Here is a 72089-nt window from a genome sequence, read left to right on the forward strand (position 1 = left end):
TTTTCTGCATGTTTCTGATCTCTATTTTGCCTCTTTCTGTTAATTCCTGAGCTCTATTTTTCCTCTTTCTGCTCGTTACTGACCTTTATTTTTCCTCTTTCTGCTAATTTCTAATCTCTATTTTGCCTCTTTCTGTGAGTTTCAGCCCTTTAACATGGCTCTTTCTGACCTTTTATTTTGCATTTTTCTGCTAGTTTCTAATCTCTATTTTGCTCTTTCTTCTCATTTCTAATCTCTAGTTTGCCTCTTGCTCATCATTTCTGATCTCTATTTTTACTTCTTTATGCTGCTTTCTGATCTTTATTTTGCCCCTTTCTGCTCATTTCTGATCTCATTATTGCCTTTTTCTACTCCTTTTTGATCTATATTTTGCCTCTTTCTGCTTGTTTCGGACATTTATTTCTCCTCCTCTTTCTGCTACTTTCTAATCTATTTTTTCTCTTTCTGCTCATTTCTGATTTCTTTGTTGCCCTTTTCTACTCCTTTCAGATCTATATTTTTCCTCTTTCTGCTTGTTTCTGACCTTTATTTGTCCTCCTCTTTCTGCTACTTTCTAATCTCTATTTTGCTCTTCCTGCTAATTTCTGCTTTTTATTTTGCCTCTTGCTGCTCGTTTATGTTCTTTATTTTGCCTCTTTCTGTTAGTTTCTGATCTCTATTTTGCCTCATTTATGTTTCCTCTAACTTGGCAGGAGCTGTCAAAGCTCCAGTCAAGTCAGACCAACGAGTCATGTCCCTGGTGAGGGCATCCAGGGACATTTCATGAGCCTGCCCTGGGTGGTGATCCGCAGGGCCATTTGTGGCTAGAAGGAAAGGGTCCTCATTGCCCCCCTCATTTTATCTGCACATGCCAATCCCAGGGAGATGGTGGTCCCCTGGACTGCATATGGCCCAGTAGGGGGCCCAGGCGGTATACACCTGTTACAACGCAACTTTTACAACTACCTACTATTACAACGCAACTTTTACAACGCATACCATTACAACGCATTGCGCTGGGGGGCGCTCTAGGCTAGGGAATAAGTATAATTTACTATCCAACACCTTCCCTAGTGTCCACGGGGACTGGAGTTAGAATAGTAAATTATACTTACCACTATCCAGCACCTCAAAGCGCTATGCGTTGTAATGGTATGCGTTGTAATGGTCGCGTTGTAATAGTAGGTAGTTGTAATGGTATGCGTTGTAACATGGTACATCCGGCCCAGGCTCCCAGTTGTTTCATTGATTTGGCCTGGGGAGCTGGGGGTCCCAGGGGCCCGCAGTACGCCACCCTCATTCCTTTTAAATTTAGCCCTGGGGAGGTTGTGATCACAGTTGCTTCTACAAAGTCCAGGGGAGTGGTCCATGAAGGCCCTCTCACACATGCCTTTACCTTGCATGCTTTTACATTGAAGTTTCTTGTAAAAGCATGATTGCTAAATAATTAAAGTTAAAGTGATGTTATAGTTAGGTCAAAATGTCAGTTAAAACATAGCAGATTAAATACATGAACCAATGAAATTCACCAGTCATATTTATCGAATGTAACTATGACTCGTGCCCTAATATAACTATAACTTGCACCCCTGCCAGGCACACTGCTTTCATCTATGATGTAATTTCAGATGTTGCAATCATGTCATCAATGATGTCATAGAACATGTCATAAATAATGTCATAATGTAGGTAATTTGTAGTGCATGGTGAGTGTGCGAGTTATAGTTACTTTAAGTCACAAGTTTCAGTTGCCTATTGAAAAAAACAATTACATGTCTTTAAGACATTTTCTTCTTTAAAGTTTCCGGCCCAAACATTATAATTGAAAAGAGCCCTAGGGCATTATGGAGTGCTCCTTGATGGGCCATTTAATAATAAATGAAAGGCTCCTGCCTCTCATTTATTAATCCATTTTTTTATTTAAAAAATGTAGTGGGTGCCTTTGTGCCCAGCCAACGCACCCAACATATAGTCCAATGTTAGGGGCTGCAGCGGGAGTCCCAGGGCCCCTGCAGCCGGTGCTGACTACCCAGCTAGTACTCATACCAGGTGCCAGAGGGAGACAGCATTTTATTTAGGTGGATGCCCCAGTGCCCACCCACTTGCTGATCACATATTACAATGTAGGGTGTTGCAGGAAAAGCCCCAAGCATAGTAACTTTGTACAAATTTACATTAGCCTGCTTATGACATATTTGGCTTAAAACCAGTTCTGCCAATCATCCTATCTCCAGGGGTAGAATACACACATTTCCTTGGCTGGGAGAGGTAACAAATCTGACTCTGGGCCAAGGAAAGGCCAATGAGTCTTAATTACTGACCACTTAGCAGGGATTAGCTTTCCGGAAATGCACAGGAACAGTTGGTAGAATAAAGAGATTTTTTAGCACTGCCTCTTTTGACTTGGAGATTTATCCCTATTTATCCTTATCACCCTCCTAGACAGTCAGGTCCCAAGTCACAGTAAGGGGGAAAAATAGTTTTAAGCCTATCAGTTAGTGTAGGTACCAAGAAGTCTAAGATAGGCCTGTTTGGTTAGAGCGAATAGGAAGCTCTGCAAATGGAGGATAAATCTGCCTCCTCCACCACCACATTCTCAGAACATTTCTGGACCTGAGAAGACTCAATGTGAAGAAGAAGGCCTTGCTGGAAGAAGAATCCTGAATTCCGACTCCAGGCTTCTGATGGAAGGAGAGGAAATACACAGTGTTCTAATTAAAGGCATTGATTATGGATGTTTGCTTGCAGGGAACTTTCAATTGACTTTTGCCTGCATTTCTCCATGGGAGTGTCTGTGTTTTCTTGCTCTCTCCCTGTGTGCTGTTTTCCCCTTGAATTTGCCCCTTGTTCGCATTTTTAGTGTTGCCTGCTCTCCCTCTCTCCATGCTTCATTCAGCCCTTCCCATCCTGCTTGTTCTTTTTAAAAATATACCCCTATCTCTCCAGTGATTTCCTGCCCGTCCCTGTTTGTTGCCCATATCAAGGCTTCTTTCTCGCTTTCATTCAGGGCCGGACCAGCCCTAGTGGGCACTGGGTGTTTTCCCGGTGGGCTTGAAGGGTGGGGGCCGGTTTTGACCAGTGGGTTGTTTTTGTTATTGGGGCCCGGTTTTGCAGCAGTGCTGCAATATCGGCTCCCTGTAACAAAAGCAGTAGCAGTGTTTCCCACCAACATTTCTCCCCCCTGTGCCCCAAACCTCTACGGGCCCAAAGTACTTGCCAAGGCTGGTTTGCATTCACAGTACAGCCCTGCTTACATTTTCCTATTTTTTCTACACTAGCTGAGCTTTTGATTGGCATCCATATTAAAATGGCATTTTACCCATTTCAAGATGCCCATCTGTGAGTGTGCATTAGTACACATGTCAGTGGTCACAAGTAAAATGTTTCTTTGATTTAAATAAACCCCCTGAAAAATGCCTGCCATGGAGGCGAGCACTTCCATCGCAGCGACCGTTAAATTAGTTTGTTCAAATTTGACAAATGTATTCAGAGAAGGACTCTGTGGATATGCTCACCTCCACCACAACTATCTTAAAATGATTTTGTTTAAATATTGCAGATGTACAATCAAAGGGCTGCTGGGGATGCAAGGGCATCCATAGTGGCCATCTTTGAATGCATCTGTAATGTTTTTACAAACCCATTCAAATACGTTTTCCCTGCTTCCACTGCATCTTTCTTTCAAAAACAAGAACTGGAAAAGCCAATTGGTTTCACAGCCGAGACCTATTAACTGTGGCAAAACATGTTTAAATACATTTTTTAAACTAAAAGCAGCGCAATGTAAATTGATAAGGGTCTCAAGGCGCTTGTACGAATACCGCTGTGGAACTCATCCTGGCTTTCCCTGTGAGGTCCACTCCTGGGACCCCCCAATGTGGAGGCCAGGCATCCTTAGCGTTGTGGTGGCTGTTGTGGAGATTGGGCAAGCTATTGCCCAGAGTTGCAGAGTGGAACTCCATGATTGGAATAGGCACCGAGGCCAGAATTATCAGGTCCGTGGAATTTTGAGCCCAGGACCCGCCGAGGCGGGGAATTGAACCCTGGTCCCACGCTAGATTTCTACATCAGGGTCTGCCGCTCTAATCATTGAGCCACACTTGTCCTCATTGAGCTACATAATCATTCTCATCAATGCATGTTCATGTTTTTATGCACATCTGGTTCTGCAGCACAACTCTTGAAATTAAAATGTAAAAGCTAAGTAAAGAAAAAACACTACCAAGCAAAAATTGATATTAAGTTTGAAAAGTAGCTGAGGTGGTGATGCAGAGTTTGGCAGACAGGGTACTCCCTTGAAGGTGCGACGATTATCCTGTTTACCAAACTCTCGGTCTACCCTCCCTATTTAATAATAGGTGGACTGTAAGCCTTCCGCTGATGGAGCGCCCATTCGCTCTATGGATTGAAAGCTATTTTAGTGCTAAATGGCTCTTTGCATCCATTTTTTGATATACGGCGCCTTTGGTGCAAAAAAAGCCCAAACTTGTGCATGATTTCAACAGCAGCCACTTGTTTGTGGTCCTTTGAGGTCTTCCTGCTGCTGTCCCGCGATAGCATTTTCACCTGAGTGAAGTCCTAATTTCGCAATATGATATAATAGCATAATCTCAGGCGTATCTTTCAACAATTGTTAATCAAAATGCTGTAAATGCAACAAGATTATGCCAGCGCGAATGATATTTTGCCTGGGTTAGATCAGAGCATTGTAAACCCAGACTGAAGGATCCGTCTGATTCAAGCATTTGAAAGTGAATTATTCAGTCAGTCAGCCAAACAACTTTATTTCGGCCCCCGGGGCCATCCAATTGTAAGTGCCAATAAAACAGTACATAATAAGTAAATAGATAAAAGAGTACAATTCAGCATGAGACAATCATAATTCATGTAGATAAGTCCCAGGAATAGTACAATAACAGCTTTAAAATGTCAATTTGCATGTGTAGAAATAAAATGCTACAAAGAGCTGAAAATTATAGCTGTACAATTTGAAAGAGCTGAACTAGAACACTGTGAACTGCATAAAGATAAGAGGGGGGAAATGCCTTTCTTTGAAGTATCCACATGGCCCCCCAAGTACTTGGCTACTAGTATAGCAAAAGATAGGCTGCAGTCCGATCTCAAAATGTGAAGAGTGACAGAATGGCTATGCGGATCTAAGCATCTACAAGTAGGAGCTAGCCATATTCTTTGGTGTCGAGCATTAGCTGGTGATGCAAAAAAATCATGTGAAACACTCTCCGCTGGGCGCTCTCTGGACACTCGTGGGGGCATTTTTAACTCACCTTTGTTCTCTGCCTTTGCCGCTGGCCGTCCTGGTCTCCCTCCCACCGCCGCAGCTCTTCATCCTCGCGGCCGCAGTGCGGAGGGGGACTACACCCCCAGGCTCCTTTGCGGTGGAAGCCGCCAACGCCATTTCCGCGCCCGGAGGCGCTTTAAACAGAGGACAGCCCTGGTGGAGGGGGCGCTCTCTGGACACTTGTGGGGGCATTTTTAACTCATCTTTGTTCTCTGCCTTTCCCGCTGGCCGTCCTGGTCTCCTTCCCGCCGCCGCAGCTCTTCATCCTCGCGGCCGCAGTGCGGAGGGGGACTACACCCCCCAGGCTCCTTTGCGGCGGAAGCCGCCACCGCCATTTCCGCGCCCGGAGGCGCTTTAAACAGAGAACAGACAACGCGTCACGGGACCGCGCACCGACCGCGCCGGGCTAAGCCCGGGCAAAGGGCGGGCCGTCTGTGGCCATCCGAGGCAGGATAAGGCAGGGCAGGGCCACCCCCCTTTGCAACGGGACTTTGAACCTACTCCTTGTAACGTGGTCAGTTATCTGATATACTTATTTGTTACTTAACCTAAGTTATATATATATAAATCGTAGTATTTGTGTTAAACTTTTTACTGTACAATGAGCACCCGCAGTGGGGTTGGGGGTAATGGGGCTGTGGGCCCTCTTGATGCCTTCTTTTTCCAGGTGGAATCATTTCTAAATCAGGAGATTGATCTCACACAAAGACTTTCACTGACCCATTCTGCTCCCATTGAAACATCAACAAGTGGCCCTTCTTCTAATTCACCTAAATTATCTGAATGCAGTTTGGTTAATCCTTCTCATTTAGCCGCTGGATCTCCTGAGCTTGAGTTGGCAGTTGTGAACTCACCCATTATAACTATAGATGTAGACGCAGGCATGGTCCCTTCTCCACCTCCACCGCCACCCCAAATCGTCACATGATCTACACGATCCACAGGACAAACACAGGGGGGGGGAAACACAGCTCAAATTATAAACCGGAAACGGAAAGCAAGGGACATACCCGCCACAACTCAACAGACCAACAAAGTAGCCAAAACAAAAGGCACCGCTCATGGGAAGACGGGTCCAACTGAGGTGGCTAACAACATTTGCCCCACTGATCCTTGTATCTCTGGGTGCCATTGCCGTTGTAAGCAGCCCCAAACCGCTCTAGAAGATTTGTTATTATCTAAGTTAGTAGACAAATTTGGAGTACTGTTAAACCCATTGCTAAACAAACTCGCCGATATTAACTCTAGACTCGATAATATCTTATCTTATCTTAATGTTTTGGTAAAGCGCTACAGCTGCCCCGGCAATGAGGCGTCCCGGCGCTGGAACCCAGATCAGATCCTGAGCGTGGAAAGTCCATGGACAGAGGAAGGTTTACAGGCAAGGGAATAGAAAAGTTTTCACTGCTTTTCGGAAAGCAGATAGGTTGTCTATCGAGCGAATATGATGTGGTAGTTCATTCCACATCTTGGCTCCCAGGAACCTAAAGGAGCGTCCGCCCATGCGGCAGAGTTTTATGCGTGGGACGCAAAGAAGGTTTTGGTTGGAAGATCTTAGGTTAATATCGAACATAAATTGTCTACCCAGCCAAGCCAGATATCCAATGGAACCTTGATAGCCCCAGGGGGATCTAGTATATGCTTGGCACCTATCTCCAGTCAACCAGCGATTGTAAACAGTGATCCAATTAGAACGGGCACACGTGCCCCCATATCAGGCACTAACAGGGGACATTTTTCATTGTGTAACCGAAATCAAAGGAGGGAAACACTAGGGATGGGGAATAACCATAATAATAGGGACCTGAACAAGGACAGCTCAAACACTTTACAAACTACACACACCAATGATTATTTGAACCTACCTCCCGAATGTACACCCTATGTGATTGTCCTCTCCAACGTACCACCTTTAGCTCCCAATACAGTGGAACACTGGAGTTCTTTAAGAAATAGGGCACTCCATCTACTGGACACTAAGACGGGATTGGGGAGCTGTTTATTTCAGGGATTTACAATGGCAAGAAGGGTCCCATGGGTAGGCAGATTGACCAAATCTAGCTGAGGTGACTGCATAATATTAAACTTTGAATCAATAGAAATAGTACATAACATTCTGGAGAGAGCAGGGACAAGGCACATTGACAGAGAAGGGATACATATTCTACCCTTAGGTTTTTTCTATCGGACTCCACCATTTTTACCTATTATTAGATGCCAATTACCAACTAGTGCCCCCAATCAGGGGAGGTATGAGTATAATGTACCAACATCTAATCGGTTTGAAACAGCTTTTTCTAACTTAGACTCACAAGACTGACTGCCACGTAGGATGACAAATGACAACTAAGCAAGGGCGGAAAATCCGTTCCGCTCGCAGATTTTGCGAATTTTCGGTAAATCCGCAATCCGCGAACGCTCGCGAATTTACTGAAAATCTGCAAATTCGCACGCAGCGGATTTTTTTTTCTTGGTCATACAATTTTGCGGCGTGCAGTGTAAGTTTGCAATTGCGAACATGTAGGTGCGGCGGGCAGCAACAATCTCGCACTCGCGAAATTACAAAAATTGCAATTCTGCACAAGAAATCCACTAGCAAGCAGCATAGACCTTTTGAAAATGATGATTTGTATGAGAATAACTCCTCAGGTTGACATTTGCCTGCACTTTTTTGGATTTGAGGCCTTTTGACTTTCTTTGGATCACTTTTGGATTAGAAATCAACTTTCACAAGTAAGCTTGTTTGGGGCATTACAGTTGCTGTAATGCTGTTCTGCAGAAAAACGAGTTTTGCAAAAGTGAAAGCATTCAGCAGGTGAAAAGTTCAAACTCATCATTAGTAACCATTCCCTGTAGTGCTTCCTGACTGGGGCCCCTCCAGAGTTCAGTTGCTAGTTGCAACAATTGTATGACCCTGCTCTGACCCTCACAGCAGGCTCATAGAATAGCTACAAGTAGGCCACAAAGGTCCTGGAAAAAAAATTTGCACTGCAACAGAAAGCAAATTACAGATAAGGAAGCAGGTGCCAGACTGGAATTTTAAAACAGTGGCACATTAATAAATCAACCCCAAATTAATTCATGTCAGTTGAAGCAGGGCAGGTGTGCTTGCTTTTCCCCCCATAATCTACAGTGATGATGAACCAGAGGGTGGCATTGATGTACCAGAGGGTGGCATGGGTGAAACAGAGGGTGGCAGGGGTGAAACAGAGGGTGCTGGGAACCTGTGATGATGAACCAGACGTAGAAACAACATAATCGCGACCGTTGCGAGCCGACATGTAAGTTCGCAATTGCGAACTGGTACAAAACCCTCGCAAACTGGCAGAAATCCTTGCGAACACAAAAAAAATCCGCAAATTCGCGGGAATTCGCGGATTTTGCGGATTGCGAGTTCGCAAATTCGCAAAATTCGCGAACGCCAGATTCGCAAAATTCGCCCATGCTTAATGACAACATATTATCAGTTCCCTCACGTCCCCACTTACCAGCACTCAGTAAGGAGAAAGAACTCCAGGGGACCTGTAATACACAGTTATTAACGATCCCTACAGATTCCTTGAGGCAGGCAAAGGGTCGCACTAGCCACTATAAAACCAGTGGTGGGTCAATAGTCAAGACACCCCAGAATAGTAATCTAAGTAATAATGGCTCGGACCTTAGAATCCTCAGCTGGAATGTTGCCGGTCTTGAATCAAGACTAGCGACAAAGAATGGCTACGCCTACTTTCCTTGCAGGATATAATAATGTTTCAGGAAACATGGGCACCTCATGATTTGCATATAGAAGGGTTCCATTGCCTTAGTATAGTGGCTACCAAGTAAAATTTTGGTCGGGCAGAAGGGGGCTTATTCATTGGGATCAGTATAGCAGCTGGTGGGAGTTTTAAGATTGTAAATACCAATAATCCCAATATACAAGCAGTAGAATACAAGCGTCAAGTCCCCTTTTATTTAATACATTTTTATAATAATGATTTCAATTCTACTCCAAACAAGAATTTCATAGCACTTTTTAAATTTATTTCTAAATTGGAGAAGACTCAGGGCTCAGGTGAGGGCATGGGGATCATTCTGGGGGGGGATTTCAATGCTAAGCTCCCAAAGGTTATTCAAAATATAGGTACACGAAAGGCAGATCCAGCCGTGCGGAGGGGATTAGAATTGAGATCCTTTCTCAGCGAACACATTCTTAGTAATGTAATGGACCTTGGCCCACACCCCACAACTCAACTGGTGCCAACACACAGAGGCAGAGATAGCGTTTCAATTATTGATTTTATTATTCTTTCTCCCTGTATGGCGGACCGTATATTGGCCACAGAGGTTGTGGTAACAGACTTCGGGGACCACAACCCCTTGACAGTGGCTCTAAAATTAGCTCAACGGCCTGTGTATGCTACCACACAAGGGGCGAGGGACATAACACTCTCAACAGATAAATTGAGATTAAAGTGGAAAGGGATAGATAGCGGGGAGATAACTAAGTCCCTATTAACAGGGCATCAGACATTAATTAATTCCTGTCTATTGATAACAGCTCGAGGCCCTAACGTAATTCAAGATTTTACTAAAATATTTACTGTGATTAGATCCCTTCTATCTTTGCCATTACCCCAGGGTCGAAAATACCCAAGATGGTTTGACCACAACTGCTCTGAAGCAAATAGAAAACTGTGCAAGGCCCTAACAGCTATACCTAGAAGTAGGGCAAATGTTAGCGCAGCCAGAAAAGCTTATAAAATAACAATAAATGAGCAGAAGGGCATTCTTCTGGGAGAGCGATGGGAAGCCCTCGCAGAAATAGCAGCTGGGAAGACTGGTAATTCATTTTGGCCCGCTGTAAGAGATTTGCGAAATATGGGCCAACAGCTAACACCAGTCAGCTGTACTATTGCTAGAAGTTCCTGGGAATACCATCTTTCCAAAATATATGCCTCACCACCACAAAGTTTGAACAACTATGTGCAGGAACAGATTGGTAATCTACAGATAACTTTGGTGGAGGTAGAAGAGGCGATTGCGCAGAGCCTTGGCAACAAGGCCTTAGGACCGAACGAGTTACCTATAGACATCATAAAATGGAAACCTGAATTATGGGCCCCAATCCTCGTGAATGTTTTTAATAGCCTACCCCAAGCATCTATGCCCAAAACATGGGGAACTAGCGTAATTGTCCCAATATATAAAAAGGGGATAGATCGGATCCTGTTAATTACAGACCGATCTCTTTACTTGATAATACCCTAAAGATTTTGGGACGTGTCATCTACAACAGGATCTTAGATTGGACAGAGGAAAGCAACATTTTATCCCCGTGTCAATTGGGTTCGGCACAGTCGAACAATGTTTAAATCTCAAATTGGTTATTGAATAATACGACATTGCTCGTTCTGCCCTTATTCATTTAGCGTTTATGGACCTGTCATTCGCTTTTGATTCAGTTAACAGGCCCAAACTTTTGTATATTTTATTGGGTTATGGCCTGGACCAATTATTGGTCCATTTTTTAGCATTTATACACACTGACCTCAAAGCACGAGTGAGGATAGGAATGGGAGGGGAACTATCAGGACCAATTAAGATAGGAAGGGGAGTAAGACAGGGGTGCGTTTTAGCACCCATGCTCTTTATTATTTATATAAATAGTTTGAGTAACCATCTGGAAAAGTCTACCCCAGACGTTCCCATAAAAAATGGCAAATCATTACCCGCACTTCTCTGCGCAGATGATGCGGTCCTACTGGGCCGCACCACAAATTCTCTGCGCATTCTAGTAAAATGTTTCACAGAATACATAGATGGTTTGGATTTACAGGTGACATTTTTTTTAAAAACAGATTTTATTAGTCTTCTCCAACAGAAATGCACAGCCCCGAGCACCGGAGTCTAATGCACACATCAACAAAACGAGTATAGCATAGCCAGACAATTTGGTCTTTTGTAGAAAGGTGAACAAAACACCCACCCCACCCCACCCCAACCACCCCCCCCCCAGGTTACGCTGCTGCCGTACTCTAAGCCACTGATATGCGGTAAAATATACATTAATTGCTCACCAGTTCCATCCGAGCACTATTGACATACACCGGCCATCCCCTCCAGTGAAGGTGCCGAAGGGAAATCACTCTCCGGAGGAGGGTCCAAGTCCAGCCCCCTATAGTCAGCCCACCGTTTCCAAATTCGAAAGTGCTTGTGGGGGCACCCCCTGGCCAGGAAGATGGGCTGCTCCAGCCCCATACAAAAGTCCAAGCCATTCTTCCAAGCAGCCAGGGGCAGAGCCAAGGGAGCCTTCCAGGCTCGAGCAATGTCACGTTTAGCCAGGTTGAGACCAAGCAGCAGCAAGTGACGTTTGTAGCGATTCCCCCCTACCGATGACGAGCCCATCAGGTGACGCTCCACCGCATAGGCTGGATCACCCCTGTCACCGTACCACCTGTCGTTAAGAACCAAGAGGTGCGCAGCCTGGTAGTATGAGAGGATATCGAATGTGGCAAGACCACCTGCATACGTGGACAAGAAGCATGTCCGGAGTGCCACCCTTACGGTGCCACCTTCCCACAGAAACCCACCCAGCGCCGAGTTGACCTGCTGAAACCAGCGGGGTGGGATGGGATATGGATGGTTCTGCAGTTGGTATACAAGCCGCGGGCGTGCCACCATTTTGAATATGGCCGATCTCCCATAGATAGACAATGGCGATCGCAAACTTCGGCAAGGTTGGGAGCTCGGGAGACTCCTGCACTTTCAGACAAATAGACTCCCAGGTACTTCATCCCCGCAGCAGCCAACTGCAAGTCCACCGCCCACTTACCAACCATCTGTACGTCACCCAGCACCCATAAGGTGGACTTACCCGGGTTCACATACAGGCTGGAAGATTCCCCGAAAATCTGTAGGACAGCTGTGGCCCAGACCGATCCAGGTCCGTGAGGAAGAACAGCACATCGTCTGCATATAACGCTATCTTATCAGTAAGGCCGGGGGACCACCGAAAACCCTTAAGCTGGGCATCTATACGCACCCACGCGGCCAAAGGTTCCATAGCCAGTGCGAACAGATATGGGGAGAGGGGGCACCATTGTTGTGTACCCTTCTGAATCGGAAAACGCCGGCAAACCACACCCCCGACATGTACGGATGCAGTAAGACCAGTGTATAACAGCTGTACGTAGGCCAGAAAGCGAGGACCCAAGTTGAGGCGCCGTAACAGGGCCAACTCAAATAATCAAAGGCACGGTCCATAGCCGCTAAAAATAATGCCGCCGGCTCACCTAGGCGCCTCCAGGCAGAAATCGCCACCTGGACCAGCCTGATATTGTGCCGGGGATGAAACCCGCCTGGTCCGGGTGTACCAGGTCCGCAATGTAAGGTTTTAGCCGGTTAGCCAAGGCCTTGGCCAGGACCTTGGCCTCCATATTAAGTAGCGATGTGGGGTGGTAGGACGAGTGGCTCTCCGGGGGTCGGCCAGGCTTCAGAAAGACTACAACCTCTGCATGTCACCAGTTCAGCAGGAGCACCCCACTCTCCTGCGCCTCCTCTATTACCGGGCGCAGCCGTGGGCCAGGCTGCACATGGAATCTCTTGAAAAATTCACAGGGGAAACCGTTGGGGCCCAGCGCCTTCCTGGGGTTGAGTTCACCCAGGGCCCTACCCAACTCCTTGTTCGTGAACAGCCTGTCCAATAAGTCCCGCACCTCGTCAGGGACCGACCGCGGGGGGAGGTCATCTATGAACCGCTGCACAACATCGGCCGATAGGCACTCCTGAGTTGCGTACAGCCCCTCGTAATATATGACAAAGCTCTCTGCGATAGCCGATGGCTCAGAAACCATTGCTCCCGCCGAGTCCAATAGTTGGGGCAACAGTTGGGCATGAAAAACACCCTGACACAGGCGGTGGAGCATCCTACAGGATTTGTCCCCCAACTGATACACCCGACTACGGGTAGCCAACCAGGCCTGTCGCGCCTCATCAAGTAGGACCGCTGCATACTGCTGCTGAGCCAGGACTAAATTCCGTCCTATAGTCCTACCACCTACCTCCCTGCTCCTACGTTCCAGGACTACCAACTCCGCCTCCCGCCGCACCTGCTCCCGTCGCTTCTCCGCCCGGGCCGCCACGCACCAGGAAATGTCCGCCCCCTATAGGGTCGGTTTCATGGCTTCCCAAAGGGTCGTCGGGGAGTCATCTGAGTCACTGTTGGCCGTCAAGTAATGATCTATTTCCCGGGTCAGATGTTCTCTATAGTCAGTCTGTAGTAGGTGCCAACCAGACATGCGCCATCGGAAAGGGTGCCTGGACGGGCCCACACAAAAGGTAAGAGCCACAGGTGAGTGATCGGACAGAGCCCATGGCATGATGTCCGAGGACATGATTCTCTGGTCCAGTCCTCTGGGAACAAATAGGTAGTCCAATCTGGAGAACGAGCCATGCACCGAGGAAAAGTATACTCTCGGCACGCGCCATGCCCATACCTCCAGACGTCCACCCAGTTCCGGTCCGTGGAGAGGGCTCGGAGCCTAGTGGGGGATCCCTCCAAGTCTATGCCTGTATCGGTCGCCCCCCTCCGCTACCGGTCCATGTGTACGTCCATCATATCGTTCCAATCCCCTCCAACTACAGCAAGGGTGTCCGGCATCTCATTCCAGAGGGACATGACCTATTCGGCCAGGGACCACTGCAGCGGTAGCGGGGCTTAGATGCTACCAAGTGTCACCCTGTCGCCCCCAACCCTACCCTGGACAAAGATGTACCTGCCCTGGGGATCGGACCAACTCCGCTCATGTATAAAGGAGACTCTGCGATGGATGAGGTCAGCAATTCCCCGGGAGCCCCTCGTGAAACCTGCGTGGTAAACATGTGTGAACCCAAATCGTTGTAAGCACAGCGCCTTTGTACCCAATTGGTGGGTTTCCTGAAGCAGGAGAGCACCTACCCCGGCCTGCTTGGCATAGCGAAGTACTGCTCCCGGCTTGACTTTATCTAACACCCCCGCACATTCCAACTCATAAGGCGCAGTGTGTCTGGAACTAACTGCCCCCATTATGAACAGTCGACATCGTAAAAGGGCATTGTATGGGCTGTGGCGGCCCCAATGGTCCAGCATGCACACCTCCCAGTGTAAAGACCAAAGCAACATGAGCGCAACCAAAACCACCCCCCACCCCAACACAACCCCCAACACCCCCCGCCACCCCCACCCGCACCTCCCAACATGGAAGCACCTGTCGCGGCCGGATCGCAGCCTGGCCCCCAACGGGGGACCAAAAGACACCCCCTCCAATGGATCCCCTGAACATATCCCATAACTAGGGAATCGCCACCCCTACCACTCTTACAGGGCAGGTGTCCAGCCCCGAACAGTACACCTGAGCACTCCGATTGCAATCCCAGAGTTCAATGTGAAGGTCGTAGTCCTCATTCCACTCCATTCGGCAGCCCCGGCTCCGGGCCAGGCCGTGGAGATGCGGAACTCGCACGAGAGACATGGCCAGATTCGGATCTTCTACGACACCTCTGTTGAATTCTCAATCCAGCACGGACCACTCCACTCGAGGATGAGTCGGAGTCGCCTCCCAAGGGCGCATTGACTTTGATCTTGACTGTCTCGTCCATCCACTGGAATACCTATTCTGGGGAGTCAAAGAACAGCGTGCGGTACTTGTAGATGACTCGCAGCCTCGCAGGATAGAGCAAGGCGTATTGAAGGTGGAGGCCACAAAGGCGGGCCTTGGCTGCTAGAAACGATTGCCTCTGTTGCTGAATCATCTTTGTAAAGTCGGGGAAGATGAGGATAGTAGCATTGCCAAGCATGGGCGGGGCCTTCACTCTCACCTGTTTCAGGATAGCGTCCCGGTCAGAGTAATTTAAAACCTGGCGATGATGGGTCTCGGGCGCGAACCCACAGGAGGCTTCCGCATGAGGGCCAGATGAGCCCGCTCCACCACGAAACAGCGGGAAAGAGTGTCCGGGGGGAGCCAACCCTCCAGCCATTGGGCCAAAAAGTGTTCCACGTTGTCCCCTTCACATCCCTCAGGAAATCCAACAAAGTGCAGGTTGTTCCACCGCGCCCACCCTTCCGCGTCCTCCACCCGCATGGCCAGGCCCTTCTGCAACTTCTCCTTTGCCGCCATCTTTTTCTTAAGTACAGAGACGTCGTCCTCCACCTCGGAGATACGGGTTTCTGCGCTGGTAATCCTCTCAACCGCGTTCCGCAGGTCTTGGCGGAGCAGCGTGACATCCGCTCGACCGCCCCAATCTTAGCATTCAACATGTCTCTGGACTGCGTGATAGCAGCCAGTAACGCCGCATTATCCGGGGCCGGAGCCTGCGACCCGGCTGTGCCGGATGCTGAGCCGGCCTCAGTGAACTTGTCCAGCGTCCCTTGCTTAGAGTGGCCACCACCCGTATGGTCCCGCGTTATGGCGGCCGCAGCGGCTAGCCCAGGGACCAGACCCCCAGCACCAATGTCCATCGCTGTCCAGGCTCCGCAGGTCCACAGAGGTCCAAATGGGCTGACCGATCCACCACTACCGCTCGCTGGCCCACGCTGCATGGCTCTTCAGAGGACAGGGGCGGGATAAGAGTCCCTGGGCAAGGTGCCAAATCACCCCGTGCCAATCCAGGAGAGTGAGTCCCTGGGCCCTTGAGCCCGTGCACTGGACCCCACCGATCGCCCCCGGGGCCTGACCTGATCCCGGAGTCCACAATCCAACAGTACAGGAATAGCAGAGGTGGTAGGTCACCGGCAGGTCTTCCAGTGAGCTGCGCCCCCCCAATCAAGCCGCGGGGCCCCCGGTTCAAGCCTCAGGCTGATAACGCCTCCCCGCTGGCCTCAGGGACCAACCTTCGCCTCCCACCAGGGCCTGATCTAGCCCTGAGCTCCCAAGCCTCCTAGGGGGGTCTTCAGCCCAACAGGACCACACCAGCCACAGCAGACACGGGGCCCCGCGGGGCTCCTGCAACCTCCTCCAGGCGGGCTCCACTCACCATTGTACTCTCGGTGCAGGCAGGCACTCCAGATCAATTCCACCCAGCCGGGCCACTTGCGACGGGGCCCCCGACACCCTCCTCGGCCACCGGGCAGTCCAGCAGGGCCCCAATTAGTTACCACAGCAATCTTCTCTGGGGAGCGTGGACGTCGCGAAATGGCCGCCGCTCCCGCCCACCGCCTCCAGAGCCGGCCTCTCCGCTGCCCAACCGGGCGCCCCGGCATCCCTCTCCGCTTCCCGGGGGTGATCACAATCCCACCGGCCTCAGGATTCGGGCGCGCTCAGACCCACTGGTCTAGGAGCCAGTCACGCCCCGGTCGCCACCTCCGCTCCAGCTCCCGGCCACCGCAGACATGCGTGCCCGGAATGGGTAGCACCAAAATCGAGGCCCCGGTCTCAGGCCTAGCTGGACCTAGCAGGCCCCTCCGCTTTGCCGGACCGCAGCTCGTTCTACGGGGCCGCTACAGGACTGCAATCCACACCGGATGATGCCTCCAGGAAGGGGCAATATGCCACAGTGCTGGGTGCTTTCAGAAGCGCTCAGGGCCAGGATGTGCAGGCAGGATTACGATCGGCAGGTCGGAGATCACGCTCTACACGACCGCCATGCTCGCTGGCTAAGCCAAATCACAACGGGTGAATTTTAATAAGTAATTTATTATGTCATGTGGCCAGGGAAATGTCAGCTTAATTCCATACTGGTAGGGGACAACAAACTTACTTCCACTCATAATTTCCCATATTTGGGTATGGTCTTTGCTGCGAATGGATCGTGGACTGGGCTTCTGGCCCAGTCCACGAGCAAATTCCCAAAGGCCATCAATTCGATTTTAAGTATTACCCGACCTAAGAAATTAGGCGCTATTGAAGCAATTGTAAAGACTTTTAAATTACAATGCATCCCCGTAGCCACCTACAGGGCAGAAGTATGGGGTGTGGTGAAGAATCAGTATATACAGCAGGAAGAAAAACGGTTCTGCAGAAAGTTGTTGGGAGTACCAATTTCCACTTCCAAATACATCTTGCATAAGGAATTAAATCTACATTTCATATCTGATTTTATTAGCGCCCGACCCGTGTTATTTTGGCACTCTGTCTGGAGGAATCAGTTAGCTACCTTGACCCAAGAAATTATAACTGATTGTTTAAAATGTGAAAGGGGAATGGAGATCCCCTGGCTCTCGGGGGTTTATAAAAGTCTGTGTAGTATTGAAAAAGGTAGCATCTTCATTGATCCAAGCAAAGTTAACTTGATACATAAGAATGATTTGATGAAAGCATTCTATGCACTTTATAACACGGACAGAATCAGGAAAGAATCTGAGAAAACCACAGTCGTCACTTACATGGGCAGGGAACCATACAGATACCCCTTGTCATTATATCTAACCTTGCCCATGACAAGTTGGGAAAGAAGTCTTTTGTTTCGACTGAGGGCTGGAACTGTTAGATTCTTGCTACATTTTTCTCTGGGGTATCATCCAACTGCAGATAACACGAGTTGCCCTTGTGACAGGGTAAGCAAACAAAATGGTTTACACTTTTTCTTCGTTTGCAAGTTTTATCTGAAATATGTAAAATGGCTTTTAATTCCCCTTTTTAAAAAATATAGTCCAACTAATTTGGAGGAATCATATCAACTGCTGCTTTCCTTGGACAATGAGGAGATAATCTGCTGCACTTGCACTTTCTTGAGAATCGCTGTTCGAGCCCGTAAAAATAATGATGGACAAACTCTGAGTCTTTTTCTCTGTATATTAATTCTGCATAATTATGCCTTTATGATTCAATTAATTTTATACAGTTTTATGATAATTGTGTAAATTGTGTATGTGCTTTTATGAATTCTTGGAATTCGAATAAAGATTATGAAACAAAACGAACACTCTCCGCTGAGGAAGTACATGCAGGACATATATCGGTTTTCCAGATTGATCACCTTTGAGAAAAAATATCTCAGCAGGAGAGTGCCCACTCTGAATTGGAAATAAAACTTCCTGTCTTTAGAGACAGTTGCCTGATCACAGTATTACTCCTAACTACTCAAACGATTAAAATGAAGGGATTATCTTGCCATTTTGGAAGAATCATATTTTCTGTAGTCATTTGTAGGTGTCTAGTAGAGCATCTTCAATGAGTTTTTAGAAAGGAAGCAAGTAGTGTCAGTTTGGGCCCAAAGATCACTTAGCCCAAGGGTATGAAGTGACTCTTTAATGTTCAAAAGTCAAGGTACTTTGGAAACTTGGTTTGCCACTATTGCAACTGCAGGGCTGTGGTGTAGTGGGTAAGTGCTGGGGTTGTCCAGAGTCACCTCCAGTATAAAAAGGGTTGCAACCTGGCTTTGCCCATTAGGCTTTATTCTCCCATATGCAGAAAAAGTGGACACAAGGGGTGCTGGGGAGGAGAAATGCGAGGTTGCGCAGAAATATATTTTCAGTGCTAGGTAACGTTTAAGTATTGGAAAAAACCCACAAGAGAGCTGAACCCAAAGTCTGAGTCTCATAGCGGTGGAGCGCAGGTGGAATGGGTTTAGTATGAGAGGCCAGGTATTCTTAAAGTATTGTCTCAAGAAGTTGCCCCCTCCCAATACAATGCCCTTCTTAAAGGATTTGTGGGGACTAAACAACATCAGCTCTGCCTTAGTGGCGTTTATCTCCAGACCCCGAGTGAGACAGAACTCCGGTCCACAGGGTTCACAGTTCGATCCCCGTCTCTGGGGGCAGGTTAGCCCAGCACCATGTGACTCTGGGCAATAGCTTGCTTAATCTTCCCTAGAGCCCCCTGCACCAGGACACCTCTCCGGAGGTAGCTGTATGCTTTACAAATGCTGGCATTTAAATGCTGGCATTTGTGTGTTCCAGGGACCAGGCATTATACGAGGGTAACCACTTCAGGACAAGCTCTAGTAAATCCTGGGGATTCTGTAGTGTAGTTCCTATTTTCCCAATAGGCTCTGCGCATTGGAATAACATAAACGATATTTTAGACGTAGGACTGAGGTCGACTAGGTCTCTACTGAATATGTTAGACTTAATTAGGTTTGCCAGCTAGCTCAGAGGTCACTAGAAACTTTCTCGAATGAACAGGGAGGAGTTAACTTCCCTGATTAGACAAGAAGGGATTAGCTTCTGACAACCGCATAAACATGACAACTTTGCTCCCCCAGAATAAGGAGTATATCTCCAGAGTTGTGTGAAAACAATAGATAGCTATTTCAATCAGTCAATCATGCATACTTAGCTTCACCAGAGTGCAGAGAAATAGAGAGACGGGCGTTTTCAATAAAAGGTGTTATTTATTGATCAATCTTCTTTCTCATGCAAGAGAAGTGAATTGCTACAATTGAAATACCTGTCATAAAGTAAAGTGCGTACAGTAAAAGGAGTATTATGAAATAATACTGTAAAAGCATTGATATGGTTTCTGAGCCATATGATACTTAAAAAGTATAACATATATACAATTACATACAATGATAAAAGTTGACTAAACGTACTCAACTGATGTTTCTAAATACGCCTACCCCAGTGTACCTAACCTAAGCCTAGTACCTGGGAAGGAGTAAAGGAGTTTTTAAGTTAAGTTAGTTTTGCCAAGAATCTGAATCAAGAATTCTCTAAGGATCTAATCAGCTCCGTACCTTAGTTTTAGAATGAAGGAGGTCTTGTATCTCGCTCTCAGGACTCGATCTCCCAGTAACCTGCAAGGGTGACTGGAAACACTAGAGCTGGATTTTCTCGGCAGGAGAAAAAGACAGCGTCTTTCTCAGTGCGTCAAATGGGAGGGACGGCTTCCTTCGGCACTCGCATCAGCTGGGCTTCGGATAAGTAGATAGCCGCTCTGCTCCAAACCACTGTGTGTTGCTTAAGGCAAACGTTGGTATATTTATACCTGGAAGGTGCCGTGTTTGCCGTAAGGTTGGACATAAGACGTCAATAAAAGATGTCACTAAGAACTGGCCGTTCTTTTCGGACTCGCAGGATTTCTCTGACAAATCAAAACAAAAGCATGGGGAATTCCCAGGTTGCTGGAGGTTTGGTTTGCTGAAAGAACTCATTGTACTTTCTAGGAGTCTAAGGAAGTAGCCTTGCCGTATTTGGATTGCATTGACTATTACTAAATATGGATATGATTCTTATGCCTTTATAAGGGTATGATTTGTTATAACCACATCAGGGCATAAATCGGGAATATTTAATTAGGGTCCTAGATATGATCACAACACCCACCCCACGTATAATGTCCATCATTACTAAATACTAAGCAAAATATAAACATATAGGTATGCATGTGTTTTCCAGCCCACCCCAAAATACATCAAATGCATTTGAAATGGTATAGATACACGAACATTAGTATTATACTGTACGCTTCCAAGCAGTGGTATCATTCAGATAATGCAAATATAAATATCAGCTGAATGAATTGCGAAAATTACATTCATGAAATGGCTCTTAATACAGAAGAGAAGGTCGAGACCATTTCATCACATAATTATACAAAATTGTACATGTGTTAGAGGCTGATTCAAAATATTGTCTCTAGAGTCTCTAGGAATAGAAGCTCTGTTCTCTAAGAATAGTTCTACTTTAAGTAGAGTACGTTCTGCAAAAAAAAAAAGTAAATATTTTGAGAGTTGGGAAAATAATTTTGCTTTCAAGGGAAAAAATAGTTCCAAGTGTTTTCAGCAGTGTTGTTTATAAAAATTGAAGGCCGAATTCAGAGTTCAGGGAACACTGTGTGCTCGCTATTTCAAATATTATTCTCGTTGTTAGGAGAGAACATTACCTCAGCTAGACCAGCAAAGAATTTGTCTACAACAGTAGGTGAAAGTTGGGCCAATGCTGAAAAATCAGAAATAGTGCATATATGCGATGCATTGCCATCATCGGTGTTTAGATCAGCAATGTTCACAGAAGGTTGTACCTGTGTGCTACCACTTTCATCTCGTACTTCACCGCCACCTAATCGTAATGGTGAAGTCTCAACGAATGCCGTCATCAGAATCGGTAGCCGTTGGAGACAACACGTTGCATGAGTCGTTACCGGACAAAGCAAAGCGTCATTATCCATTGGTACTGCTGATGGTAGTGTAGGACAGACGTCCAACACGCATTCTTCTCCGCATAGCAGACATCGAAGCACAGGTAAGATGCAATTTTGCCAGATCGGTCTAAATGAAAGAAACCAGGTAGTATTCAGATCTCTTAGCCGGGCCAATCCGAGGACCTTAGTGATATGGTCTTGGTATCGTATTGCTAGGATCGTTTCTTCCATCAAAGCCTGAGTTTTGTCTGTGACTTGGCTTGCCATATCGGACCAGAAGGAACAAAAATAAAATTCCTGCTACGAGTCCCAAAATAAGAGGCAGGCCACCAAAAAGAGAATGCACAAAATTCGGGAAGATGCCTAGAACTGTTTCAAAAGGTGCTAACTGTCCTGAAAAAATTGTCTTAAATACATGTGCGATGCCACTGGTATCTGACATGTTTAATATTTGGCTTAACATTTCTACGAAATGCACGGGGCAATTTGTCGATAATAGGCTATGTATCTCTGCCGCTATCCTTGCAGCTTGCAGGTCATACGTCTCTTTGGACGAGGTTAAAGGCACAGTTGTCTGCAAAAGAATAGACTTCATTCTGCTTAAAGTATCAATTCTAATAGAAGAGATATTCACAGAAGGCCAAAATGCTGCCTCCATGCCTGGATTGCTGTTTGGATACAATACTTGCATAGAACAAATTACCCTGGAAGTAACGCTCACGAGATAGGGTTTTACTGGCATCATGCCACAACAGCTGTGGTCACTTAATAAAACGTAGCTACCGTTGGAAAGTTGTCTGAGAAAGGGCTTTATCTGTGTAGCTGGGGTGCCGTGCAGATGACATGAAAGGTTGTTTGATGAACCTTCGCAGGCTCCATACAAGTTTATACCTTGACATAGAAGTGTACCACTCAGTGATGTTTCACAATTATTACCACTAAGAAATACCTCTTTCTTGTCCCCACTCCAACATCTATGTGTCTAAGGTAAATTCCAGGTTGATTTGATGTATCCTTTACCCAACCTTTCATACAGGCCTGCTGGTATATACTTTTGGCAGTATTGAAACTGAAAAGTTGTTACTGGGATTGTAATGGTGCCATGTATTATCCATTCAATGACAGGTCTTTCTGACATTGTCAATCGTAATCTCTAAAGTTTTTCAATGCTCAGCACCGTATAGTCTGCACCTTTTTGTACCAACGAGATTTGTCTATCAGTAAGGTTAAAGATAGAAAACAATGACGTTATGTTGATTAGACGCCATGGCACGTGACCTGAGCGCAGGTTTTGTAACGTCCAGACTAGCTGCACAATAGAACGCAATTGGGACTGACCATGTTGTAACATTATCATATCCTGTTCTATTATATCAGTAGCAGATGATACAATGCTGTTCAGTGAATAGATTCTGGAGGACAGAGTCGTTAACCCATTGTCCACTACAGAAAGTGTTTTTTCCAAATTAATACGATCAGTTTCTCCTATTTTTTCAGCAGTTTCAATTTGATTTAATTTCCAAGCTTCATTGTAAGCTGCGTATATACCGGCGTATATGAAACGTTTTTGATGCTGTTTGCGAGGTCCCAGTATGAAAGCTCGCAAGTCAGCACCTTCTTTAAGTAAAGTTAAGTGTTGCTTATTTTCGGGAAGTGTGGATGTCTGTAGCCAGTCGAGGCATAGTTTTCCTACACTGTATGTTGTAACTATCCCTGGATGTTGTCTCTGGGAATATCTTGGGTCTGGCCTGTTCTGTTTGAAACCCTGTATTTTGTTTAGGAATCTATCTTGACAGTTATTAGTGTCTGTGGGCCAGATCAACCATTCGTTCCAATCAGGAATTGTTCAGTTTTGTTTCAAAATATAGGACACGTTTAACCCCTCATCTGTAGTGGTGTTTCTATCAGGCATAGGCTTTGGTATAGAAGGGTTGTTTAAATCTTTTATTTTGGCTAAACCAAGACAGGTTGTTTGCTGAATTGTGTCATTCAGGAACATTATTTGTTCTGGGATCATGCAGGCTCTAAACAATGATTCTAGACCTTGTACCTGCCACTCTTTTGTACCCCAGATTGTTTTTGTCTCAATGTTGTTTTTCCAAAATTCAAAACCAAATGTAGACATTTTTTCATAAGATTTTTCAGAATAAATCAGTTTAGTATTTGTCAACATGTTTTTCACTCCTGTCTTATTTAACATTTTGAAATAGAATGTTTCAGGATCAGTGACATTAAACCCTGAGAAGTATGGGAATTTCTCATAAAACGTTTTTGAACTGCCTTTTGGCTGGGTTGGACAATGTTCCCATTGATTATAACTGAAAACATTTCTAGGATTTGCAGATTTATGCAGATAATGATGCCCAAAGTGATTGTAACAATACATTTCCTCATAATTAAACGAACCCTGTAAATAATCATGTTCTGTAAATTTTGCTGACATTTCTAAAACTGACATCATATTATTGATATTTTCAAAGTCCCAATCATCAGAGAAAGTACTAGGTGATACAAAGTCACTTAATGAAATCTTAACCCCTTCCATGCTCATGACGAGCTCAGCTCGTCATGAGGCACAGTTGAGCTGTGCTGATGACGAGCTGAGCTCGTCATGAATAAAGCCAAATAGCAATTTCCAGCACAGGGGAAAAATAACCACAGCAGCGATGTGGTTAAATTGGTGTGGATATTTCAAGAGCTCAACCGGGCCATAGATTTCATAATCAGTTTTTTCCCATGCTATACCACCAGGTAAAGGCTTTGCTGTGATGTTGACTGATGACAGTTCTCTTTTTTCGATGTGTGAGGATCTGTGTGGTTTCAGGACCAAATTGATGTTCTGACTTGCTGTGTCCATTGTACTATATTTTCCATCAATAAATCTACCCAAACTTAAAACCAAGATGAGCCATAGAAGGAGAAAAAGTACACCTAACACAATCCATAATTTAATCCATGGTGAAGTTAGATATGTTTCTCTGAGTTGATGAAAGAGCTCTGTGATTTTATTTTTGAAAGTTTTTGTTGCTGGCTTGTCTCCATGTTCACTTGGATCATCGGAAAAGTTATCAAAGTTGATAAAGTAGCCAGATGCAGTTCTGTCAATTGGTGGGATTGCTTCTGGATTTCCATTGATCTTTGCATTTTCTTTTGTTACATTTGTATAGTCTGAGGCTACATCGTTGTAGACTGGTGTTTCTTGATGAACTGTTGCAATTTGGGTTTCAAGAGGCACAAGTTCCATGGATTTGTTGCATAGTCCTTTTTTAATCACTGCAGGTTTGTCAAATGTTTTTAGTCTCTCAGTTTGAACCTCTTGGATTGTAGCAAGATTTGGTCTTCTGCTATTTCTTGGGAGTCCACTGGGCCTACTACTTATTATCGGCCACATGATTGTGGTTTCACCAGGTCCATTTATACAACTCCGTTCTCCTTTTTACCAGCAAGGGGCAGTAGTACAACTGATCTTGGTCCGCTGACAGCTAAGACAGGTACTGCTTTTCTGTAAGAAGGCCCAAATTCCTTCTTCACCGCGCTCTTTTCTCTGACCAGATCCCCAATCTTTGGAATCCAGACAGGTCTTGCTTGGACAGGTGGTTTTTCTTCAGTGGTCGTTGGCTTTAGCTTTTCGTTACTCAGACTTTTTCTTGTTTCATTTAAGACCTGTAAAACAGCCAAACGATCTTTGATATCAAAGGTTTTTTGTTTCACCACTGAAGTCTGACAATCCAAGTCCTGGATGATCATTCTAGTACCAAATAAAAGTTTGTACAGACTGATACCTCCAAGAGAATTTCTTGGCATGTCATTAAGACTACGTTGGACACTTTGACCCACCCGTCACCGAACCTAAGACCCTCGCTGTTATAGATTGCTTTATGTCCCGGTTTTTTCTCTCCACTACCGCATTTCCCTCGGGATGGAATGGACTAGAATACCGCAATGCAATGCCCATGCTGGCCATGGCCTCCTCTTAAGCCCGAGAGCTAAACGCAGGACCCTGGTCAGAATGTAGCATGCCAATTGCGTATGTGCCGATAAGGACTCGCAAATCTTTTATAACAGTTCTGCCATCAGCCGAGCGCTGGGGCCACATCCAAATAAACCTATATTTATGGAACCGCATTTGTCCGGTCGGATGTCTGCGTGTAGATAGCCTGATGTTGTCTAATAGTGGAGTCTGGGCTGGTGTCTGGTCCGGTTCACAACTGCGATCTCTGTTGCAGTCCTGACAATTCATTGCAAATTTATAAATTTCTACGCTCATTTCCGGCCACCAGTATTGTGATTGTAATTATATTAGAGATTTCAGGATCTCTTGGCGCCTCAGATCCAATCCCATGTGTGCTTCTTGTATCAAGAAGACTCTCCGGTTCGTATTTGGAATTACTCTATCCCCCACTCCAGGGATTTGAGCAAACGGAACGGAGTTCGCATCAATTATGTATGTATTGCTGAGTGGATAGTTTAGAGGTAACGCCACATAATTGCCTTCCATTGAGGCTTTTACTGCAAGCAGCGTTTCGCCATCTATTTGTTTTTTCATACGCTTTTATGGAGCTACAGAAGCCGAGTGATCAGCTGCCACTGTGGCTCTGTCAGCCAATGAATTCCCTGCAACGTGAACGCCATCACGTTGAATAATCTGCGTATGTATAAAGTGAGTCTTTTGTAGTTCTCTCTTCAAAAGAACTACTTGTTCCCAAAGTTTTTTATGCTTTATTATGGCATCTGTCTCATCTTTGTAACCATTTTTTTTCCAGGTCTGCATGGAATTATTGTAAGATCGAACGCAACAATGCGAATCGCACACTATTAGTGTCGGGAATTCACGATCGGCATTTTCAAGTGCCATCTTTAGAGATCTTATTTCAGCTCGCTGAGCTGTACAGTTTCTGAGAGATTCAATTTTAGTGACCATCGGTCTGAATTTACCTAAGCGCCAGTGACCTTTAACAATCGAGCATGCTGCAGTGTAAATCTGTTTTCCCACAACGTAGTGTTGTGCAAATCTGTCCGTGTAGATTACACAGGTGTACTGTTCGAGAGGCAGATTTTCAATTGACAGAGGGCATTCATTTTCGTATTCCAGATTTTCTAGTTTTTTCATTTTCGGATCAAAAGCGTGTTTCACGTCTTCTGTAGCAAGAGAATTTTCCCATTGTATCCATTTCGGATCTAGAGCTTTGTCATTAAGATATCCTTTTTCCTTGGGCTAGTTCTCTTTCTTTTGCTACAGCAGTTTGAACCGCAGTTAGAATTTTTTCATTAGACCTGATTTTCATTTCAGCTTGTGTGTACAAATGTGATTTGTAAGCTATTGGTACCGTTTCTCCCTCATTAGAGGGCAGGTATGTGAATTTGCATCTTCCTGGGATGACTCGGATTACAAGGTTGCGTTCATTTGCGCGTGTTTGCAGCTTTGTTTTAGTTAACATGTCTGTCGGTAATGATCTTAAAATTTCTGTGTGTTTTTGAGTCCAATTAATTGGTTTAAAATCAGGTTTTATTAGTTCGTAGAGAGGTTTAACCCTCTCTGAATAATTTAGAATGTATGTTCTTCCGAAATTCAGGAAACCTAGTATTGATTCTAAGTTCTTCAGCGTTTTTGGAGCTTGGAGTACTGAACACTTCTCTAAGAAGTTGTCTGCTAGGCTTTTGCCTTCACTTGATAATTCATATCCTAAAATAGAACAGTTAGATGGGCAATTTGTGATTTTTTAAAGTTAAATTTGTACCCTTCATATGCGAACCCAAGTATTATGGTGTTCACTCTTTTCAAGTGAGTCTCTAGGTCATCGTCTGTAAGATAGATGTCATCGACATAGGATAATGCCTCATCATCATACATTTTTAGTAACTCTGTTACCCTGGCTGAAAATAATCCTGGGCTGTTCTTGAATCCCTGTGGGAGACGCCAAAATTGTTTTTGGGTCCCCATGCTAGAGAAAGCGGTCAAATATCTGCTTTCAGGTGCTATGTTTTGACCGAAGAAACCATCAGAAATATCTAATGTCGTTTTATATTTTTTGCGCACGATGTTATTCATTAGTGCTGCACTGTGTGAGTTTTGTACTGCAAAAGTTTTACAGCAGGAGTTTAGATGTCTGTAGTCCAAAACTAGACGATGTGAATCGTCTGGCTTGGAGACAGGAAACAAAGGATTGTTCATTGTGAGGTGCATGTTTCAATCACCCCCTGATATTCAAGTTGATCTAAAATGTCTTTTACTTGTTTTTTAGCTTTTTGCTTATCAGGATACTGCCTCTGTGCAGTAGATTGATTGTTTTTACTGGATTTTATGGTGAGGAGAATCCTTATCCCATCCTACATGATTTTTATATAATGCAGGGGCTTGGGCCACTGCCCATTTCCTAGCAAGGGTGTATTTTTTTATGTATTGGAATGTGATTTGAGAAGGCAGGCATAATCATTTCTTCGCCATGTGGGCACTCCCTGACAAACTCTGGTGGCCAGTCTTTCTCTGCTAGAAGGATATCATAGCCTTTAGATAGATTCTCCCAAAAGAGACCTCTTATTTTCCTAGCTTTATCTCCCTCTATACGTAATGTTATTTCATATAGCTTATGGGGTACGCTCACTCGGGTGTCTGCAGTTTCCACTTGTATGTATTCATTTGTGTCCACTGTCTCCAGAAGATTCATCAGGATCTTGCGAGCTATGCTCACTTCTGCTGCGCAGTCTAGCATTGTCTGGGCCCACTCTCCATTTTTCAGTTGTGTCCTTAGGATTCTCTGCATGTTTTATTTTAATACTGGCTACCTTCTTTCTGGGAAATTGTAATTTTTTACTTTGATGAGCAGGTTCCTTGTCTTCGGACTTGACGTGCTCTTCTTTATGTTCTGACCATCCTCTTCTTTCCGATTTCTTTGATGAAGTCTGAAAATATCGAGAGGGACATGTATCAATATCTTGAAATCTGTCAGGTTTTCTCAAATTGTCCCTATTTCTAAGGTTGTATCTTTTTTCAGAGGGCTCCCTTTGAGTAGACTTGCCCCCCCCCCTCCTGGAGATCTATTTCTTTGTTGGGGAGATCTTCCTCTGGACTGAAATTGTTTTTCTCTGGGAGTGGTTTGTTTATTATCTTCCCACTTCTTCTTTTGAGAATGAGATTATTTTTAATAAAAGTCTTTTCAGGATTTTCAATTAGTTGGGGTTTTACTGGTTTACCACCCAAACTATCTCTGCCTAATTCTTCATAGGATTTTTCAATTATTTTAGCAAGCTCAAAAGGTTGGTCTGCTATATCTGTCTCTTTCAATTTCTGGCGGATCGCCATGCATGCTGCTTCTCCTTTTATGTTGGCTAATAACATAGCCGAGACCTGCTTAAAGTCTTTCAGTAATTTCATACCCAGAGTTAAAGCAGGTTCTGGACCGTATTCATTTTGAATCTGTCTTAGTGCATCTGGTATAACCACCATAGACGGGACACCATGTGTTTTTGTGTAGATAGAAGCAAAGACTGTGCCCCAAGTGTCACAGTCCTCCACATGTGGTGAGATCCCCATTGGGAGACAGATAGTCAGAATTCTGTGTTTTTCGTGAGGGGTAGTATCAGGAAATACTGCCTCTATCTGAGTAATTTTTAGAGCTAACCAAAATGGAATTTTCTTCCCGTTTTGCGGGTGTTTTACCAAGACACAATTGTATATTCTGTGGTGTAGTCTTGTTTGTGTTCCCCTGCTGAGGGGTGTTTTGTGGAATTTTAATTGCAGGTTGGACTGTTGAAGTCTGCATGACATATTGGACCAATTGTCTATGAATTTTAATTAGCTGTTTTAGCTGTACTAAAAGTTCTCTGTCCGACATTGTTTCAATGTCCGGATGTGGTGTGTAGCTGGCTAGAACCGGCCATGTGGCTCCTGGTCTACCTAGTAGACCGAGCCTGGTAATGTGATTTTGATGTTTTAGGGAGCCATTAAACCAGAGCAGGTGCTCTTGGTATGTAAGTGGAATTTCAACTTCCTCGAAAGGAGAGTATTCGTCTGGAGCTTCCGCTATTTTGTAGAAGTGGAACTCATGTGTTACAGCATGTGCTGCTGGAAAATTTATCCAGGAATAGAATACTTCTGTCTGCCGAAATTCATGTGCCTCTACCACAAATACAACTGTACCACTGTTACTCCATTTTCTATAAGTTTTATAGTTATAGTTTTTCTTATATTGACCGGGATAAATATTGCATCCGGGTTGTTATCTTCATTAAACCCTGTAAGGTTTGCACCCGGTTGATTCGCATCTACTGCGGCTCCACCGGTTTCGTTGTTGTCGCCGTGATTTGACATTGTTTAAAGAAGGTTTCTTGCAGAGCAAGTTTTGAGGAAACAAAGATTAGGTGCACAATATTTTGGAACACTGTATCCTTCAACGTTGACTACACCGTAAGCTAATACATAGGAATCTCTTCCTACTAAGTTTCGGCGGATATTAACCTATCGCCCACTCCAGACGTCTATTGGAGTTTTTACGGGAAAAAGGGGTCTGTGTGAAAAATGACGACTGAGTTACTCTAATATCTTGCGTTAGATTATCACCTTACCAAACGCTGGGCGCCATGTAGTGTAGTTCCTATTTTCCAAATAGGCTCTGCTCATTGGAATAACATAAACGATAGTTTAGACGTGGGACTGAGGTCGACTAGGTCTCTACTGAATATGTTAGACTTAATTAGGTTTGCCAGCTAGCTCAGAGGTCACTAGAAACTCTCGAATGAACAGGGAGGAGTTAACTTCCCTGATTAGACAAGAAGGGATTAGCTTCTGACAACCGCATAAACAAGACAACTTTGCTCCCCCAGAATAAGGAGTATATCTCCAGAGTTGTGTGAAAATAATAGATAGCTATTTCACTCAGTCAATCGTGCATACTTAGTTTCACCAGAGTGCAGAGAAATAGAGAGATGGGCGTTTTCAATAAAAGGTGTTATTTATTGAGCAGTCTTCTTTCTCATGCAAGAGAAGTGAATTGCTACAATTGCAATACTTGTCATAAAGTAAAGTGCATACAGTAAAAGGAGTATTATGAAATAATACTGTAAAAGCATTGATATGCTTTCTGAGCCATATGATACTTAAAAGGTATACAATATATACAATTACATACAATGATAAAAGTTGACTAAACGTACTCAACTGATGTTTCTAAATACGCCTACCCCAGTGTACCTAACCTAAGCCTAGTACGTGGGAAGGAGTAAAGGAGTTTTTAAGTTAAGTTAGTTTTGCCAAGAATCTGAATCAAGAATTCTCTAAGGATCTAATCAGCTCCGTACCTTGGTTTTAGAATGAAGGAGGTCTTGTATCTCGCTCTCAGGACTCGATCTCCCAGTAACCTGCAAGGGTGACTGGAAACACTGGAGCTGGATTTTCTCGGCAGGAGAAAAAGACAGCGTCTTCCTCAGTGCGTCAAATGGGAGGGACGGCTTCCTTCGGCACTCGCATCTGCTGGGCTTCGGATAAGTAGATAGCCGCTCTGCTCCAAACCACTGTGTGTTGCTTAAGGCAAACGTTGGTATATTTATACCTGGAAGGTGCCGTGTTTGACGTAAGGTTGGACATAAGACGTCAATAAAAGATGTCACTAAGAACTGGCCGTTCTTTTCGGACTCGCAGGAGTTCTAGGACAAATCAAAACAAAAGCATGGGGAATTCCCAGGTTGCTGGAGGTTTGGTTTGCTGAAAGAACTCGTTGTACTTTCTAGGAGTCTAAGGAAGTAGCCTTGCCGTATTTGGATTGCATTGGCTATTACTGAATATGGATATGATTCTTATGCCTTTATAAGGGTATGATTTGTTATAACCACATAAGGGCATAAATCTGGAATATTTAATTAGGGTCCTAGATATGATCACAACAATTCCATCCTAAATGTGGTGAATACACAGCCTGAAATGGGTATCCCAGGGATTTCCTAGGGCCCAGGAGTCCAAAGGCCCAGTAGTAAGCCAATATTATATTTGTGCCTCCAGGTAATATGCTAGAGGGGGAACCTGGAGGTTGCACATGTGAACTGTCTTCAATCTGTTCCGCACAGGGATGCACAGGATGTGCACAGCGATTCTCTTGTCACTAATGGACATATAGCAAAAGCCTGGGTTAGCAGCCATGGTTGACTTGGTTTTAGACATCTGCTGGGTCTGCCCTTCAGACAAGTTCACTGTGTGGCCTGAGGACTGTCAAGGGTTAGCATGCTTGAAGCGAGGGGGCTTGGACTTTTCACCCCATGGTGTGTATCTGTAGATAGTATGCCTGGAGTTCTTCAAGAACTCCTTGGCCGCAGGCATCTCAAGGCCCTATGGACGTTCTGCTGCTCAGGGGGTCTTGGGATCATGGACCGGTAGGATTTCCATGTCATAGGATTGCTGCCTAAGTAGCATGCTCTTGCACATTTGTTGGAGGCTGGCATAGAGCTCGCGAGCCTGACCCAGATGAGCAATGGTGGTCTTCTACACAATGGCCCTGGACTTAACCACCTTTACTGTTGACATTTTACACCAGATTAATATGTCCTAGCAAGAGATAATCACCTCATCTTCTGCAACATATGGGGAGTGGTCAAGGTGCTGGGCCTGACAAGAGGCCACCTTGCAGTGGCTAGGGAGGTGGCTATGTCCTGCGCCCATAAAAGGGAATTGGGTCTCAGAGTGAAATTCAGCTGATGGGTACTGATCTCCCTGTAGAGCTCAACTCAATATTGCCTAAGGAAGCTTAAGGTTTCCTGAACTTTACCTATTAATGCAAGAAGAACAATTGATGGACAGAATGCTGAACAATGTCGAACATTCACCCCCTTACAAAGATTTGGGATTCACTCCATCATTGTTTTGCTCCCCCTGCCATTCCAGTTTAAACCCAGCCATATGCCAATCAGTCTTGACCTTGCTCCCCATGGGAACAGTCCGGCCCGCACTGCTATATCAAGTGGGATGGGTATGCCCAGACGTGGGTCCCTTAGTCACAGTGTTGCTAGCCTGGCTGATGATGGGTGATACCCTGAAAGCGGTCCCAGGATGCTTGTTTTGGTCCAGGGAGGACCTTGCTTGGCAGTTCAGTCTGGACTGTTCCCATAAGACGCAAGATCAAGACTGATTTGCCTACGCCTGGCTCTAAACTGGGGTGGCATGGTGAGCAGAAGAACAATGGATCTAACCCAGATGTCTTGGGGGTGAATGTATGATGTATACAGAACTCCACCCATCATTTGTTTGCCTAGTACCCATTACTATTAACAGCCCTCACTAGTGACAATTTGTGTCCCCCTGGTATTGTGTGGCTACCCAGTCTTAAGAACTTGTCCTTTGCCTCTTTGTTTTAATACGGAAGTAGCTGTCCCATGCAGGCTTATAAAGGTACTTCCTGGCCATGTCGATATCATTTATAGCCTTGGTGTTCTACTCAACCAACATAATATAGTTGCTCTATGCAAAGCATATGGTATACCCTCGCATGAGATTCCCCAGGAGATCCCCTTGTCAATACCATGTGCATGAATTGTGCTGTCACACGAATATCATGGATTTCCTTGCTGAGATCATGTATGATGTTCCCGGTGTGGCACCCTCCAGATTGGTTAGTAAAGGCTCCCTCCTCAGCCAACCGGAGAGAACCTCACACCCATACACATTGTTTGCCGTGCTCTCCTTGACTACTCAGTATCTCCAGACATTATGTGCCCTTTACCCCCAAAGTACTTAGCAGGTTTGCCCAGAACATTTCATGATGACCTCAACTCAAGCCACTCATGCTGCAACCAGGGAGGAACCAACAAAGGGTCTACCCATGTAATCCATCCACTCCCCCACATGGCAATGACTAGAATAATAGTATTTGAGTCAGCAGTGGTAAGGGTGACAAACCACAATGTTGGGTGGCAATATGTCCCCCTTATTATCACCATTTTCACACAATTTTGAATGGAAAATTTAAGTTGAGTGGTGTGAGCAGTTACTCCCTTGCTGGAGCATTGGAGCTGATATTTAGGACCACTAGTGCTGTAGTGTAGTTCCTATATCCGTGACAGGCTCTGTGCATTAAAATAATATACACTATAGTTGTGGCATAGGAATGAGGTCAGTATGCCTCTATCGAGTACATTAAACTTAATTACTTGCATGTGCCAGCTAACTCAGAGGTCACTGGAAACTTCTCGAATAAACAAGATGGGATTAGTTTCTGACAACCGCATAAACATGATCACTTTGTTTCCCTTGGAATCGGAACAGTCTCAAAATCGTGGAAACAAAAGATAACAGTTTCACTCAGTCAAACGTGCATGCTTCGTTTCTATAGAGAAATCGGTAGACAGGCGTTTTTATAAAAAGGGTTTATTGTACAGTCTTATTTCCCATGCAAGAGATATGAACTGCTAATATCGTAAGACAGAATGCAAAGTATAATACGTACAGCGTTAGCAGTAAGATAAAATAATACTGCAATAGCATGGTTTGTAGCTATGACATATATTCATAAAAATACATACATAAATAACACAGGCTAAAATGTGAATACTCATCTGGTGCTTCTAGCTAGTTTTACCCCAGTGTACCTAACCTAAGTATAGTACGAGGTAAGAAGTAGGTGCTGTTTTTCTATAGTCTAGTTTAGCTATAGTTAGGATTGATGTTGCCAAGATTTGCCAAAAGACCCTCTAAGTTCTAGTCTGCTCCATACCTTAGAATAAGAGAGATTGGAATCTCTTTCCGGGTCTCGATCTCTATCAACCCGTAAGGGGAGTCAGAAACACTGGAGCTGGATTCTCTGTGAGGAGGATGACAACGTCTGGTCAGTGCGTCAGGTGGGGACTCAATTTCCTTCCTATCTTGCCGTGGCGAGCCGTGCAAGTATGGAGTCGTGACTTGCCTTGGCAAGTGAAGGTATATTTATACCTTGAAGGTGTTTAGGAATGCCAGTATTGACGTAAAAGTCGGGCAGAGAAACGTCATGAATCAAACCCTAAGGTATAGATGTTCATGCATAATAAATGAGTTCTTGGAGAAATCAATAATCCAAGCAAGGGGAAGCCCTAAAGGCTTAAGAGTCTGGTTTTCCAAGAACTCGTTATGACGTGGATGAACAGATGTAGTCGGCCATGCCGGTATTTGGTTAGCATGGATAATGCCTAAATAAGGATTGGATTTTTATGCCTAAATAAGGGCGATGTGATTTGTGCCTATATAGGGGCATAAGTCGGAAAACCTACATACAGTATATACGGTATCTAAATTAAGCATGGGCGAATTTTGCGAATCTCGCGTTCGCGAATTTTGCGGATTTGCGAACTCGTAATCCGCAAAATCCGCGAATTTGCGGATTTTTTTTTGTGTTTGCGCGGGTTTCTGCCAGTTCGCGAGGGTTTTGTACACTTTCGCAAATTGCGAACTTACCTGTCGGGTCGCAAGTTTCGCGAACTTGTTGTTTCACGTGTCCAGCCTGTTTGGGACACTCTTCTTCATCACTGCCACTCTCTGTCACCACTGCCACTCTCTGACTACTCATGCCACACTCTGGCCCACCCATGCCACCCTCTGTTTCATCACAGCACCCTCTGGTTGTCCAGTCAGTGTACATTATTGTGGCAACGCAAGCACACCTTCCCTGCCTCAAGTGACCTGAATTAATTTGGGGCTGATTAATGTGTCACAGAATATTTTTTTAGCTGGCACCTGCTTCCTTAGTGCTTCCTGATTAGTGATCTTTTGCACTTGCTAAGTGCTTTCATTGTTGCAAAATTAGTTACAACACCTGCCCTGCCCCAACTGACAATAATGAATTAGGGGCTGATTAATGGATTTGAACTTCCAGCCAGGCTCCTGCTTGTCTCCCTTAGCTGTAATTCAGGACCTTTGTGGCATATGTGTAACTATTCTGAGGTTCAGAGCAGGGTCACAAAATAGTTGCAACTGGCAACTGAACTCTGGAGGGGCCCCTCAGGAAGCACTACAGGAAATGGCTACTAATGATGAGCCTGAACTTTTGAACCTGGTAAGTAGTTTCAGTTTTGCTAAGATCGTATTTTTGCAATTTTGCACTTATTCGCGGGGCGCGAAGTTGTACTGGGAAGCCACGAACTCACGCGAACAGTGCGAGCAGTGTGAGCAAAATCCGCTGCTGGCGGATTTGCGGATTTTGCGGGAGATTCGCGAATCTCGCGGATTGCGAATTTACCGAAAATCCGCAAAATCCGCGAGCGAAACGGATTTTCCGCCCATGCTTAATCTAAATCGACATACAACACCCACTCCAGTTTTGTATGAACGACATTGCCTAATTTTACACATATCTAAACTATAGCTACACATTAATTTGCTAAACACATGTCTACAATACATTATAAAAAATGCATTAAAATGGTTGCTTATGCAAAAAAATGCAATGGTGCTCTACATATTAAAGCAATGTTTCATTCTAAGCATAAGTTGGCATTGAATGCTAAATGAATGAACATGAGTGTATACATTATGAAATGGCTACATACAGAAGAAAAAATCCGAAACCATTTCATGGCAAGTTATATAAAACAATTGTTATTGACAAGGTGACATATTGTCTCTGGAATTCTTTCAAAGAATTCTGTTCTGTATGAATAGATCTACTGTAAGCAGATTACTTTGCACAGAAAAAAAAGAAGAATACAAATTTGAAAAAAAAAAATCATCAAAGGAAAAAGTTTCAAGTTTAGTCTTTGTTTTGAAAAATTAAGGCCAAATTAAGAGTCTTCCCGGTACACTGTGTGCTGAATCAAAAGTCAGTGTATGGGGAAGTAGAAACCATGAAATCTTCTAATGCTTTAGACAAAAAGTCGTCTACCGTTGCAGGTGAAAGTTGGATTACCTCGTTTAGAAGATTAACCGCACATAGATTACAAGCATTGCCTTCAGCATTAGAAGCATCAGCATTGTTCGATTCCAATGTTATCTGTGTGCCTGTTGATTCCTCTCGTACCTCAGCAGTACCAATTTGCTTCTGTGAGATCTCAATGAATGCCATCATCAGGATTGGTAGCAGCTGGGGACAACACACAGCATGGGCCATTACCGGGTCCAGCAGAGTATCGATATCCATTGGCATGACTGATGGAAGTGTTAGACAGATGTCTAGTACGCATTCTTCACCGCAAAGCTGCCAGCGTAGAACAGGTCAGATGCAATCTTGCCAGATTGGCCTGAATGACAGAAACTATGTGGTATTTAATTCTCGTAGACAAGGCAAACCTAAAATTTGGACGATAGGCTCTCAACACTTCATCTCCAGTAGAGCTCTCTCCCCTGTGCATTGGGTGTCGCTGGTGATTTGGCTTGGCATATCGTTGCAGTAGGAACAAAAACAGAATCCCTGCAATGAGTGCTAAAAGTAGTAGCAGTCCGCCAAACACAGAGTGCACGAATTTGGGAATTATTCCGAGGACTGCTTTAAAAAGTGCTGACAGTCCTGAACACACGTTCTTAAATACATGTACAATTTCGCTTGTATCAGACATGTTTAGGATACATCCCAGCATTTCTGAAAAAATGTATAGGGCAGTTTGTATTCAAAAGGGCCTGTATCTCGGTTGAAGTTCTTGCGTCTTGTAGAGCATAAGTTTCTTTGGCTGAGGTCAGAGGCACTGTTTGTTGCAATGAATGGCTTTCATTCTGCTTAGTGTATCAATTTGTATAGAAGAGAAGTTCAGTGAAGGCCATAAAGGCGACTCCCTGACTGTTTCTATTTGGGGGAACAAGACTTGCTTACAGCAAGTGACCCAGGATGTAACCGCTACAAGATATGGGATGCCTGGCAACATGCCACAGCAGCTGTAATCATTAAATATGAGGTAACTTCCATTCAAATGTTGTCCAAAAATTGGATTAATCACTTCAGCTGGTGAACCTTGCAGGTGGCAGGATAAGTTTGTAGTAGATCCATTACAGGCCCCAAGTAAATGAATACCCTGGCACAGTAGAGAACCGCTTAGTGTGTTTTCACAGCTAAGAAACACTTCACCCCCCTCACTCCAACATCTGTGTGTGTAAGGTAAATCCCAGGATGTCCTGATGTATCCTTTACCCAACATTTAATATTTGCCTGCTGGTGTATGTTTTAGGCCATACCGAAAATGGAAAGTTGTAACAGGCAGAGTAATTTTACCATGTATGATCCACTAAGTAGCGGGTTTTTCTGCCACTATGAATGGTAATTTATCCAGTTTTTCAATGCTCAGCACTGTATAGTCTGCTCCCCTTTGTACCAGTAAGATCTGTTTATCACGCAGGTTTTGTAGCGTCCAGCCTAATAGCTTGATGGAACGTAGTTGAGACTGACCATATTGCAACATGACCAAGTCTTGTTTCATAATGTCTATGGCAGAGGATACAATGCTGTCCAAAGAATATATCCTGGACGACAGAGTTGTTAACCCATTGTCTACTACAGCAAGAGATTTCTCTAACTTAATACGATCAATTTCTCATATTTTTTCTGCAGTTTCTGCTTGGGTAACCTTCCATATTTCATTGTAAGCAGCGTAGATACCGGCATATATGAATCCATTTTGATGCGGTCTTCTTGGACCGAGCAAGAATTCCCTAAGATCTGCGCCTTCTTGTAGTAAAGTTAAGTGCTGTTTCACATCCTCTTGTGTAGCTTTCTGTAGCCATTCAAGGTAAAGTTTCCATAACTGTATGTTGTTATTAACCCTGGATGCTGTCTTTGAACATAGCTTGGGTCTGGCCTATTGATAGTGAAACCCTGTGTTTTGTTTAGGAATCGATCTTGATGGTGGCAAGATGGCGACCGATTGATTTCGCTGCGAGGTTGGTCCGCAGAGTCTCCCCCTAATGAGATGACTGGGATGACGCTTGATATGCTGTGCTTGTCTCTCTAAATAGTGGAAGATGCTGAACCCGTAAACCAGTATAAACCCCCTCAAGGAAAAAAAAAAGAATGCGGCTGAAACCCAGCTTCTGGCAAACCTCACTGTTTGTCGTGGTGATCTTCCCTTGCTGCGAGGATGCCGCGGCTGCTCGGAACTCACGGATGCAACTTGGCCTGCGTGAGTTTTCTCCATCTCGGGACGGCGCTTGGAAAGCGGTGCTTGGAAAACGGCACGAACATTCTACTGAACGAAAAAGGCTCCTGAGGTGGCCGTACTGCAACCACTACAGAAGCAGAGGTAGTGAAGGAGCTTGGAGTCAGAGCGCGGGATTAGCATGGAGATACTTTGTTGTATCAAGCGCATCAGCAATCAAGCTTCCCAAGTAAGGATGACAGGGGAGCAAGGGCCGCTAAGGGAAAGGCCGTTTCTGTACCCGCACAGCCAACACGCCCAAAAAAACGAATATTGCTAGCAGGATAAACAGGAGGGGGGAGTGAAAAAAAAGCGATGATACAAATATCACTCCGCAGGAAATTGACTCAACAGTTATAGTCATGGGAAAGAAGGGTAATACCTGTGCACTGAAGGAAGGTTTTGGCTCGCAACCCTTAATTACCAGCAGTTTTGCAGCAACAAGCATGGCAGAGAATATTCTGACGGCCTGGGGTGCTGAGAGCCAGAGTACAGGAGGTTCGTCAGGTCAATTGCTTAACACCTGATGACACAGCTAAATCGCTTGCCCTGGTACCTGTAAACTTGGCGGCTGAATGCATCCCTGCTGGCAACCTGAATAGCAAGCACAACGGCCCCACGGCCTTAGCGCGCAATCTATCTGCTACAAATGACACTGTAGACACAGCAAACCTTATTCCACCAATGCCTTCACTTATGGACTGGAATCCAAAAACAACAGAAAATCAGAGTAAGTTCTACTCTCTGACAGAGGAATCTAAAATGTCAGATATTAGTATCTCGCTGTCTAGTGGGGAGGAAGGCAAGAAGTGGTACAGTAATCCTAATACTGACACCCAGAGAGCCAAACCTACTACTAAAAATCTCTTCAAAAGAACGAACAGAGAGTGCATGCAAAGAAACAGCGACGTATCTGATAATGATAATGAGGGTGCAAGAGGGCTGAAGTAGGATTATAACAACACCCCTCTCACACTAACCCCAAATTCCTCCACAACTTCTGTGCACAATCCAACAAGCACTGGCAGATGTAAAGCAGAAGAACATGGAGATTCTAGAAGTGAACCCGCATTGACAGTCTTTCTGCAGTCCATCAAAAGCTTCCAGGAGGAGGTAAAAGCAGACAGCCGAAGATCCCGCTTGGCAGCCAAAAAACTGCAAGGGGCAGTCAGAAAGGTTGGCAAAACCTGTGCCGATATTGCGGATCGAATGGCCATGGTGGAGGGGAGGACGGAACAACTAGAAAAAGATGTCACCATGCTACAGACACAGCAAATTGAACAGGAGGGGGTTGTAAAAGACTGTATGTGGAAGATGAAGGAGCAGGAAGATCGGCAAAGACTCAACAACCTCCGCTTCTTGGGTATTCCAGAAGGACCAGAAAAAGATGACCCCAGGAAATTCATGATTAAATTGATAAAAGGGCCATTCCCAGTACTACAATTTGGGACTTGGAGAGGGAAGTTCAAAGAGCCCATCGATTTCCCCTGTTTCCTAACAAACATGCTATAGCTAGACAACACCTTCGTGCAATGCTTTAATTTTTTGGGAACTTTCTCCTTCGCATGGCTTTGTTTGATCTGGCCAGGCCGACAAAACAACGATCATTCGAAGGAATAACTTTCTTTACCAGACCCGATTTCGCTCACGCTACAGTAGAGCGCAGAAGGCGGCTCCGGCAACTCTTTGATCCTTTCCAGAAAATAGGGGCCAAAGTATATTTGCAGAATCCGGCAAGATTGAAAATAGTTTTCAAGGGGGCTGTCCACAGGTTTGTCTCTGAAATTCATGCACAAAAATAGATTGAGGAGCTCTCGGGACATAAATAATATAACCTATGACTTATAAACCTAAGTATCATCTAAAGTTTGATTGAGCTTTCTGTAGCTAGGATTTCCAGATGGGCTTTTAGATTGAGCAGCGTTCTTATTAGCAGATCCTGCCCTGATATTCAGATATGGTGTATCCTGTCTGGTTTCCAAAGCTTTTCTTCTCTTCTCATCGGTGGGCCGTGGGGGGCCTTTTCTTTTCTCTTTAGTTTTCTTTTTTTTCTTTCTGTTTTCTCTGAGGGATGACTGCCACTTGAAGAGATGTGTTTTATTCCAACGTGATCTCTGGGGTTATGGTAATACTTTGAGAATTTGCCTCACAATTGGTCTCTAAATGAGGAGTGGCACTACACAGGTCGTAAACCCAAGGCTTTTAAAGCATTGAAACATCTGAGCTTGAGTCATGGCCTGGTTGATAACTGGCAGATCTCAAACCCGGATGACCCAGGGTTTGCATACTTTTCCAACCCACATCTTACCTATGCAAGATTGTACTATTTCTTAAGCTCCAACTCAATTAGGTCCAAATGTCAGACAATGAAACTGCCCCGGATCCTGTCGGATCATAATCCTTTTTTCTGCTCGCTTAAAGTGGACACTAGAAATAATATACCTAACGCATGGACCTTTGAGAAATCTCTGCTTCTAGATGAGAATTACCATAGTCATATGAGGGAGTGGATCCCAAACTTTCTATCTGATAACGAGGGGAGCTCCTCTAGTGAAGTCATCTGGGATACGCTTAAAGCAGTGATCCTTGGGGAGACTATTCAATATTCATCAAAAATTCATAAACAGGGTCGGGTAGCTATGCAAGGGCTGCAAGATAATCTGAGGAAGGCAGAAGAAGAGCTAATAGGTGGTACAAGCGGCAATAGCCTAATCAGGAAAGAAGAAGTTGTCAGATTGCAGAATCAAATAGCAATCTCAAAAGCTCAAATTTTGAGTTTTTACTGAAAAAGCAATTAAAAAAGCATTAGCCCAAAAAGAGTGGGTTTACAAATTTAATGAGCAAATCGGACATCAGCTAGCAGTACGTATGAGACAATAGGCCACCTCAAACTTAATCCGCGAAATTCAGGATTCACAAGGGTCTCGGATAGAGAACCCCAAACTCATAAGAGATGCCTTTTGGCAGTTCTATCAAGACTTATATTCCGGACCTGGGGAGGCTGATCAGATAAACATCGAGGACTACCTGTACAATTCCCGGCTTATTATATTTGATGAGGAGAATTCAAATAGCTTAGAGGAACTGCCCTCAGAGGGGGAAATCCTATGGGTATATAAAAATCTACCTGGAGGGAAAGCTACGGGGCTAGATTGTATTCCATCAGAATTCTATGCTTTATTCATGAATCAGATAAAAAAGATCCTGGTGGACCTTATCACGCATATTTTTAAAGGAGGCACTCCACCGTAGTCTTGGTCACTGGCAAAATAATCATCTTTCCCAAAAAAAATAAACCCCCCAAGCAGCTCGGGTCATACGCCCCATTAACCTTATCAACTCAGAATAAAAAATGTATACAACAGTGCTGGCTAATAGAATTGCCCCTTTAATGTACAAGGTGATTTCGCCTAGCCAGCACATCTCTATCTCTGGTAGATCCACCAATAATCATGTTCATCGGATAATTACTTTGTTTGATGGCATGGAAGTGGCGGGGGACCCTATGGCGCTGGTTTTGCTTGACGCGGAAAAAGCATTCAATAGGGTCTCCTGGCACTTCCTCTGGGCTGCGATGTCCAGAATTGGGATCCAAGGAGGGTACATCCAGGCAGTTCAAAAACTGTATGTAAACCCTAGGGCAGTGGTGATGGTAAATGGCAGTCTTACAGAGGAGCTAATTATATCGCGTGGGACACGACAAGGCTGCCCGTGCTCTCCATTACTGTTCGTGATTTACATAGATTCATTTATCAGGCGACTAGAAGAGGATAGAGCAATTAGACCGGTAATTTTAAAATCCTTCCCCACGATAACGCTAGCCTATGTGGATGATATATCTATTCTAACAGTCGATCCAAATATGGCTATGCCTGCAATTGAGAATGAGACTAAGCAATTTGGAGAACTGTCTGGATATGCACTTAATCTGGGGAAAGCCCAGATTGTTCTAAATAAAAATTGCGTGATGAAGGATGATCGGGTGGCGGAACAAGCAACCTATCTCGGCATATGTATTACATCTGATCGTGAAAACCTGGTTAATGTCAACTTAAAACCAATAACCGCTGTAATATAGAAAGATCTTAAACGCCTAGACAATTTACATCTTTGTTATTGGTAGAGTAAACGCGATCAAGATGGTCTTCTTGCCCAACATTCTGTATCTACTTAGAGCAATCTGCTTAGAATTCACAGTGCATGGCTTAAATCAATTGATCAGATGTTTGCCAGCTTCATCTGGGCATATTCACAACCACGGCGTGCCCAAAAGCTTCTTACTCTCTAGAAAGATCATGGCGGGTTAGGTCTCCCGAATTTGCATGCATATTATTGGACAACTGTTCTCTTATACAGCAAGGAACTGCTGGAGAATAACAGGGAAAATAGAGAAGGGGAGACCTATGCACCATCCACTTTTCAATTGTTGCTATGCAGGGAGAGTAGTGGGTACTGGTGGAGACTTATGCACGATAGTTGCCACAAAAAAGTTAGATTTAAAACATTACTTAGTGGACCAATGTGTTCGTCTTGATTTAATTGATTAAGAAAAATATCAATGTAGATAGCGAAAAGGAGAGGCGAGGATGGGCATTCTTGGCATGTTCCACGTTGAATAGGAAATGAAGCTGATTTCATAGCCCCAATTTTTACCGATGATATTGGATTTTTATACAAAGCTTTAAAAGCGGTTACAATCCCCGGAACAAAACCCTTTATAATTAGCAGCTCCCAAAGATAGGGCCATGCCACCCTATCGAATGCTTTTTCGGCATCCAATAGGGTGATCCCGATTGATGTTTTGGTACCCTCAGCCCAGCCCATAATAGCAACAACCCTCCGTACATGATCTGCTGTATCCCTATTTGGGATAAACCCATGTTGCCAGCGGGATACAATTGTTGCTATTATTTTTGACAATCGTGTTGCTAATATTTTTGAGTATATCTTGCTATCTGTATTTATTAAAGATATTGGTCTGTATGACGCGGGATTTAATGGATCCTTATCTTTTTTGAGAAATGTCATTATTAGTGACTGGGCCCAGGAGTCCGGTGGAAAACCTCTCTGTGCCTCAAGGAAGGTAATGAGTATGTCTTGTTTTATAATATTTCTAAAAACCCTATAGAATTCCAATGGGATACCATCAGGTCCCGTGGCTTTTCCTATTGCTAACGATGTTAATGTATTTTCGATTTCCTCCCAGGAAATTACTGTTTCTAGACCTAATTTTTGGTCATAAGACAAAAGTGGTAGGGCATTAGCTCTTGCAAAATTCATACATTGTTGTGACGAATAACAGTCATCATTATATTGATATCATTTTCGATAAAATTGTCGAAAAGTTTCAAGGATCTCATCCGGATTATTATGTGTCTGTCCTGTTTCATCTTTAATTGAATCTATTGTGTTATATACTTCTTTTTGTCTAGTTCTTTTAGCTAGAACTTTCCCTGCATTCTCAGCCATCTCGTACAGTTGAGATCTATAGGTTGCTATTATTCCCGCCACTTTTGAAGCAAAAGATTCATATAGAGCAGCTTTATGAATTGCTAGGTTCGTTTCAATGTCTACAGTTGATTGTTTTTGAATAATAGCAATTGATAATTTTTTTTCCCATAATAGGAAATTTTTATAGCCTTGATCTACCCTTTCTCGTATAATTTTTTGTTTTTTGATGACATACGATAGTGACTCCCCTCTAATCCCCCCTTTAAAAGCGTCCCATATATTCTGAACCAAGGCCGTTCCTCTATTTATGTCAAGAAATTCTTTTATCCACTTTGCCATCATATCTAGATACTCGGGTCCACTAAAAGTTTTCTATCAAATGTCCAGGTCCTAACATGAGAAATTGATAAATTAGTTCTAATTTTGATTACTATTGAATTATGATCCAAAATTATTCGCGGGTAGAGATCAAATTTTGTATCACATAGTAATTCTTTCTTTAATAAAAAAGTAATCAAGGCGTACAGACTTTTTATGGGGAAAAGAAAAAAATGTAAACCCGGGTATTGAGAGATTTTTTTCATGAGCGACATCAAATAAACCATGATCCATTATCAAAGTATGTAGAGATTTAAAAGATTTTTTATTTGCCCCTTGATAATCTAAGATGTTGCATATATTCCTCTTAAGGTCCATATGGAGGTTGAGATCCCCACAAAATATTAATGATGGAGCCCAATTAGCTAATTCTAAATTTAGCAAGTTCAACATATTTGGGTCGTCTAGATTTGGGGCATATACAGAACAAATAGTCCAGATTTTACTATCGATTTTTAACTCCACAATTGCCCATCTCCCATATTGATCAGCCTTATTGCGAATAGGGATCCCCAGACCTTTTCTGACACATTGGTCCGGTCGAAGTGGGTGGTATCAATTATAGAGCCCTCGCCTATGCAGATGATCTAGTGGTACTCACCAGTGATATTGAGAGGGCGTTCCCCAGAATCGATGAACTGGCAACAAATTTTGGCTCCTTTTCAGGATACAAACTGAATTTATCGAAAACACAAATAATTTATGTGGGTCAAAATCCACCGCTCCTTAATAATATAGTCTCTGAAGCAACATACTTGGGGATTAAATTAACTACTCCTATATCAAAGATTCCTGACCTTAATTTTGTCCCGATTCTGAGGAAGGCCAACTCAACTTTGGAGAGAATAGATCATTTGTATTTATCACTACATGGCAGGAACAATGTGCTAAAAATGCTGATTTTGCCAAAATTTATATATTTATTTAGAACAATTCCTTTGAAATTCCCGCTTGAATACTTTAAACAACTTGAAAGAATGACAGGAAGATTTCTATGGGGGTATAAAGGTATTAGAAGAGCTTATAAAAAAATGATACTATCAAGGGATAGAGGTGGATGGGCTGCTCCACACTTTTTATTTTATTATCTGGCTACAGTATTTCCATGTATATCGCCCCTAATTGTGGGCAAAAAAACTCCCATTTCATATGCACATTCCCCATCGATTTATTTATTAGTTCTAGGTTTGGATACTAATAATCAATTTCTAAGAATAATAGAACCATGCTACTACAAAAAAACAAAAATTAAGATTATATCGGCAGCTTTTAAAGCATGGAGAATTATTAAAAAATTGGTGGGGATTCCAAAGATTACAAGATATACTCCCTTAAATTCTCCACATTGTTTTCCTCCCATACTCAGAGATGCGGTGATGAAAAGGTGGAATAATAGTGGTATATACTATCTGAGTGATTTATATTTGGCCAATTCTAACATTATATCTTCCTTCTCTGAACTACAACAGAAATTTAGAATTCCTCCTCAAGACTACTTTAAATACCTACAGATATTTAGTTTTCTAAACTCGTCGGCGCTCAATGACTGCCAAGGGTTAAAAATTATTCTGATGATAGAGAGTCTGTTTGTTAAAAGAAAAATAGGTTATTTTTATAACCTTCTTATAACTTTTCTTCCAGATGGTCTCTCTGCGATCCAACATAGATGGGAGGAAAAATTGTGTGTAAATGACTTGATGTTAAAGGAACAAATTAAATTTGCTAATACTATTCTAATTACAGGACGATCACGAACTCAGCACTATATGGCCATGTTTGATCTCTATCATACCCCAGCAAAAATTAAGAAATGGTGGGGGTACTGCTGGTATAACTTGCAATCGATGTACACAGATGGGAGCAGATTCAATACATATGTTTTTTTCATGCTCCAAATTACATGGTATTATTTTACAAATACAACTTTTCATTGAAAAAAATCACAGGGAGAACAATAATTCTTACACCAGAACTGATTTTATTTGGACTATCAGTAGACACTTCAGAAAGCGAACAACAACACTTGATCTTTAATATGTTATCTGAATATCGGGCATGCATCACTCAGGAATGGATTAACCCAGTTCCACCATCGTTCTCTATGTGGAGGGCCCACTTACTAGCAAAATTTAACTTTGAATCAGCTATGTATGCAACTAAAGGAAGAAAGAAGAAACAATTAGGGATGAAAATTTGGGCTCCGGTACAACAATGGATCCATGAGGAAATGACTTAAAATATTCATTTGCTTAACTTTTGTTGGATTGCTTTGCTGTTGTGCTTCGTTTTCTATTATGGTATTTCTTATACATGTAAAATGTAATTGAGTTAATCTGTGTTTGTTTACAACCTAAAAGCAATAAAAAAAATTTTTTTAAAAATAAAACATTACTTAGTGGGTTTAAAGTATGGAAAACAATCAGGAAAATGCTAGGGATAGGAAGACTCTCGTTCTACACACCGATAAAAAACAACCCTGATCTGCCCCCAATTTTTTATGATAGCTAAATGCTTAAATGTTATGAAGCCAGGATTAATCAGGTAGGCTGCCTTTTCTCCTCTGATGGGATATCTTCCTTTGAAGACCTGAAAAATAAATTTGGATTAGATTGGCGTGACTTTTTTAAATACCTCCAATTCAGAGATTTTCTGACACGAAAGACTGGCGGGAGGGGGGGTATGGGTAAAATAAAATTAATAGATACACTAATATCTGCTACAAGGAATAAGATTGGGGGCATATACCTGTACATTGTTGCCATGTTTCCTGACGATATGGAAAAAATAGCTCAAAAATGGCAAGAGAAAGCAGACATATCGAATAACGAGTTTAATTATGCCTATGAAATGTCGCAAACAATCTTAATGTCTACCAAACTCCAGGCACAATTTTTTAAAACATGCTTCTTTTTATATTACACGCCCGACAGAATAGCAAAATGAGGGTCCGGTGTGAGTACTTTCTGTCCTAGGTGTAAATTTTATAGTGCTGATTGTATACATATTTTTTCAAACTGTGAGGGACTAAAGTTGATTAAACAAGAAATAGAGAAATTTCTGTCCACAATTTTAAACAATACTATTGTACTATCCAATGAGAACATCTTATTGGGGGCTGCGGATCCCGAAAGCCCCAATATAGGCCATGAAACTTTTCTTTATGGCAATGGCAGTATTCAGGTTATGCATTGCCTCTGCATGGCCGGATAACAATGCCCCATCGTTTCAACAATGGCTAGCCAGATTCATTGCAATTGCAAATGTCGAAATTGCCATACATAAACGCTTGGGTACGAAAATACTGAAAAAAGGCCTAAAAATTTGGACCCTCCTGATAGCATGGCGTCAAACTCTGGGATTTACAGAGTGAGCGCCACGCCTAAAAGGCTAAAAGATTAAAAAGATAAGCAGATCTGGACACCCGAAGTCAGATAGGACTTGTTCTCCTGGTACTTTGTTTTTGTTGCACTAAACAATTTACAGTATAGTATCATGTATCCCCTCATGTAAGTTTTTGTACATTGTGTATATTCTTTCTCTGTATACAAATTCTTCGTGTATTATGACATGCTTATCTGTCTGTCCAGGAGGGTGGGGGGTGGGGGCACCGGGTAAAATGCTGCTGTTGTAAAATCTGAATAAAGATATAAAATTTAAAAAAAGGAATCGATCTTGATAGTTGTTTGTTTCTGTGGGCCAGAGCAACCATTTTTTCCATTCTGGATCTGATCTGTTGTGATGTAAAATAGTATGTATGTCGACCTCCCCCTGTGTAGTTCTATTACTTGCATGTACAGGTATGGACGGAGTGTTCATGTCTTTGATCTTGGCTATCCCAAGGCAAGACGTTTGTTGGACAGTGTCATTTAAAAACATAATTTTCTCAGGGATGATGCAGGCTCTAAACAAAGCTTCTACCCCTTGCACTTGCCAATATTTTGTACCCCAGACAGATTTTGTCTCAATGTTGTCTTTCCAAAAGTCGAAACTCTGTCTAGACAGTTGGGCAATAAAGCCTGCAGAATAAATCTGTTTTGTATTGGTTAACATATTTGTCGTTCCTGTCATGTTCACATTTTTAAAGAAAATTTTTTCTGGATTTGACAAGTTGAACCCAGAAAAATATGGACTTTTTTTGCAAACGTTTTTGAGCTACCCTTTGGAGGTGTAGGACAATGTTCCCATTGGTTAGACATAAATACATTCCTAGGTGTTGCAGTCTTATGCAAGAAATTATAGCCATAATGGTTATACCAATACATTTGTTCATACTCTGATGAACCCTCCAAATATTCATGATTTGTGAATACTGCAGACATTTCTAGATCAGACATCATGTTATTAACAGTCTCGGGGTCCTAATCATCAGAAAAGGTACTAGAGGTAATAAAGTCACTTAAAGAAATTTTAAATAAGTGTGGAATCTTCAAAGAGTTCCGACGGGCCAAAAATGTCATATTCGGTTTTGTCCCAAACTATACCATCTGGTATAGGAACGGCTGCATACTTGCACAGCTCGCCAGGGCAAGTTAGGAAGGAAATCCAGTCCCCGCCTGACACACTGACCAAGCGCAGTCATCCTCCTCACAGAGAATCCAGCTCCAGTGTTTCTGACTCACAACACTACTGGAGGGCAGGTCTCGATGCTGGTTTCGATCCCCGTGTCACAACTTTCAATTCTCTGGGTTGTGGACTGACCTTCTCAGTACATGGTACGGGCAGCTTCTCCTGGCTTATGGGGTTGTTGCGCCACCGACTGCAAACTATACACAATGGCCCCTTCTGGCATACGGGGTCACTGCTAAGGCCAGCATAGGTCTTAGTGCTTTGCTACCAGCAATTGCTTCACAGAAATCCCTCTATGCCCATGTGGTCACCACATCGGGGCGGTGCTGGCTTCAAGTTCCCACCATGCCAATCATTTTATGGCTGATTTCAATGGTGGCCCTCTCCTGACAACTGGGAGTTGCTGACCCGATTCTGCACATGGGCAATGGCTCGTTTGATGCACAGCCATCTCCTCACACTTGGCAACGGGAGACCTCTCGACACTGGTCTTGGCAAGCAGGCAGGTGCTGATGCTTCATGCTCTAGAGGTGGTCGTCTTGGTTTTCCTGACTGATGTTCCCTCACCCATCAGCGAGACTAGCAGGCCTTTTCCCGCAATCCTGGTCACAGTCAGAAGTCTTGCTGAGCTTCCCCTTCTCACACAGCTCATCGGGCTCCTTGGTAGATTTAAATTTTGGGATCTCAACCTCCCCTTCGTATAATCTATTTCCAGGCATTAAATGTGATTCAGGGTCTGGGTCTTTGATGTTTTTTGCTGAGGTTCTACTTCTTTTGAAGTGTATGCTTGTCCTTTCTCTCTATTCCTCTGAAAATGCTATTGTCACAGCAGGAGAGACTCTGAAGCTGATAGTCCCACAACATAGTCCATAGAAGTGACTTTTGTTTACACTTGCATGTTAGCATCATTGACATTTGTGCATCAAAAGGTTTATCCCAAAACCTCACAGCTCTACACTGTATGAGACCCTTATCAGGTCCCTTCCTTGTTATCTCACACTGAATCAATGAACACCCTTTGAAGTGTACAGGGGTCTTTCTCTCTCTCGTCTCCAGTGTGCCCCACCCAGTTCACATGAGTATAGCAATAAGTAAATCCATGGCACACCTGGGCATCCCAAAATGGAGCTCAGTCCCCCCCTTGAAGTGTACTATTGCAGTTAAGCTTGCAATCAGGGTATGGACACAGCCCACACACTTATTCAGGACTGTTACATCAATGCATTGTTCCCTCACAGACACACAGGCATTCAGCACATACACCTGATCTGTGTGCACTATTCAGTACTGTAGCCTTTCTTTCTTGTACCACGGTGTGCTACTTGTAAACACACACACTGCCAGCACACACATTCACCATGTATGCACTACACACTTCACCCTTCATGTATTGTACTTTTCCCAAGCACACATATACCCAGCACATGTTTTCACTGTGCACGCACTGCACAGGAATAGATCTCTCATTTAATGCATCACTCCCAGGTATACAAATGCCCTGTACACATACCATGCATGTACTGCAAAGCACTGTTCTAACTCTATACTGTAGCTTTTCCAGGCAACATAGCAGTTTACATCTAACTGATGTCAGCCAAGTGTGAGTTAAGCACACAGCAGTGGAACTTTTAAAATGGTGAGTAAGCCTTCAGCCTCACTACAGTGGCAGACTTAAAACTACCTAAAGTCAAAGGTGGGCATCAGGGCTGCTTTCACATCACCAGGTTTCTTAACATTTAGGCAAATTCCGATGGCTTGGTTTTGCAGGTTTTAGTGACCTTCGTGTTGTGGTAATCAATATATAAGTCTTTCCAGTAGTAAGAGGGTCATCACTAAATATCTTGTTATCCTTTTTTGAGACTGATAGTTGTGTACTGATGCCCTTGGCCATTGAGCTGACTTATAATACAAATGTGATATTTGTATTGAAAATGTTTCCTAGTTTAATTTCTTTATGTTAGATGGCAAGAGGGCAGGGCCGGACTGGCCATAGAAGGCACCGGGCGTTTCGCCGGTAGGCCGCTAGAATGGGGGCCAGTTTTGGCCCCTGGGGGACGTTTTTGTTACCGGGGGTCGGCAATATCGGCCTCCTGTAACAAAATCGGCCGAAAGCAGCTGTCGCAAACTGCTTAGCTGAACTCCACCTCACCCCAGGGGGGGGCAGCTGAGCAGTTTGCCACGGCCGGGGTCTGTTCCCAGTCCGGCCCTGCAAGAGGGTGTGCTACACTAAATTGCGAGGTGAACACAATTGTAGTTGAAGTGATACATCCTCCAAGTACTAAGGTAGATGGCTGAGATGCGAGAGAACCATTGTCAATTTGTAGTAAGCTGTATCTAAAAGCTTGTTACATATGTTAACAAGGAAAAAAGATGCCCTCTGATTTTTTTTCATCTGTATATTTTACAAGCTTCCCTTCCACTTGAAATTCAAGGGTCTCAGTAAGCCTGCATTAGTAGGTCCTACAGACTGGTGAGCACCGTCACCTATTCTACCTGTGCTTGCTGTGATTACAATATTTAGCTAATTGAACAGATGCCTGTGCAAGAACCAACTCAAATAGAATGTCCTCTACAACACCACTCCCTCCTACCTGGTTAGAAAACAGAATGTTTTGGAGTTCAAGGCGGGTCAAGAAATGCTGAGTGTCTCCTGATCAAACCTCAAACTTTTAGGTAAGGGCACTGCAAGAGACAGACATTCTCTCGTAGTGCAACAAGATTTTGGAGTGCTCTACTCCCAGCCCTTTGCACAACCTTTTATCTGTTAACATTCAAAGAGGAACTCAAAATCCTCCTATTTAAGAGCACCTTAGTTAAAGCGGGTAAAGTTGCTGGTGTCTGCTATGTTAAGTTGACCTGTCTTCCTGATACAAAATGTTTTTTCTCTCTGCTCTCTTGGTTATCTGCAATTGATTTACTATGATGCTTAGCTAAATACATTATATCTTGTACCATCCTTGCTGGGATTGTTTGATCCCTGATTCCTTGGTGCTAATAGGATGATGTTTGTGACTTACAACCAGCTGCAGTAACTTCCTACACTCTTGCTCTAACAGTTTTAGCAAAGTCCGCTCGATATAAAAAAGTGAAAAATAAATAAATGAATGTAAAAAAATGCTGAGGTCGATGGCTATTAACAAAGTATTGACCTCTGTAGTAACCTCCCATATGGTAGGTGTACCACTTGAGATATCACAATACCTTTCTAAAGTAATTTTAGGTTTATATGCTCCATAGTAAGTAGCTTGCTTTGAAAAAATGTTGTACAGGCATAAGTTTTTAGCCTTTAATTTCTGGAACTCACCCTCGGACATTGTTTCGTTTGAACACTCTGTTAATAGGTATTTTAGTTCTTGCCCTGTCTCTATGGATAGCACTGTTTGCTAATTGCTGGTGATTGATTTACTGTGCGGTCACTGATGCTCCATTAAATGATATGTTAGAACTCCACAAGTGGTCAAATTATCGCATCTAAATCCTTCCTTCCATCCAATAAGGACGCTCCCAGTCTTAGTTTCAGGCGCTACAATTGAACCCTTACTCAGGTTCTTAGCCTTGTCATATCCACCATCTCGAATCCATACCCTCCATCTGAGCCCCCGGATTTTACATCCCAGCATCAGTTCCTCTTTCGCATACCCTCCATTTAAGAGCCTCATTAATCCAAGCCGAAAAGGCAAACCTTTAAAATTAAAAAGAAAGGACACCAGAGTAGACAGGTTGGACATAGAGGGGGAGCGAATACCAAAGCTTGAGAGAAAGAAGAAGGAAAAAGAATGAACGCCCTAAGTGGCACATGGTGGGTGAGAACTGGTAACACATGTTTAGGTTACTGAGAGAAGATTGTGTCTGACTTGAAATAGGAAAAGAGAGATCCAAGTCAGAGAAAGCACAATTGTATTAGAATGGCAAAATAAGAAAATAATGGGTCTTATAGATGTTTCAACGAAAATGTCGGCAGAGGAGGGTGCCTGGTGATCACAGTGAAAATCAGAGGAAAGAGGCGAAATGTACTCCAAGGTGCCAGGTAGAGCGAACAAGAGAGGGAGACACTGAGACAAAAACAGAATAGAAAATTACAGAGGCCATGAATTAGGAGATGAATCCGGAAAGTAAACAAGCTCATTATTTGGGTTTAAGTAAAGAGAAGGAAGGGCCATGCAAGACTAAACCATCTCAGGACAAGAAGTGACAGTCATGCAGTTGGAAAACTATCAGAGTGATGGAAGGATGGGTCCATCTTTCTTTTAATAAGTGACAAGCTCTCAATAATGGAAATAAGTGCATCACTAGTGGTTGTCTGGAAAGGAAGGGCAATGACAGCTTTCTGTACACTTGAACTGTTCATCACTTCTGGTCAGTCTCGCTCTATCTTCAACTGGTTTTTAATCTGGCAATTGCATCCTTCACAAATGTCTTCACACTGTTGGCGTATACCAGTATCTTGCATCTGTATATTCTCAATAATCCATGCCTACACCGCCTCTTGTACTGCTGCTACCTCCACCGATTTAGCCACAATAACCTCATGCTCCCTGTGACTCAGCTTTCTCCTTCTGCTGCCCCTCAGCAGGACGGGTGGTGAAAATGATGAGGATGAGGAAGAAGGAAACCTTATCTCCCCTAGATCAACCAGGCAAACATTGCTTTACAAAAGGACCAGAAGGGATGTCTACGTAGCACCTGATCAATCTAAGCCAACTCTTTGCTCCCAGGCAATAACCTACCAATGGCATTCTGAAACAGTTAAAGTGGGCTTCCTGAAGTTCATTTAACCATTCCCAACTAGAGAGAAGCAACTTTTGGAACATACGTGTGTAGACAAAAAGGAGGAGAAGGGCCAGACCAAGCGCTAAGCACAAGAAGAGAGATAGCAATGCAGAATACTGAAAACAGAGGGAAAAAGGAAACTTATCACACGTGACTGAGGAAGAGAAAAGAATAGATCTGCTTTAGCATGATGAGCAGAAGTTAGAAAATCAATGACAGACCATCGTTTATAGTAAGAAAAAGACTGAATGAGAGACAAAGGAGGGTTTGAGAAATATTACCTATATAGAGATAGAGAAGCTTTGGAAGAATGATCAAGAGAAATATTTAAAAAAAATATGTTTGAAGAAATCATTGAAGACTGCACGAGAGACAAGTGGAACAGGATATCAAGGTAAGATTTGAGAGGAAATTAAAGGATTCTGTAAAAGCAACAAAATAATTGTGACAAAGACACTAAAGGATGTGACACAGCGAAGTAAAATCTAGGAATGAGAGTGCGCTTCGTAATAAAATGATAGCAACATTTTTAGAGCAAAGCAGATTGAAATATTAGGAAGAATTAAGAGAGGAAATGATTTGGAGGTCAGGAAGAGCATGCAGCCTTTTCCAAATGCATCCCTGCCTACAATGGGAAGTGCACAGAGCTTTAATGGCAAAGGTGAGCCATGACTTCGGTGATACGTTGGGAAGAGTGAATGGACATAGAGGGCAAATAGAACTAAAGCTAATTGGGAGGTCACAAATAATGCATAGGTGGCAAAATTAGTAATGAGAGAGCAAGAACAGTAAGGGGTATAGGGGCATATTATCAAGGGGGTTTATCTCCGCTTTTTTGGCTTTAAAAGCCAAGAAAGTGGAGATAAAATTATCTCTCTATTACCTAGCTGTCGCTAACACCAGTTAGCGACAGCTAGTAGGAGACAGCGACCATCTTGGGCCCCGCTTTGCATGTCAGTGATATTTATAACTAATGACATGCAAACTGGGCGTGCCAAGATGTTAGTGACTGGAAACAGTCGCTGGATATCAAATACAGGGGAGTGATTCGTTTGAAGTCATCAGAGGCCGGAATCAAAATCAAGTAATTATATCAAAAGTTTTACCTCTGACACCATAGATCAAACAAGATAATTTTTTTAATCAGAAGTCTTTTTAATTGACTCTGTACATCTTATTGATTTTTTCTATTTTTTGTTTACTTTTTTGAAAGGGTTAGTTATGCTCACTGTCTATACAGGATAATTTCTCAAATTTTCATACATCCATTTTTGCTAATGTTATATACACTATACAATATTTACAAGGTGTGAAATCAAATTAATCCTGGGAACTCATCAGTGTTACATCAAAACATTTACAAAACACATTTATATATACATTTCTATACTTCAAATTAAATCCTACTCGTTTGCTAGAATGATGTTATTCTTTTCATAGCGTTTTTTGTTAATTGGTCCTATTAGAGTTCAAAGTCTATTAATTAAAACAGTATACTGGAGAGCTCATACATTCCAGCTCCTATAAGTTACTATAGATCTTATCTTCCTAGTATATTGTGCTCTGATCCTCTATGAAGAGTGCCGACGCGTTTCGACCTTGGGAGTTGTGGACCTCTTATTTAATAGAAGGTCTTCATCAGGGCGTGGTGTATGTTACGTAGGACAATTTTCTTTTGTTATGAAAGAAGGGAAGTTATTCGTTAGGTGTAGCGAAGGAAAGAACTGAACCCGTAGACGAGGAGCTGCACCAAAAACCAACCAGTTGAGGAGCCCCCCAAAAAAAAAACATATAAAGAAGATGCAATCAGCCGGATCATAAAAGACTTGTCAGAAATCTCACAGAAGCCGGAGAATAAAGAGATCACTACACCTAACGAATAACTTCCCTTCTTTCGTTCTCAGCCTGCGGGCCAGTTGCAGTGTGCAAGATGGCACCTTGATGGTGATGAGATGATCCGGTTGTGATGCGAGAACCTGGTGACCATCATCCGGCGATGCGATGACGATGTGTAGACGTCCTGGCAGCCTTGCGACAACTCTTTACTCCTTTTTAAAGACAGGGGAACCCGAATAACCCAAAGGCATCTGGGAATAAAGCAACTTAAACAAAAACAATGCCTATGGTGAACTTTTTTTATATTTAGTTGTCGAGAGGACACCACTAATTGCCCTTTCTTAGCCTAGAATCATGGTCATAAAGAAATAAATATAAATTGAATCAAAGACTCTTGTTATCCTATATACATTAAGGTTACGTAAATCACTCGTAGGAGAAATATTAAAGCTGTATATTATTTCTTTTAGCTTATTTTTTCTTTTCTTTTTAGTACCTCATATTTTTACCAAACATATATACAAACCACATATGCACAATTTATACAATAAACACAAATGACAAATTCAAAGGTAACCAATTATGTTGGTCTAAATAGCCCACAATTATTTCAAATAGAAGGACGTTGACTTGTAATTATGTCACAGCATTCCCTTAACATGGTCATCAACAAAAAACATATATAGGAGCTTCAAAGGGTAAATTCTTTTCTCCCTCTAAAATATATCAGGCTCCCAAATCATATAATGACATATATTCTATCTCAATTTTCTTATGTTGATGCCTTATCATATACAGTCGACGCGTTTCAGCCTTTTTTCTACTTCGGCCTCTTCAGGACTTTAGGGCAATTCAACCAATCTATTCTTTAGATCAACCTCTTTTGAAATTCAATCCAACCAATGGGGTCATTTTGTAGTTTTTAAGGCGATTATGGGGAAAATTAACTTTGGTCCACCTGGTATCCACCTCCCGTTTCTAAAGGGTCAATGTTCACGTATTCACGTAGGGCAGATACATTGTTATCATAATGAAACACTCTCTCTGGAAAATAGGGACCAAATCTCCAACTACTTCTGCGCCCTCTCGATGTGTCGCGCTTCCATCTCCCAGCGACATGCAAATGTCTGGAGTTGAGAATTCCCAGCAAGGAAATTCAGAGGGGAGCTGGAGATGAAGTCTTTTGTCCCTGAGACATCAGCAGGAGGCAAGCACAGTTCAAGCCCTTGTAGAATATTCTGTAGATGATGAAAGTCCTTAAAAAGCAACCACTGCAGGCCAACCCAGCAAACAGCACACTGGCAGAGGGGCAGTCAAACTCCTGCAGCTTCCTTGGTTCTTCTCCTTGGCAAAAGGTTTCTTGTTCCAGAAGTGTTCTAATTTCTTGGGATCAGGGTCCCAATATTTACACCCCGAAATCCTTTGTTCTCTGAAGGCAGAGAGGCCTCTGCCTAGTCCAAACCAGTTTCTGAGCACTCTGTTTACATGACTCTCTTCTTCCTTTCACTGTGCAGGGCAGAGACATCAGCTGCCCCACAGGAGGTGGAGCCAGCAAAGGGAAGGGAGCTCTGGAGCACTTTTTTGACATGATTCCTTCTCTTCTTTCACGGTGCACGGCAGAGACACCAGAAAAGCCACAGGAGGTGGAGCCAGCATTGTAGAGGGAAGACCCAGCCCTATTCAGGTCCCAGGTGCAACTCCTCCCTCCCATCTGGATGCAAATCTCTCTATTCGCCACTGGGCTGCCACAGCCTGTCTCCTGGAATCCCCCAGCCCTGTCACTCACAAACCCAGACAAGGAATACACAACCTAGCAGAGGCTGGCCTGGACAATTAGGCAAGAAAATACCTACTTTCTAAAAGTGGTATTTTCAAACAAAGAATATTAAAACCAACTTTACTAAAATATGTATTTTATAATTCTGAGTTCAGGCATGCTAAATTTGAATTTCTGCAATGTTCCCTGAGTCAGTTAGGATTATAAGAATGTAATAATCTAACTGCCCGTTCTAGCCTATGGAGAACAGTAGGCTTCAATAGTAAAAAACTAAAATGGCTGTAATTCACTATTAGGAAATGCTACACACATCAGAGCATGTCCTACCTTATACTTACAATGCACGTTGTCCTTGGGCCTACCATAGGGGTGTCTAATATGAAGCAAAGGGAAGGTTTGAGGACTGGCAAGTGGGTGCACTTGCCAAGTCGACATGGCAGTACTAGACTGCACACAGGTCTTGCAATGGCAGGCCTGAGACATACTTTACAAGCGGCTGCTGTGGGTGGCACAACTAGTGCTGCAAGCCCAACAGCAGCATTTGATGTAAAAGACCTGGGCACACATGGTGCACTGTACTATGGGCTGACATGTAAATAAAATAACCCAATCATGGAATCACCAATTAGTACATCAATTTAACATAGGGAGCACTTGGACTGTGGCACTGAATAGCAGTGACACAGTGCCCAAAACATATAGCCAGCAAAAACATATCAAGACAGAGGAGGCAATCCGTCAAAATGGAAGGGAGACTCACGTCAACGATGCAGGTCTAACACAGACGAAAACCAATTTTGCACTGCAGAGTAAATTTGAAATAAGCATTTTGTGCCAAAGTGATGCATTTTGCTGGTGCAAATGCAGTGCAAAATCTTAGTAAATATAGCCCAAAGTGTGAGGGAGGCAAGATGAGATGTAGCAAGAGTAGATGTTGATAAAGTGAGAGTCGAAATCGAGAACGGAAGGTTATAGACACAACAAGGTTCTCTGTCTGCATGAAGAAAAGTGAGAACAATAAGTCTGAACCAACTTATAGGAAAATAAGATAAAGATAGCAGCTCTAGGCATGATAATAATGTGAGGATGGCATAGTAGAGTTAGAATGACTGGTTTGCACTTTTGGAATTAAGTCACCAAGAAGAAAACCGGAGGAGAAACTTTAAAGAATTAGAGTGAGTATGCATCACTTAAAGAGAGAGCATGTCAGCAGGAGTAATGGAATTAAAGGGAGGGGACATATTTATGTGAGACGGAGAAATTGCAGATTTGTGGCTTGATTTTGACTTTGCCCATTAGAAAATCACCACTGCTATCCTGATGGTACGTTGATGGTACGTTGTTGGTCAGAATTAGAGAAGTAACTTGCCAAGCAGTCATCTCTCTACCTATGGTATATAAGGGACCCCCTCTAGCAAAAATACTTTCAGGTCAGGGAGAAGAGTGGAAGAAAACAGTCAACATTTATATAAGAACTCCTTCGTGACCATTCTATTTTTTCAAAGGATTCAAATTGAATTCCGACATTGGCAACATCAAAATACCAAATACATTTTTTAGTTTCTCAATTTCTTTTTTATTATATTACTTTTTTTCTTTGTAAATACTTTTTTCATATTATTTTCAGTATAAAATTTTATCAAAATAGTGAAAAAAAAATTTCACCAGAGATCTATGATGTATAAATTATCATTCACTGCAGTCCAATCAACCTGGGTAGAAAACCAACACAGCCAGACCAATCACTCATACCTCATACACATACAAATCACAGAACAGTCTATCTGAACAAGTTTAACACGTTTTGTTATTTTTCATCTATTGCCCAATATAGGGTTACTACATTCAGTAGAATTTCACAAAAAGACTTGGTCAACGCGTTTCGGTGGCATACAACAAGCTTCGGAGCCACCTTCTTCAGGACCCGTCAGATATATTGCAACATGTTCTCTACACCCAGGAATCTCTGTTATCTAATACTCGGCAAAAGATCTATGGCATCAAGAATCTAGGACGACATTTTAAATCTGTACTCTTGTGTCCAAGAGAGCCTATTTCTGTTATGTATCTTTAGTAGAGACAGTAAGGCGTTAAGAATCTGAGACAGCACTCCAGATAAGTACCTATTTATACGGGGGAGCCTACTTCCCAAGAACAATCTCTATAGATCCTGCCAGTAATGGACACTGCTTGCTAACAGAACTCATTTAGATGTAAAAAAACCTTCAATATATTTGTTCCCAACGTGTAATTGCCAGAAAAAAACCTCTCGGTACTGCTGTATTTAGCCCTGTGACATCATCACAAAACGATCATCTCAGCTTTTCCATAATCATTGTTCAATTCAAATGTCCACGACGTACTGGTCTCTGCAACGCCGCTCACGCCCACACGATAAAAGCATTTATAAAGAAAAAAAGTAATATAATAAAAAAGAAATTGAGAAAGTAAAAAATTTCTTTGGTATTTTGATGTTGCCCATGTTGGAATTCAATCTGAATCCTTTGACAAAATAGAGAGGTCATGAGGGAGTTCTTATATAAATGTCATCTCTCTACCTTGAAGGGAACCACCCTCACAGTGGTTTAATTCAAAGTGCAAGTGTTTTGGTGGACGGCAGCTGTCACTTTTTCCGACCGTCCATCAAATTTTTAAGCTTTTTTTGTATTTCAGAAACAATCTCCTAAAGGCGGAGTTTATTTAATATATATTTTTTTTAAATAATGATACCCACCATGGTAGCCTTCTCCCAGGGATTGTGGGTTACTATTTGTTTTTCATCTGTCCCTAACTACCAGATTTTACCTGACAATGATGACTGAAAAAAGGGCATTACCCCGGTCAAACTAAGTCAGGTGGGTAGTGTAATGCGCTTCCTCCAAGGTACCCTATTCTATCATACCATCGGAGGAAACTTTCCTGTTGGCTCAGTTGACAGAAGACTTAGGGTCTGTCCATCTCTAAATGATGCAGACGGACTTAGAGTCTGTTGACCAGGGTACTCTGTTGTATGTGCATCAGAGTATAGTGTCTGCCAAATTCAAAACAAGGCCCTAATCAAGAATTTAGGTGAATTTATTACAGAACTAATGACATTTACATTGGCATAATATGTGCCTTTGTCTAAAGACAGAGGTGCTTAGGGGAATACATCCATTATGACTGTCAATCCACTTCAGGTGTATGAGATGGAGATCGAACAGAGTAGAGCAACATTGCAGCGTTAGGAAGTCTGCAGACACTGTGGCAAAGAAATGTAAAGCAGCAAATTGATGCAAAGTCAAATGCACAAACACCAGAATGTATCTTAGAGTTGGTAACAGTGATCAAGGTTCAGGTGGAGGACTGACTTATTGCAGCCTCTGCTGCGATGTACTCAAGTGCATGATATTCCTAGTAGAGGAGCAGATGGGGACAAGGGAGAATAGTAGGCGATATTATAGGTTTCGGTAGGCAGTTACTGAAGAGATTTGGGACATCAGCAGCTGGTAGCACAGTCCAAGAGACTATACAACTTAAGGCCATTAGTTAGCACTGTTTACCCGCGAGGATCAGTGAAGTTTCACTGTATACTAAACAGGGCTTTGTAGCATATGAGGGATAACACCATGGATTCCATTGAGGAATATCTGGTGTAGCAATGGAATCCATGTGCAATACCATTATGTATAGCTGTGTCAAGGCAGCACACGTGGAAAAAGCAAAAACGAGGAGAAATGAAGCATTTCTCCTCGTTTTGCCACCTTAAGAACAGGTCTGACCTGTTCATAAATTCGGCGCTGCCACCTATTATTGCCAAGCTTTATAAAAGGCGGCAGCGTCGAAGTGAATGGGTGTTGCGGTGGAACGCCCACCGCAACTCCCACTGCATGCCCCCTTTCATAATGACTTTATCGTGAAAGGTACCCTATTACCAAGGCAGCGTTAAGCCAATTAACGAGGCTTTAACGCTGCCTTGATAATAGGGCGATGCAGATATCGCTGCGTTATCAGCAGAAAAGTGCAGATAACGCAGCTATAAGGGGCTTGTTAATATGCCCCCTAGGATATTTCATTAATATTTGTTTAGCGAGAATAAAACAACCAATTGGCTGTCCAGATTAGAATAAATGTGATCAATTTTAGGCAATATTTTTGATATCTCGCCTTAACCCCTAATGGCGTCCAATGGTGGATCAATGTGAGCCTAACATCATGCATTTGTTCATATGACACCATACGTGATATATATTGTTCTGTTACCCTTTTTCTTTGCAGTGTATTTACAGTTTATGATTAGTTTTTCATTAGTACTGCACAGTGTTTCGAAACAGTGTGCGCACATTGTGGTATAGTGTTAATAGACTTGTTAAACCATGCCTTTCATGTGGGAATGAATAAATGGCATTTTTATTGTTTGAGTTACTTAGAATCGGTATAATTTCATTTTCACAGAAAAGAAAAAATACATCTATGTATCACTGCTTATAAAAAGACAAAAAAGGTCTGTGAACAAGTGCCTTCCTTGTGTGATCATGCATGTATAGTACAGAATGTAAAATACATTAAAGTGCAAATGTCAATCTCTGCTGCAAGATACCTAGGCATGTAGAATTACTGTATATGTAAACCTAGATTCCCTCAGGTCATTGTATGTTGATCTAGTCTATTTGCTCAAAGGATTGTGTTTAGTTTGCCAGATGGAGTGGGACTTGTATATCAGAGTAGTATATTATTCTATGTCTAATCACAACTCCATTGGGACGACAGACAAAGAGACAGCTTTGAATGACACGACAGGAACGCACATTTCTAGGTTTACCAAAGTATTTACAGGGCACGGTGAGGCTCCGAAAGAAAGAGAATGTAAGGTGCTTAGTGCAATATTGCTTACGATTGCACATGAAACTGAGTTGCTAATAATGCTGCTGGCCCAGATGTGACAGGATTTAAGCTGCAAAAATAGTGAAAATAGCATTTTGTCCTACTTGAGTAGATTAAACCAGATCCTACAGCCACCAAAAACAATAGACGCATTCTTAAGTGGCCCTTATTATTATAAATCGCATGTTGAGCGGTATGCCATTCGCCCTGAAGGTAAATGTTCGTTATACATACTAAATATTTCTTGTCATTCAATTGACAGCTATGTTGAATAAGGCCATCCTTTGCTACCCTAAAATATGAGAAAATGAGCAACTGTTGAAAACTGCTTCTGAAAAATGTAATATCTTTTTTGCTATCCCACAGTGCCCTGGGTTCCTTACAAGTTAAGCCAAACTAAAAACAAAGTCTTCCATTTTCTTATTCAAACACTAGCAGGGTCATTTAGACCCCGGTGCAAACTGCAGGTTGCAAAACACCATGAAACAGTGGGTGCTGGAACACTCCTCAGAGTGGGGGTGCTGCCATTAATATTATATCTTTAAAGTCATAGTAATTGTGAAAAATCCAAGCATCACACTAAAAAAAAAGTGTAAGAAATGCACCATGTTGATTCCGTTGGAAATTGTAAAGGTTATGCTATGTAGCCTTGGTGATTTTTTGTGGTAGCGCACTGTCCTCTACTGACAGCATATTTTCAATTGAAATGTCCACTAAATTTGCATAGACATGCAGTTTTACTGGGAAAACTATGTAGCACACAAATGATAACCTGTGAAAATCGGGTTTGAGAAAATGTTATTTGCACATCACCAAGTAAAGTGTCTTGGTTGGTTTTAATCCTATTAAAATCTTAGTTTTCATAACATTTCAGAATTACAAAAAATGTGCATAAATCGGTCAATCCTAATTGCTGATATTTTCAAATATATGTTTATTTAATGTACAGGTATTTAAATGTGTAGTGTGTTAGAAAAAGAATTGACATCCAACATCCTTCACTTTCATTACCCCAGCAAGATGGTAATCTAAGTCACTTTAACAAATTCCTCTCACTTAGTTGTCGGAGACATAAAAGTAAAAACCAGTTTGGAATAGCCTGACATTTCACCTCTATCTCTGAAGGCACCCAAATGTGACAGATAGACACAAAGGGACAGATTGATCAAATAGTTTGGTGATGCAACAGCTAAGTTAGATTCATCAAGCTACAAAAGGCCACCTTGCATGGCCTTACGTGGATTGAAAAATCTAAAGTAATGCAACACAGTACAAATCACTGCATAGCATCACTCTGCCCCAAGGAGGTGTTCCATGGGTGACGCGTGGGTGTTCCAGCCATGGATTTTGGTGCATCCCGAGATTTACCATTACTTTATCTTTCTATGTGTGCTGCAGAAAAATGGCTTAGGGCATTACTTTTGTACAGGAAGGTGTCCCTTCCTGCACATAAACAATCCTGCTTACAAAGCAGGCACCTTTGCACCAATGTGCAAGGATGCCTGTGTTGGCCCTAGACAGCACATTGCACTCCAGCACAGGGGAAAGACGAGCATGTGCCGTATAAAGTGAAGTATGGATTATTCCTACCCTTTCCTTATGATGTTGCAGTTCCGCATTAGTTTTTGATAACTGTGCCCCAAATCTTAATGCATTTTTATTGCTCATTCACCTTCTGAACTCCAACATGGTTATTTTTGAAGGTGTTGCACCTCCAGCACCCCTACTTCTAGTGCCCATTCCATGACACAAATTACATTTGCGTCAGACGGATTTACCTTGACACATGCAACATAAACACTTGCCTTTGCTGTCACCTGCTGGGCAGCAGCATTTCCACTGTCCTTAGAAGTAAGTTTTAAGGGTAATAGTCATGTAAAATACCTCCTTATTGTATTTTATGTGCAGTTTCAAATATTGGGAGATGAGTATTGCCAACATGTAACCATGGCACTACTGCTTGATATGTAAAACGAGTGCCATGACTGAAGCTCTGCTCAGAAGCCCATAGGCAGCACTGGCATGCCAAATACGAAGACTGCGCATTCCCTCAGACTTCTTTAAACCAGTGCCACATACTCTCTGCCCCTTCATTCCACTCTTGCAGGTTCCTGCTTACTTCCTCTGTGATGGTTTTTCCATATTCCTTTTTCACCCTTTTTTAGGTTGAGCTAGAACAGCGCTTGTGCTGTTTGTTGCTCGACTTATTGTAAAGGGAATCTCAAAAGTGCTACCCGGCTTTTGCTAGGCTACAAGCTTGAGTGCAGGTGTGCGTGCCCGTGCGGCCATCTGCTTTGCTTTTCCTGCCTTTCATCATGGGGCCTCTCACAACTGCCCCTCCCCCCACCTCAGTGCGCGTTTCACGGCCGTCACTTGTTGTGGATTATCATTAGAGCCCCTTTCCCCGCAAATAAGTTGTCAGTTGCTTGGAAACTGATTAACACCTTGGCTGCTGTGGTTATTTTTCCCCTGTGCTGAAAAATTCAGGATGTCATATATTCATGACGAGCTCAGCTCGTCATCAGCACACGACCACCGTGGCTGATGACGAGCTGAGCTCGTCATCAGCATCGAAGGGGTTAAAGATAAAGTAAAGTTGCCACATTCCGTTTACCTAATCAGCATGGATTTCACCGAGTCTGCATCCCTCCTGTCTCAGTCTCCAGCTTCCTCCTCCTTTCAGCCAGACTTGCCGTGGTTTCCATTTCTCCTGTTTCTCTCGCACAATGCTTTGAAAGCTTTTCAAATTGCGGTGGCTGCCAGAGTTCAAAAGCGTTTAAACAAACGTGTCTCCTCCAAAGCCCTTTTGGTAGAACTCCGGCGCTCTTGTATTGCGGGGGCGGTGCGTTCTCTCTCCGGCAGGGCAGCTGGTCAATATTGAAGCAGGGTTCCTCTATCACCAGGAGTTATTATGAAAAACGCACTCACTCAGGGTCCAATTCCTTCAATTTTTTATTTTGTGAGAGTGGCAATAACCATGTCCAATGCATTTCGGCTCGAGCCTCGAACCTTTATCACAGGGTATGCTTTTCTCAATCTAGGACAAACAGGCATAATTTATTTCTATATCAAGAAGCATTTGCTGTTTCCTCTCTCGCATAGCATCATGGTATTTGTAGTGCAGTGCATTACTTATTTTTTTCTGGATGAAAGTGAAAGCCTACAGTGCTTGTTTTCAGAAACCTTGTTCCTCAAATGCTGTTGCTGTGTTGCCATCTCTCTAGGGACACTGAGCTTGAAAACACTCGACTTACTAGCTGCAATGCTACATCCGCTATGCTCTGCCTCTAGACACGTTGACCCCTCGCAGACTTTGCTGACTCTGCCCCTACTGATTCTGAAACTGACCAACACAGTCATGACGCAGTCTCTTCTCTCTGTCTTATGATGTCTGCCGTGCCACCAAATTTTACTTTGGACCCTCACACCTTCAGCCACCCTCCCACACCCTCACTCACCCTCACACCCTCACCCTCATACCCTCACCCTCACAACCCCTCTCACCCATCCTTACCCTCACACCCTCTCACCCATAAACACCCTCAGCCTCACACCCCCTCACCCTCACACCCCCTCACCCTCACTCACCCTCTCACCCACCCTCACCCACCTTCTCACCCTCACACACCCTTTCACCCTCACACACCCTCTCACCCTCACACACCCTCTCACCCACCCTCACCTACCCTCACACACCCTCACCCTCACACACCCCCTCACCCTCACCCTCACCTCCTCACACCCCAACACACCCTCACACCCCCACAGCCCCTCACACCCTCACACACACCCTCAGAACCCCTCACTCTCAGACCCCCCACTCTCACACCCCCTCACCCTCACACCCACTCACACACCCTCAGCCTTACACACCCTCTCACCCTCACACACCCTCTCACCCTCACACACTCTATCACCCTCACACACCCTCTCACCCTCACACACCCTCTCACCCTCACACACCATCTCACCCTCACACCCCCTCATCCTCACACCTCCTAACCCTCATACCCCCACACCATCACCCTCACACACCCTCACTCACTTTCCCACCCTCACACACCCTCTCACCCTCACACGCCCTCTCACCATCACACCCTCTCACCCTCACACACCCCCTCACCCTCAAACCCTCACACCCCCTCACCCTCACACACCCTCTCACCCTCACACACCCTCACCCTCATACCCCTCACCCACACACACCCTCACACCCCCGCACCCTCACACACTCTCACCCTCTCCCCCAACGCCCTCACCCTCCCTCACCCTCACACCCTCACCCTCACACCCTCACCCTCACACTTTCACCCTCACCCTCTCACCCTCACACACCCTCATTCTCACAACCCCACACCCTCACACCCCACCCCTCCCCCCACACCCCCTCACACCCCCTCACCCTCACATCCCCTCCCCCTCACCCCCACACCCTCGCACCCCTCACCCTCACACACACTCTCACCGTCACACACCCTCAACCTCACTCACCCTCACCCTCACACCCCCTCACCCTCACCCCTCCTCACCGACACCCCCCACCCTCACACCCTCAGCCTCACACCCCCTCACCCTCGCACACTCTCACCCTCACACCCTCACACCCCCTCACCCTCACACCCCCTCACCCTCATACACCCCCTCACATACCCTCTCGCCCTCACACACCCTAACCCTCATACCCCTCACCCTCACACACCCTCACACCCCCACACCCTCACACACTCTCACCCTCTCCCCCAACGCCCTCACCCTCACACCCTCACCCTCACACCTCACCCTCACACCCTCACCCTCACCCTCTTACCCTCACACACCCTCACCCTCACAACCCCACACCCTCACCCTCACACCCACCCCCACCCCCTCCCCTCACACAGCCTCACACCCCCTCACCCTCACCCCCCTCACCCTCACCCCCCTACACCCTCACACCCTCACCCTCCCCCACACTCTCACCGTCAAACACCCTCACCCTCACTCCCCCTCACCATCACCCCCCTCACCAACGCCCCCACCCTCACACCCTCACACACCCTCAGCCTCACACACCCTCACCCTCACACACCCTCACCCTCATACCACTTTACCCTCACAACCCCTCACCCTCACACCCCCTCACCCCCACACACCCTCACACAACCTCACACATCCTCACTCACCCTCACACCCCCTCACTCACCCTCACACCACTTTACCCTCACAACCCCTCACCCTCACACCCCCTCACCCCCACACACCCTCACACACCCTCACTCACCCTCACACACCCTCACCCTCTCACCCTCTCACCTTCACACCCCCTCACTCACCCTCACACCCCCTCACTCTCACACCCCCTCACCCCCTCGCCGTCACACACCCTCACCCTCATAACAAAACATAGCATAGCAAAACAAAGCATAGCATAATAAAACACAAAACATAGCATAGCATAGCACAACAAAACATAGCATAGCATAACAAAATAACAACAAAACATAGCTTAGCATAACAAACTAAAGCATAGAATAGCAAAACTAAACATAACATAGCATAACAAAACAAAGCATAGGATAGCAAAACAAAACATAGCATAGCATAACAAAACATAGCATAACAAAACACAACAGCACATAGCATAACAAAACATAGCAAAACACTACAAAACATAGCATAGCTTAACAAGACACAACAAAGCATAGCATAGCAAAACAAAACACATAATAGCATAGCAAAACATAGCATACCAAACAAAACAAAACATAGCACAGCATAGCATAACAAAACATAGCTTAGCAAAACAAAGCATAGCATAATAAAACACAACAAAACACAGCATAGCATAACAAAACAAAGCATAGCATAACAAAGCATAGCCTAGCAAAACATAGCATAGCATAACAAAACACAGCATGGCATAACATAACAAATCAAAGCATAGGATAGCAAAACATAGCATAGCATAACAAAAAAAAACATAGGATAGCAAAACAAAACATAGCATAGCATACAGCATCACTCCGCACCACCACAGCATCACTCAGGGGCACAACAACATCACTATGTGCTACCACAGCATCACTGAACGCCACAGCATCACTCGCTCACCATCACAACATCACTCAGCGCCACCACAGCATCAATCTGTGCAACCATTCAAAAACACCTGGTTCAAATATGTTGTCTCCATGCTTCAAGCTTTATTACAAATGTAACAAAAAGATGTTAATATTTCACTTCTGTTCTTGGATTTTCCTCACAATAAAATACACTGAACATAATCTTCACAAAATTTATTTACAAAACTTTAAGCTATTGCCGTTATAAATTACAATAACTTTTATTTAAGTATTAATTATTGGAAAAAAATTAAAAGCCATTGTTATTTGTAATATCAATACATGTAAGTCACGTGAATACAACACATATTGCATTACAAATGCTATAGGTGTCCCATTTGCTAAAGTTATAACTATTGACATTGTAAATGACAAAGCTATTAATTTCGCTATTTTCAAAAACAAAACATATATAAAAATGTGTCATTTACAATGCCAATAGCTCAAACTTTCCTAATGCGAGACCTATTGCATTGCAAATGCTTGTCTGCTTTGCGTGTGTTTCTTTCTCTTGCTCTTGGGAAATGTCAGACCAGGAAAAATAAGTGCTGGTCTCCAGAAATAGGAGCTGGCAGAGACATTTTAAGGATTTTGGGGACCCAGGGCAATTGTATTTTCGGGGACCTTGTTCCAGAACAGTTTTGTATTCATGATCCAGTTTCAGCTCCTTCATGCTCTCTGTGGCCAGGTCACTGACAGTGCACAGGCTCACTCATTCAAATTCTAAAGTTGTATCATCTAATATTCATGGATAGTGATGCATGTTTTTAATATTGCAACACAGAAACAGCTCACTAATATTACTACAAATAATGTATGTGACAACCTCCCGTTTTTTATACATGAAGTCCTGTTTGGATCTAAAAGAAACTTTATTTATGGTTGTTGCATGAAACATAAACACAACATTTCTCTGCAAAATGCCTGTAATAGACTTCCACATATCAGTCACTTAAAAAATAAATTAAAGAGAAACAGGATTTGAAATAATCTGTCGAATCATTTTTCAAGGTCTTGAGGGCAAGCCTCTGGAGAAAATCTGGTTCTATTAGGGTGCCCATGAAAGGCTGGGGCCCTCGGCCAGAGCCCACTTTGCCCATAACTTACAATGTTTCTGAGTGCTGGTGACCCTACTGGCAACCTTGGCTCAAATTAAGCAGTGCATGGCAAACAGGCAGTGTTAAAGTTCATGTGAAAAATATTTAGGTTGAATGAATCTCTTACAGGAGGCAAATACATTAAGAAGAGGAATAAAAAAAACAACAGAAACCCCAGTAAGATTATGCTGGAATACAAATGTATCCATACCGATGCATCACTTTTTGTGATGCTCCGGTGGCGCAGGAGCCTGCTCCATACTTACTAGGGAGCACCAAGCCACTTTTTTGGCTTAATGCTGCCTTGTAGATATCATTGCCTTTAACACAGTTTTCTGTGTTAAAGGCGTGTGCACTGGGTTGTTGGTGGCATTCCCAACAACATCTATGGCTTTTTGACACTTCCCAAAATTCACTAAAAATTGTAACTCTGAGGCAGCACCAAAAATGTATGCCTTTCCAGGGGAGGCATAAGGGAGGCACAGCAAGGAGAAATATCTTTATTTCTCCTCATTTCTCCTTTCTGTATGTGTGCTGCATTCTGCAGCAAATATAGAATGAGGAAAAAGCCTCCAGTGTTTTTATGTAAAAAGGTTTCTCTTCCTTCACAAAAACAATCATCCCAGCAATGCAGGCACCTTGGACTATGGTTTAAAGGTGCTTGAGTTGGCGCATGGCAGACCATTGTGCTCCAGCACCGGGGAAAAGGATAGGAATGTGCCATATCTGATAGATATGGCGAATTCCTGAGATTTTCGTTTAGTGTTGGGCAGCGCTGCAAGAAGGCCTGTGGGGGTGTCCTGCAGCTAACATTCATAAATGAGTCACTCAATGTGTAAAGGTGGACTTCTCTTTCTTTCAATGGCATACTGCAAAATGGTGGTGCCCTCTAGCAGAATGTGGAGAAGAGTCCCTGAGCCTCTCACAGAGAATCATTGGACTGCAGGCCCCTTTAAGAGCTGTCCCCTGTACACCTCCTTACTTTCTGCCCTAATGTTCAGGGCTTCTTTTGTGCTGAGCTATTTCGAGGTACACATGCACAAACACACAAACATACAAACACACTGGCTTTGACAAGATATCTTTGTTGTGACAAAAAAGGGGGAGCGGGTACTACTAATCCTCTCTGTTTTCAACAGCTCATTTGTATTTGTGTTGGAACAGTACTGATTTAAGTACAAGAAAAAATAAATTGATCTGATCACCCTGGACTCTAACAAAAGGGTCAAATGGCTAAGGGATTTGAAGGACTTTATGTTTAAATTGGGCCTTGGCGAATCTTGGGAGAATCAGGCCCCTTTGACTAAGGCAGAGCTAAAAAAGACCTACTGGAATTGGGTTAATCACCAGCTTCTACAACACCCTAGGCTTGGGAGATTAACTGATGAATTTCTCCTCCACAAATAAGTAGGTTATCACGAGCCATACCTAGATTTTATTAGAATCCCTAGAGATAGGACACTTTACATGCAATTCTGATTTGGGCCCCTAAATCTAAATTTCACGCTTGCACAATGGGAGACAACTAAATACACCTCAGCCCATTGTCCGTGCTGCCAAGCCCAGCAAGAATCGGTAGCCCATCTATTATTTGCATGCCCTGCTTACAAACAGGCAAGGTCAAAATGGCTTAAGCCAATTTGTGCCCAACTGGGAACAAAAAACGATTTAGTGGCACTTCGTATTTTGCGAACTGATGCCTCAAGGCCTCTGTTTGTCTGTGGAGGTGCCATGTTTTTGGGCTGTGCATCGATTATCCGCTCTAAAACAAATAATGAGGTACTAGGTCCGAAGATGTAGCCTAACAACTACTGTTTAAGCGGACTCAGCCCCATGTCCTTTCGCCTTCTTAACCTTGATGCTTAGCGACACGCATGAGATATCTGAAATAGAAACTGTGTGTTTTACCTGGTAATGGCAATTTATTATTCTGGAAAAGTATGTTTCCCCCTAGGATGGCTAAGAAGTGTAATGTTTTAATTCTCTGTTTTTAATTTTTAATACTTTTATGCACTGTCAAACTTTTATATTCCTTTTATGAATTTGTAATGCTTTTATGATACTTGCTATCGAATAAAGCTTATTTGAAAATGAAAAATAAATTTTTAGTGCAGGTCATGAAATGTTTTTCAATAGAAAACATGGTCTACACTGTATCACATAGGTGTAATGTATGACTTATGATGTTATCTATGGATCCAGAGGAACAGAGCTTACTCCAGGACTTGGCATATCTGATGTTATTTTCTCTAGCGGAATTACTGCAAAATGACTCTTAATTATTCATAATGGTATGAGAAGCGTAATCTAGCATTTAGCGCTATTTTATTCATGCAAAATGCACCCTTGTGCCCAAAATGTACCAGAGAAAGCGTTTTGCCCTAAAGAAATGGCACTAAATTCTATAGGACACTGAACAGCATCAGCCAGAAGCCACTCACTCTCTCTTAGGGCCAGATGTACAAAGCATTTTTGAGGTCACAAATATCCCAATTTGCTGAAACAGTTAATTTGCGACTGTAAAAATGCTTTATTAATGCACAAATGTACAAACACCAAAATGAGATTCAGTAACATGTTACCAAAACGCAATTTGAATCTTGGACCAAATACCAATTTTTTTTTTCAAATGGCCATGTTTAGGGCGTCCCTACCATATATTGAATTAAAATGTGTTTTGTGTTAATGTTTTGCTACTGAATTTCGGTGACAAATCATCTTCAAAGGAAGTGACAAGCCATTTGCAAACGGGAACCACATCACATTTTTTAATAAGGAAACCAGGTTGCATTTTAATAAAACAATTGTTTATTTAAAAGCAATCACAAACATGGTGGTCTGCTGACCTCAGCAGGCCACAATCTCTGT

The sequence above is a fragment of the Lissotriton vulgaris genome, chromosome 9, assembly GCF_964263255.1.
Source record: "Lissotriton vulgaris chromosome 9, aLisVul1.2, whole genome shotgun sequence".
Taxonomy (NCBI): Eukaryota; Metazoa; Chordata; class Amphibia; order Caudata; family Salamandridae; genus Lissotriton; species Lissotriton vulgaris.